The following is a 66718-nucleotide window of genomic DNA, read 5'->3' as shown; positions in this document are numbered from 1 at the left end:
CCCGGCAGGACCCGGCCGGGCCACGTGGTCCCTCTCCACGCTAATTAAACCCCACCGTGGTTCCAAAAACTCCAACCCGGAACGACACAAGCTTCAGACTGTGCGTCAGCTGCCGCCGAGACCCGCACACCGTGTGTGTTGAATTCAGAGCGCTGTAAACCAGCGGTTCTCAACTGGTGTTCTTAATGGGTCGCGGGCCTTTGACTGGGGAAAATAAAAATTAGAATTAGCAGCCGGCCGTTTTGCTTTTTCATTAAACTCGGCATACGTATTCTGCCTCAATCCATTTGAGAATGTTCCTCGATTTGGGTCGCCGGCTTGTCGTTGAGGGGTGGTGGTGGAACCACTGCTCCGAACAATATATTACCCGTCATCTCACAGCGTCAGGTAAGAGTGTGCCAAGGGGAGCAGCAGGGGAGGAACCCAGGACAGACGGGGAGACGGCTCCGCAGCAGACGATCTACTCCGACGGGAGAAACGGGAGTTTACTGGATTTAGAAATCAAAGAGAGGAATGCCGGAGAATAGTAATTAACTCTGAATTGTTCTATCTCAGAGGGATCAGGGGATTAATAGAGGCTTTGGTTTGGATTCTGCACCTTTCACTCTGTTTCAGAGTCTGGGCCCGCTGTGTAAATGTGTGTGTGTGTGTGTGTGTGTGTGTGTGTGTGTGTGTGCGTGCTCTCCAGAAGGCCCCATGTGTCCGTGCCAGTGGGGCTTGTGACCGTATCTGCCAGCGCCAGCGATTGTGTGTGTGTTGATGTGTGACTTTGTGCCCCCGCCTTGCTGAAGCTCGTCCAAGCATTCTGAGCTAATCCGCCGTAATAGGGAAAAAAAAAAAGGCCCGAAAGTGTGTGGGGGGGGGGAGGGTATAAGGTAGGGCTGGACGGAACACGGGTGGGCAAAGGGGGGGGGGGGGGGGTCGGGCCGTGCATGAGGTATGCCGGGCGGGGGGGACTTAAGATTTAGGGCCAGACAGAGCGTTCTAAATCTCCGGCTTAAACGCTGTTTTGGGACAGCGAGCGTGGATAAGGCGCGGCGGCGGCGGCGGCGGGCCGACGGCTCACGACCCCCAGATAGAATCGCGTCTGCGAAGCCGCCCGAGCACGACGAGCTGATTTAAGGGCCACGATTCACCCGAGGAGCAGCACGTTAGTCACATATTCCCACTTTTTGTTCGTGCCGCCAACCGGCCGCTGTCGACACTGTGAGGCCGTTTGAACAAGAGAGAGGGGGGGGAGGGGGGGGGGGGGGGGGCAGGTGCAGGGGTAATTCCGTGGGTTTTGATCCGGAGGCAGTGACTCATTCTGTCCTCCCAGTCCAAACAAAAACGGTTGTCCCGTTGTCCTCGTCGACCTCGCGGACCCCGATCGATCCTGTCAGGGTCTCATTTCCACGCTCTCTGTGTCCACGCCGCCCTCCCCCGTCCCGCTATCTGCCCCTCGCACGCAGGCTTTACCAGCCCGCTGAGCGCCGGTGGGGGCCGGAAAAAAAAAAAGATTGGAGCAATGCACGGATAAGAAAAGGGGGATAAGCGCTGCAGAGAAAGGAGAGAATGGAGGGACAAGTCAACGCGTACTCCAGTGGCCTGTTATCTCATTACAGCGGCACCGGCTTGTCACGCCCGGCTGCCCGGCCCCCCTAAGGAGCGCCCTCACCCCCTTGTAAGACCCCCTTTATTCAGCCAGCGCGCTCGTATTTCAGCTCGGGCACAATGAGGCGGCAATTCTCTCTGGCGGTCCACCGATCTGTGCATGCGAGCCGAGCCGAGGCGGAAGGGGCGCCATCGCGCACGCAAACGCACACACAGCAGAAACGATGCTTCTGGATAATGGAGGCTAATAGGAAGAGTGGATCTCCATTTGCTCCGCCATCTTCCAACCTATTCCAGGCCTCTCGCGGCGTCCCACGTGGGCGTTAGGAGAGCGCTTCGAGAGGCAACTGCTGTCAGCTGAAGTGGTGGAAGCGGCGTTCGCCTCTCTGGCTTTCCTCCCTCTTCTGCCAAAACGAAGGCTCATTAGCAGCGAAGGGAGGGCCGCCGCTAACCAGGACGGGCAGAGTGCTGCTCGGCACTGCCACCGCCATTCTACTCCAGTGGAGCGAAACACGCCAACAAATGCGCTTTTATTTCTATTCATGCAAAGGTGGAGAAGTGTGGACACTGGAACATGCTGTGAAAACACCGCCTCCATCACACCACCTCTTGAGTTTTAATAAATATGTCCAGTAAGTGACATGAACGCCCAGAGCTGCCCTCTCACCCCGAAACCACCCCGGGTCTGTTTTCTGTTCACACAGCGGCCCAATGTCAGCGTGACCGGCGGGAAGCGGGCGGCGGCGGCATCTCGGTGTTGTTTGCCCGTCGCCCCCCCCCTCTGTTACCCTCCCCCCCCCTCTCTGTTTACCTCAGCTTGTGCCTTGTGTGGATAAGCCGCGGGGGCGGGCCCTTTGTCAGGCCAAGCAGACACCTGGGTGCCACAATGCAGGCCGAGTGGGGGTGTGGGGGGGTGGAGGCGAGTGCGGGTGGGGGGGGGGGGGGGGGGGGCGGACGGATGGAGCTGTTGAGATATGAAGGCCAGCCAGGTGTGTTTGTACTGTAAATAGGTTACTGTAAGCAGAGCTTGAGACATTCATCCCTGGACTCATCGCCGTAAAATACACACGAGTTGGCAGGACGGCATGTTTCAGCCTTCACTCTGCGTGTGCGTGTGTGTGTGTGCGTGTGTGTGTGCGTGCAGAAATTTGAGACCCCCGGTGACACACGTTTGCCCGCGTTCACCTTTTGCTCACCTTACAACTAATCTTACACTCTATTTCCCCCGTCTGAAGCCAGTGTCTGTGTGTGCTTATTCTATCTTAATCAAACATTGTGTCCTCAAAGACACACACACGCACCACAACAATGCGCACACTCCGCTGGCTCGTTTATTACAGTAAATTAGGCAGAAGAGCTACGGTACATGCAGCAGTGGCCGAGGAAATGACTTGCTGGAATGAATTGATTCGGGGGGGTCGGCAGCACTTTGTCGTGACCCTTTTAGTGAGATTAGCTGTAGGCCTTAATGTCTCTCCCTTTATTTATACCCTGAGTCAGCTCTCCTCGCCCCCCCCCCATCCCTCTGCAAGTGTCTCATTTTGACATTTTCACGATGTGAAACGACCTTTGCTGTGCGCCGCCGGATGTCCCGCCAATCGCGGCGCGAGCTGCGGCCACGTGACGCGCGCGGGAGGAAGGAAGACAACGTGGTGGGAGGCAGTTCTTCTTCTCTGGAGCTTCGCTGGATCATCAGAAAATAAAATCCAACAATCAACCAGTTCGCCGTCCGTCCGTCCGTCCTCCTTTAAGGCCCGCCCCTTCCCTCAGAAGAATTTACAATCTTTACTGCTTCCATCGTCACTGAAGACCCTCGTCAGGACCCCATTATGGACGATAATGGCGACATCGGCGGCAACACGCGGCCTCGGCCGAACGTCGCATCTCACCGTGGAAATGAACTCCCTCTCCTTCGCTCGCTCCACGTCTACTTCCCCGTCCTCTGGGTTTGATGCTCCTTCCCGCGTCGGCCGCTTTCCTCCCGCGTGACCCTCGTCAGAACTTTTCATCGGCATCAGCTCAAAACTCGCTCCTTTTCTCGCCGCGAGCCCGTCCCTCCGTTGCTGCTTCTCTCCTGCTTCAACGTTTTTTTGGGGGTTTTTTTTTCGCCGAGGGCCGTTTTCTGGAAGGAGGGACTCGGAGGTGGAATAAAGGACGGGCTGTGCTAATTGGAGAGCCTGAGGCGAAGAGGGGTGGAAGGAGGAAGGGAAGGAGGCCCAGATTCAGGGGCCCTGAAACATTAAATATTAACACCTTTTCTCATCTCTGCCCCCTCAGTGACATCCACAGATTCTCCTTCCTCAGTCGATCGGGACACACACACACACACACACACACACACACACACACACACACAGGCTCCTTTCTCCCTTTCGCCAAATTGAGTTCCCTCTGAAAATGAAAGGCAGCCAGGAGGAGCCACAGAGCGGTAATTGGCCAACACACTCTGGTTTGTGTCCTTTGATTTCAATAGTAATGAAATTCCTCTTGATATTTTTATCCGATCCTGTCGGCCTTGGGTTTTTTTTTTCCCCCCCCCCCCTCTTTGTTACTGTGTTCGGACCCCGAAGGGCCCTCTAATGGGAGCAGGACTCTGGCCACTGTCTCGCTAACTCGCCGTTAATGGAGTCACATATATTGGGTCCAGATTGTGTCAGCTTAAAGATATTAGCTTTGTAAATGGCCCCCGATATTCTTTGTGACGAATGATTTCAATTTCACTCGGCCAACTCTAATGGGGGACGGAAGCTTCCAGAATACGAGCGAGAGACAATGTCTCAAAGCTACTTTCCCAGAAGCTCTTGCTCAGCACTAAAACTCACCAGCCTCCGTTTTTAATCTCCTCATGAGACGTCTTGGCTTTGTTTTGTTTCGTTCTTTCGAGCGGAGCGCGGGACGCCGCGTCAGCACCACAAATCCAGTCCTCCCGTGTCCTCCTACCATCCGTCCTCGTCCTCGTCCCCCCCCCTCAATACACACACACACACACACACACACTCGAAGCCCTAAACTCTCCAGTTTAAATGGGGCTGACTTCTCACCCCGTTGCCGAGGCGACGGGACCGGCGAGGGGGAGTCTCCTGGGAGACAAAGGAGTGTGTGAGGGCCGGAGCTTGTGGCCCACTTCAAACTGTTTGTCTTGGGCCCCTAAACTGCCGTGAGACACACACACACACACACACACACCAGGAGAGGTGTGATTTATCTGTCACAACCGCGCACACTGTGACTTCTCTAACACAACAGACACTTTGATACACAAAGAAGCGCACACACACACCCGCTGCGCATTCATTGAAACCTGCAGAATTAAGTAACAATGCAAATAATTGCACTGAGCAGGAAGCCGATGCTAACATGCTAACGCGGTGTGATGCGTAGCCTTACATCACCCCCCCCCCCCCCCCCTGCACGCCTCCCTCTCCCACCCGGGAACATTTGTCCTCCTCTAAACCTCGTGTCCTTCGTCGTCGTTCCTCTGCCTCTGTAGTCACTTCACGAAAAGTTCAGCTCGTGAATCCTGATGGAGTTAAAACGCGATCAAAGTGCCGATCGGAAACTTCACCATTTAAAACTTCACCATCTCACCACCGCGGATGAATGAAAACAGTAAAAAGCTAAAACGCTTCTTATGAAACAAATGCGTCCGTCCTTTGTCAGTAAACCAGTAAATAACCAAAGTGGTGAAACATCGTCTCCTCCGCTAGACTCAAGCTGTGTGTGTGTGTGTGTGTGTGTGTGTGTGTGTGTGTGTGTGTGTGTGTAGCTGCAGGGTCCCAGGTGTAAATTTGACTTCTACTCCGGCGGTAGACCAGTACAAGCCCTGACAGGAAGACGGACCGCCCTCCCCCCCCCCCCATCCCTCATATCCTGTGGTAGCGGGCCGAGGGCTTAGCGGGTGGCGTCTGCACATCCGGGACGCCGCTGTCTCCCCTTTAATCAGGACGCCCGACACGCCGACACCAAACACAACCCTGATGAGATACATGGAAACAGCCGAGCTTCCTGCTCCACCAACAAAGGTGTTATTTCGTTTGACTCCAATTAGAGGCCCAGATAGCATCTTGGGAGCACAATGGAGGCCTTTGACTGGTTGAGATTTACGGGACCGAGGACGGATCCGCCCGTAAATAAACAGCTGGTCACGGGTTTCCCGGGACTCGTGATCTTTGATTAAGACGCCCTAGCGGACCAATCGCAGCCCGAGTCGTCCAATAGGGACCTCGGGTCCTCTTGTCCCGCTCGGGTTGTGTCTAATCCCGACACAAAGAGCCAGCAGCGCTCGCTGTGCACACACCAGCTGTATTTATATCTGTGTACACAGGCACGATCCGGCTCTCAGTGCTACCGGATATCGCTTTGTCAGACTGAGGCGGCGAGTCTCAGGCGGTGCAGCTCTGCGCCGGCCCTGTTTTACCGTTTATCCTCTACTCGGTGTTGTGTCCTCGCTGTTGCACGAATCACGTGTTGGCGTGATCCCGTTGAGCACGAGATGCGTATCGCTGGATCCTTCTGCAGAAGCGACGCACGGCGGATCTACTTCTTACTCGTTTGTCGGGCCTCCTGTATTCCAGACAGGACCTCGTCTTCCCCTCTCCTTCACCCCTCCCTGTCCACCGTCTTTGTGTCTCCCTGTGCATGTCTCGCCCCTTGCCTTCTACATCAGGCCTTCATTGTGTGTGTGTGTGTGTGTGTGTGTGTGTGTGCAGCAGCTGCTGTTCCCTCGCTGCACCTGTTCTGGTCTCATCAGTCGGGCGCTGACGGACTACATACCTTACATGGACCCCCTGGTCGCCCCCCCCCTCCCTTTACTCGGGTCGGGGGGGGGGGGGGGGTGAAGCCTGCGGGAGGAGTAGCTCCTTTTATCATCTTGCATCATATTTTATTCCTTTTAGATTTCGGGCTCTTGAATGTGAATGTGGCTGTTTGGAGGAGGCGCTCTGCTTTAATCGGTTCGTCGGTTGATTATTTTATCCATTTATCCATTAGTTTGGTCTGTCTCGTTTCAGAACAGCTGTTCCAGCCGCCCATGAATAGGTCTTTAAACGTCTCGTTTTGCCCATTAATATCTAACAGATGATCAAAGCAGCCTATTGATTAACCGCGGTGGTTTAATATGGACGTCGCTCATCCGAGGTGCTGATCAGCGGCACGCGAGGACGTTATTGTCCTGCTTTATTTCAGGACCACGCTGAAGGTGACTCGGCCCCCGTGACATTGAAGCCGCGTCTTCTCCTACGGGACGCTGTTTGCTGTGCCAACAGCCGGACGCACTAATCCTGTTAGAGGACACACACACACACACAAACACACACACGGACACAAGTACACACTCCTCTTGAACGTCCTGGACTCCCCTGATGGAAGAAGTCCTCCGCGTTGCCGCCGCAGTGATCCAACACGCTTCCCGACCGCCGTCCTCCCGTAGAGGACAGCGGGATGAAACCAGGCTCATGTGAAAAGGAGGTCAATGGTGTCTTTCATAGACGTTGGGGGGGGGGGGGGGGGGCAGTCACCGCAGGTACGACTGGGGTCTCCTCACAACGCCGTTATCCTCTTATTTCCTTTGTGCGCCTTCTCTTTCTGCTCCCGGTGGAGCCGGTTTGTCTGATGAAGAATGCTCTTTGACAACGGGAGGAAGGAGCGCCGGGTTTGATGTCCAGAATACGACAGGAGGCGAGGACAGCCGAGAGGATGCGGCTGGTTCTCCTCATAATGAGGGGTGTGTGTGAAGGGGAGAGAGAGAGAGAGAGAGAGAGAGAGAGAGAGGAGCACACACACAGTATTGAAGACGCTTTCACATTAACTTTTCAGCACATGTGGGACTGACACGACTCACGCACAGCTTCATTCAGCTGCTCATAAATATCACGTGCATCATACATGTACTGTAAGAGAGTGTGTGTGTGTGTGTGTGTGTGTGTGTGCAGGTCGCAGTCTGACCGTCTCGTTCCCATCTGTCATTTTTAACCGGTCACGCACCACCTCACACACACTTCCCCTCTCTTTGGCTAAATCCGATTATCTGGCCTGCGTCAGCTAATGAGACCCCCATGAAGCTGCCCCCCCCCCCCCCCCCCCGAAACAGCCCAGCCACTCTCTTTCTCTCTCACACACACACACACAGTGACAGCCAACAGCATGCGTCTCTAGACTGATTGGACGGAGGACTTCCTTAATTATGCTTGAATTGTCCGTCTCTGTACGTCCATCTGCCTCATGCGAGCAGCACTCTCCACTACAGCATATTGTGAGTGGCCCCCCAAGGCTGAGTGAGGGGGCGGGGGGGGGGGGGGGGGGGGGAGAGGGAGAGACCGGCAGATGGACAAACCATGGCTTTCACTTCTTTCACCTGCACGTCATCGAGCAACTGAGCGAGTCCCCCAAAACAACCAGCGCAGCTTTTCATCAGACGCCGTCGACCGTCAGAAGCGTCCAAACGTCCTCAGTGGGCCGTTGGAGAGGAAGCTGGCCGAGGGTTCAATCGTATCCCCGTCGCGTCCGGCCGACAATAATAAACAATATAGAAGAATAGAGTGTGAAATGTTTTGCACGGATGAATGAACGTCGGATGCAAACGGTGAGCCGTAAAGTTCTACTTTGATAAATAGCCATGAGAGGCGAAAATAAAGTCTTTTTTTGTTTTTCCGGGGTTGAACTGTCACTTCCGTTTGTGTGTACATGTGTTTTCCCAAAAGCAAATTACTCGAGTGACTGAGTTGGGTTTTTCTGTGCCAGCAAGTCACCTGATTTAATGTGCTGTGTGTGTGTGTGTGTGTGTGTGTGTGTGTGTGGATCCCGACCTCTTGCTTTGCTCACAGATTGGTCCGTTTGCTCGCTGTTGGCGTTGCCGTGGAAACAGACTGGAAACACGAGACTTGGTTTTGCTTAACTAGATGTTTCACTTGAGAGCGGCGCGGATGAAACGCGGTGTTTGCAGCGGGAGAAGACGAGGAAGAGGGGATGTGAGGCGGGGGGGGGGGGAAGTGGACGAGGGAGACGGTAAAGCGGAGTGAAGAAAGGGCGAGGGAAGGAGACATGAGATCCTTTTCGTCAGATGTCAATGCCTGACTGTGACCCTTGACCTCTGTGGGTCAGGGTCAATGTCGGCATCTGACCCTGGAGGAATGTGTCTATCTCCTCTTGGTGAACTCGCCCTCTTCGCCGCGGTGAAGTGACGGCTCCCGTCCCGCTCAGCCCGTCTCTCTCTCTCTCTTTCTCTCCCTCTCTCACCCTTTCATCTCCCCCCCCCCCCCCCCCCCCCCCCCCTTTTCTTCTTAAAACTACTCCGTCGAGCAGATTCCCAGAAGTCCGCCGTCTCCACTCCGGCAAGTTGTGCACAACAAATCAATTATTCATGTGTGGATTTTGTAGTCCAGATATTGATGACATGATTAATTTAGTGTGGGGTGGGTTGATCATTAGCTGCACATGCGTCCAGAATATGAATATTGAATTAAGCGCAAAGGCTTTTGAACCGAACTCCACATCCATTATTACTGAACTGGTGTTACTGTGGAGGCGGCACAGACTGAAATATTCCATCCTCATCCTCGTAAAGAACAAGGTCCTTTCCTTCCCAACATCAGCCTCCCACTGGGCACGCTGAGGATCTCTGCTTGAGCTGCAGTGACTTTCCTTCCTCTAGGCCTCCATCCTTCCTCTCCTCTCTCCTTTCCTTGTCACGAGTTAGGAGAGTTACAGGGTTCCCTTCCCCCGCTGGAACCAGTTGGGGTCCATCCCGCTGCCCCATTGTCACATGGGACCATTTGTGCATCCTAATGGGGCAGTGAGGAGGCCCCCCCCCCCTCCTGGCGCCCTTAACCGTGTTCGTCCGCAGTGCTGATTCTCGTGGCTCGCTGTCCTGTGTTTGAGCTTTTGTGTCCGCGCCTCGGCGTGCTGCCGACGCTGCGCTTCAAGGCATTAAATCCCCTTGTTTCCCTTTTGTGTGTTTTTCTGTGTTTTCTAGTTCGCGGCGGCACTGTGACCGTCAAAGTGGCTCCCATAGTGGAGGTGCTGAAAGGAGAGGCCTCCAAACTGCCGTGCACGTACACCGTGCCGCAGGGAGCCGGCAACACCGTCGTGGAGTGGTACATCGTGAGTCCCTTTGCACTTTGACCGCACGTCCGGCATTTTGCGTTCGCTGGTTTGCTCATTGTTTGCCTCCCATCTGCCTCCGCCCCCCCCCCCCCACGTCCGACCCTGCAGGAGGAGAACGGGGCCAGGAAGCGCGTGGCTTTCCTCAGCGACGGCAAAGGGAAGAGCGACGAGGGAACCCCTCTGACGGGGAGGGTCACGCTCGGGGCAGACTTCTCCTTGACCATCTCCTCCGTCCAGCCCTCCGACGAGCTCGTCTTCATATGCCAGGTGACCGCCGGCCCCACCGGGTTCGGATACGGCGCCACTATGCTCAAAGTCTTCTGTGAGTCCTTTGACCTTGTAAACGACCTTAAAGTCTGCGTGCGTGGTCACGCATACTTTCATTTAAAGGGGGCTTAATCGGATTTAATGCATGTAATTCATTTAGAAAATTGCTTTTTGCCAATATCGCACTCTTAAGTTCCTGGAGGCAAAAGGTCTTTACAGATTGTTTGTCTACAGCCGGCAGTTGGTTACCTATTTCCTTTCATTAGTTCCCTAGAAGTCAATTAACTACAATCTAATCACTCTTGACACAATTGATGAATAGTTCCATCACACTTGTCATGTCTCATATCTCACCTTAATAACGGTGCTAAAGGCCGACCCCCCCCTGCAGACCGCTGGCTCCTTTTCACTGACTCAGCAGCATCAATCACGCGTAGCATTTAGCGCATTAGCCCAAATAAGTACAATTAATTGGTATTTTGGATTGGACTGATCAATCACTCTAAAAAGCCAAACAACTCTTTCTTCAGTCAAACTCCACGTTGATTATTAACTTTTATCCCCTCAGAGAACCAGCTCTTATTTGTGCGTCAGTGGTGTTTGACAAAGGCCCTTTTAGATTTACTTAAACCCTTAAAGTGTCCCACAAACCAGCAATTATCCTGTGCCCACGTTTGACCACCTGACTGCTCGGGGGCTCGTGAGGGATCTGAAGAAACAGAATGTCCTCCCAGCCGAGACGACGTGGTCGCAATGTCCTCATTTCACTGACTCACCGCTCCAAATTCGGCTGTGACGACATTGTACACGCGAAGCGCCTGCGCCGACCGTCCGTCGTCCCGGACGCAGAGACCCGGCAGAGCCGACGGGAGGAACACGCTCGCCCCGCAGGGAGGAACACGCACACTCGCCCACTGTTTGTTCCCACCAGCCGCCGGCAGCTGGCGGCGGGGTGAGACGACCTTGTGAGACACATGAGAGCTCGGGTGGATCCTGCGGACCCTTATCGGCTCGTGTGAACCGGGTCTCGCCGGGACCACAGGGAGCCGGATAGCCGGGGGGGGGGGAGGGTGGACGTGTGCCTCTGCTCTCTTAAATGTTTCTTCCTTCTGTCTCCCCGTCTCAGTCGCCCCCGAGAAGCCGGAGCTCACGAAGCCGTCGAGTCAGGCCATCTCCACCGGGCAGAGCACCAGCTCCGAGGTGCGTCCACCCCCCCCCCCCCCCCCGTCGCACGTGAGCACGGTTTAGGCGCTTTAAACCAACTTTCTTTCCCCCCCACCTTCCCCATGTGTATCAGATCGGCACCTGTGTGACCATGAACGGACACCCGCAGCCCAGAATCATCTGGTTCAAAAACGACCAGCCGCTCCCCGAGGTCAAGGACCGGAAGGAGAGTACGTGTCGGTTGGGACCACAGCGGATAAATACACCGCCCGATGTAGTGTCACAACCAGGACCTAATCTGTGCCCCCCCCCCCCTTCCCTCTGTCAGAGACCAACATGATCTCCTCAGTGGTGAAGGAGGCCTCTGGTCTCTACACGGTCAGGAACACCCTCTACATGCAGCCCAAGAAGGCGGACAAGGACTCCGTGTTCCAGTGCACCGTGGAGTACAGCATGCCGGGAGAGCAGATCAGGCAGAAGAAGTCCGACACCATCACCATCAACCTCAACTGTGAGTTAACCAACCCGTCGTATCTGACGCTTCAAGCGGAGGAATCAGGTGGAACGTACTTAAGCTTTAGAATGAGCTTCAGGGTCACGAGAAATGACTTCTGAGGAATACAGTCTGATTAGCAGAGTCAGTCTCGTCACGTCTCCCTGATGTTCTGCTCGAGGAGAGTGATGAGGGACGAGGAACGTAAAGCGTCCCTCAGGAACGCCTTTTCCCACCCGCCGATTGACGTGTCCACCTGTCGCACGCCTCTTCTTGTGCACGTAGACCCCTCGGAGAAAGCCACCTTTTCCCTCCTCAACGCGGATCCCGTCAAGGAGGGCGACGACGTCACCATGAAGTGTGAGACCGACGGAAACCCCCAGCCCGAGTTCGACTTCACCAAAGACGTACGTGCGCGCCGGTTCGGGAGAAAGGGAGAGTTTCCTTCGTCGCTTTCGCTCGTCTCCTCTCGAAAGTCTTCTCCGTCTCAGTCCTGCGGTCTTCTGTCCCACAGGGGAAAGTGGTCAGCGGTCAGGACGGCCTGCTGGTCCTCGAGTCGGTCAAGCGCACGGAGGCGGGTGTGTACAAGTGCTCCGCCACGGACTTCGATAACATGGACGCCGACCTCACTGGAACCATCGGCCTCACTGTCAACTGTGAGTGAGGCAAAGACACACACACACACACGCACACACACACACACAAAGAACAATTGGACTCCGGTTGTTGCACTTTGTTCTCTTTTGATTAGTTAATCACACAGTAGCTTTAAACCAGAGGGGCCGGTTTCCAATTCAACTCCTCACAGTTCATCTGTGACTTTACTCCCTAATTAGATTTGATCACATTAAGCCGAGCTGGAGGCGTGGAATGGGTTTGAGAAAAATTCACGTGTCTCCCTCTCCTCCCATTCTCTCTCCCCCCCAGACATCGACCCGGTGAGCGTGACCCCCGCAGAGCCTCAGGTGGTCTCGCTGGGAGACAAGGTGGAGTGGCACTGCAAGACCAGGGCCTCCGCCCTCCACACGGTGCACTGGAAGAAGGTGCGTCCTCGAAGCGGAGCGCTCGTCTCTTTCTAGGAACGCCGTTGTTTTTGCTGCTCCGCCTCCCGTGCACTTGGACGCCGCGTCGCTCTGTTTGTGGTCGTCGTGTATCTGTTGTTGTGTCTCCTGGGGGGCGCTGCTCTGCGGGAACGCCGCGTGCGGAGGCTCTCCCGGCACAGCTGCACGCCGCGGAAACCAGACGGTTCGCGCGCGCAGAATACAGAGAAAGACGGCGCTTGTGTGTGTCTGTTGTGCGTCCCTGCAGGGCTCCGAGGTTCTCTCCCAGGACGGCGTACTGTCGATCCAAGAGGCTTCCTACCGTGATGCCGGAGAGTACGTGTGTGTTGGAGCTGTGCCGTCCGTGCCGGGTCTGACCGCCCGGGCCGGCGTGAACCTCACTGTGAAAGGTAACGGGCCGGATCCACACACACACACACACACACACACACACACACACACACACACACACACAATGTCAGTGTCAGCTTGTGGGGGGTCAGTTCATTTTATAATATATTGTTACTATAATGTAACCTTAACCCATAGGATATGTTCATTCAGTGTGTTGTAATAAATCATTTGATAAAGTTGATGATCCGATTTCCCAGCATGCACCAGTCCCCGTTTCCAGTGTGTTCTTGTTTAAAGTCTCTCTCTCTCTCTGTCTCTCTCTCTCTCCCCCTCGGCAGGAAAGCCGATGATGGAGACGCCCGCTGTCGGGGAGGTGGGGCAGGAAGGGGACGCGGTGACTCTGAAGTGCTCCGCGTACGGCTCCCCCCCCCCTCAGTTCACCTGGAAGCCGTCGGGCAAAGAGGTACGGCTGCAGAAAACGACCCGAGAAACGTTTTCCTCCCGCGTGCAATTACCACAAATCAATTAGTAAAGGGGTGTGATTACTGCTGGTGGGAGGGATACAGTCTGATTTCTAACAGGGGGGGTCAAAAGTTTGCATGTCTTGGTCTGCTGGTTTTAGAACTATTTGTGCAAAATGTTGATTGTGCGATGAGGGAACTTGACGGGAGGAATGTCGCTCCTGGCAGTCGGTGTCGGTGGAAGGAAACAAGGTGGTGAGCACCGTGACGCTGGAGGCCACCGCCCAGGTCATGAAGGACGGCGTGACCTGCCAGGTCTCCAACGAGCACGGAGCCGACAGCAAGACCGTCGCGGTGTCTCTCAAGAGAGGTCAGTGTGCACGGCGAGGGCCGACTGTTTCTAATATTCACTCAATGGAGATCAATGCGTCACACAAACTAGTTCTTATGCTCGAGCGAATTATCTGAGCTGACTTGAAGAGCAAAAGAAACTAAATTAGCTGAATTCGGAAAGTTTCTCCATGTCAGTTCTTTAAATCGGACGGATCAAACTGCTTTGTGATGCTACACGGGCTTCCTGTTACATCCGCAGACGATTGCTTTTGTCTGTTCGGTGCTGAGCATGTTTCCTAGCAACCGATTGCTAACCGAAGTCCGGAGGGACTACGCGAGTCTGCTAATGTCTTCATCCACGTCTCACACGCTTTCCTCCTCCTCTCTTCTCGTCTCGCAGCGATTGGCAGCTCGGCCGACAGAGGTAGAGCCTTCTCCCTTCTCCTCCTCCTCCTCCTCTCCTCCCTCCTTCTGTCAGGACTCTGTGTAGTTTAGATCCCCCCCCCCCACCCCCGTCTCCCCCCCCCGTCTCCTCCTGCCCCGGCCCCTCCATCACACACACACACACACACACACACACACACACGCATACACACTACTACACGCTCCCTCCACCGTAGTGTAATCTTGTATATTTCGCCCCCCTTGCTACCGAACACTGTGGATATTGTATATTGTTCTTCTTCTTCTCTTGTCACCTTTGTATAATGTCTGTCGTATATTTGGTGGAAGCTACTATGACTTTTTGTGGCCTCTTGGGAACAATAAAGGAATCTATTCTATTCTATTCCTTCCTTTCCTCTCTTTGTTTCTTCACCGTGTCTCCTTCTTGGTCGCCGCTTCCTTCCGACCGTTTTCTTTTCTTTTTTCTCGCTTTTCCTTTTTTCGCCGTTTCAACTCGCCGGGTTGCTGTATGTGTGTGTGTGTGTGTGTGTCTGTGTGTGTAGCATTCAGTAACCTCTGCTTTTGTGCGCCGTGTGCCTGTTGCTCTGCTCCGCTGTGCGACTGAGAAACTCTTCTTCTCTCAAAGTGCTGCTCTCTGGAAACCCCGTGCTTGAGTCAGGTCTGTACCGCTAACCCCTTTGTGACACGTGTGTGTGTGTGGCGTCCGTCTCCAGCTGTGAGTCACTGTGCGTCCACGTGTGCACACGCAGCACTAAACGTGTTTACAGGAGCTCGCGTGTTTGTGTGTCCATACTTGTATTGCCGTCGCTGAGAGGACACGCTTCAGTTAAGGGAGGAGCCTCCATCACGACCTGACACAGTTACCCCGCTTTCAAATGGTTAACTCAGCGGTTCCCAAACTGGGGGGCGCGACCCCCCCCCCCCCCCCACCCCCCGTTGACGATGCATCTGGGCTCCACCAACCGGGTTAACTGTGGGAACACGGCGGTGGTGCAGAGTTAGAGGGACGGTTTGACTTTTCCTCGAGTCCTTTCATTACTGTCAAGTTGCCAGGCAACAGGTAGACCGTAGGAACCCAGTGCCCCCCACTCCCCCGCCCCGCCCCCCCGCCCGCCTTCCATCAATGGTCCATCAGTCAGTCCATCGCATGAGCATCCTGCACCACCACTGTCCAACACACACCTTAGAAACACACAGCTAATGTAGATGGAGTAGATGTAGATGGCGTAGATGTAGATGTAGATGGAGTAGATGTAGATGGCGTAGATGTAGATGGAGTAGATGTAGATGGAGTAGATGTAGATGGAGTAGATGGAGTAGATGTAGATGGCGTAGATGTAGATGGAGTAGATGTAGATGGAGTAGATGGAGTAGATGTAGCGTCGTGTCCTCCGGGCGTAGTAATACAAGTCGTTGGGTGAGTATGTGCGTGTTGTTTTCTGTCGACAACGTTTTGGGTTCCATCACATTTCAGTTCAATTGAAAGTTAGACTAACCCCTCACCCCATCCCCCGTTCCCTCCCCCTCTCCACCCGTCCATCTATTGTCTTCATCTGCCCCCCCCCCCCACCCCCCTCCCTTCCTCCTCTCCTTCCCATCTCGCCCCCCTCCTGTCGTACCCCCCTAATGAAATGACCTCCTTCTCCTCTGCCCCCACGAATCAAACGCCCCTCATGATTACCCTCCGCCTACCACTGCGCCCCCAAAATCAAAAACTCCATCCCCATCCTCCACTGTGCTCACCCCCTTCCCCACCCGCCCTCGTCTCTCCCCCCCCCCCCCCCCCGCCACCTTCCAACCAACCATGCGTCCCTCCACCCCTCCCTCCGTGTGTCCCTGGTTGCGGCGCTGTAGCGGGCGAGCAGCAGGGGGGCTCCAGCAGCGTGGTGATCGCCGTGGTGGTTTGTGTCCTGCTGCTCCTGCTGATGGTGGCGCTCATCTACTTCCTGAACAAGAAGGACAAGCTGCCCTGCAGCAAGAAGGACAAGAAGGACGTGTGAGTACAGACGGGGGACGGGGGACGGGGGGGCATTAATGAGGAGGTGTTACCTCATGAGACTCCACAACAACTGGAGGGAAACTACGCGATGGCGTTTTGAACAAAGGGGTTCATTTAATAAATAGAGAAACTGCTGAAAGTGATACATTTAAGAATGTGGGGGGGTTCATCATGGTTGGATGGTGTCTCCATCCATTATTTGTCCAGATAATTCCCATATTGTTGACACCTTTCTTTCGTCGCCCCCCCAGGGTCAGTGGAGAAGTGAACAAGGAGGTCGTGGTGGAGATGAAGGCAGACAAGGCCAACGAAGAGGCCGGCCTCCTCAACAAGAGACCCTCCACACAGCAGGTCAGGCCAACGGGCTTAAGAGGGGCGGGGGGGGGGGGGGGGGGGCGTTCATGAATGTAACTCCTGATGCTCCAGACTGCCGGGATGCAGGAACAGCTTCAAGGACATCGGATGGGAACATAGTTTCCATTTAAGCGACTTTGTTTCCTTTGTTCAATGTGTTGCTCGCGCTGCAGGAAATGTTTCCTCCCCTTGTTCCATGTCAGCGTTGCCATGAAGGTACTCGATTCCCCCACAATGCAACACGTACGTTCAACACGTAACATGTGACTTCAGATTGAAACGATTGTATCGTAGAAAATATGTGCAGATGTTTATCAGCATCGGGTCGGTGAGATAGAGAAGGATGAAATGAAAAGCAGGGACACAAGGTGTGATATTATCACTTCTAGTGATGGTAAAATCCTCGTATTATATTTAAAGAACATTCTCTATTCAGTAATGTTTGACCATTAAACATTTTCATTGTTTTTTTTGTGTTTTTCTCTCCCAGTGATGAAACAAAGCGACAACAACGAAAGGATGAAGGGAAGGAGGTGACCAGTCATAAAGACAACAGGACCTTTCATTCACCACTGCGCGGGACAATATGGACGTTGGTGTGGGAGGCGAATCCATTGCTCGTGCTTCCGCAGGTTTAAAACCCCAAAGCTCCCTTTTTGGTTCCTCCTCACCGACTCGTCTGCAGAATAGACCCCGACGCTGCCTCGGCGGGGGGGGCTCAGTCTGCGGTCTGTTCTGCCGCCGAGTCTCACGCGGTACCTCTCTGCTTCTGTTCACCCCGACGAGCACGTGGCGGTTTACGCTCACAATCACCCCCCATCAGCGTCCGTGCTTCAGTGCCGTTTGTTCAATTTGCCACCTGTGAATTTTTGTGTTTTTTGTGGGGTTTTTTTTTTTTTTTTTTTTACAATACACCTAATTATCTCTCTTGTAGAAAAAGCTCAGCGCATTTAATAACGACAATTATCCCTTTCCTCGCTTTTGTAAATCCAGCTGCAAATGCCATCGCTCGAGCCGCCATGCGCCCGTTTTTCCTTCTCGCCATCGCGTCAGTGCGTCATTCCCCTGTACTGCCATCACACTGTCTGTTGAGCTTAACACTGTCATCTTTACCAAATGGGAGCGTTTCTGAGTGTATTTCTTTGTGGGGGGGGGGGGTGGGGGGGGGTTTGTTGTACACTGGAACCGAGGGCCTTGATTTGTGAAAGAATGTCGGCTCATCAAGTGGCGAACGTCCGTCCACTGATCTCGCCAACCGGTGATTTGATTTTAATGTTTTATATAAAGAAATAATGTGGTATGCAAGTTGTTGTTTTTTTTCAGAAAGGGGGATTCTTTATTTTGGAACTACTGAGTTTTCTTTTTTTCCCCGTTCTTTGCCACTCGCTCCGAGACAAGAGAGAAATGTTGTTGTTTTTTATTTAGGAGGATTGTGTTTTTAGGAGATATTCTCAGTTTCTCTCTGTATACTGTATATTTTGTGCTACACTGTTTCGACCTCTGTGGTGTGTTGATGTATCTTTTTATTTGGTTCCAGCTGTGTAGAATTTATAAAGAAACAAAACTCCAGAACACACGTTCTCTGTGTTTTTATTGCCGTATCTGCAACACTGTTTTATTTCATTTCATTTCCGTCACGCAGCTTGTAGAACGGAAGCAAAAGCCAGAGTTTGTCCGACAAACGTCGATCAATCGCACAGCAGACGGAAAGCAATCAACAAACAGCTTCCGATGCCTTTCGTCCGCGTGTCTTTTTCTTACGCTTCCCAGAAGATGACAACTAAATTCATACTTTGCTTGAACCAAAATGAAATCTCTTTGATGCAACCGGCATGTTGAACCCGTCCTCGTCCACGTTGATCCGTCCCGTGATTTGTTGTGACGGAAAACATAAAAATGACGGATGCTCATGTCTCAGCGCTCTGCTTGCTCTCGTGTTCAGAAGAAACTTCGGAGCGAAGCCGTCAATCGCCTGCGGAATCTCTCGGCGCAGCTTTGGACGTTGACACGTAACAGTCGGCAGCTAATCAATAGCGGCTATAATCATAATCGCACACAGTGAAGATCCCTGGTGACGTAACGCTGCGTCCACCTCGTGCCAATTTTGTTTTAGCCTGCAAACACACTCTGGCTCCGGGCCAATCGGCGCTGTTGTCCCAAACCCCCCCCCCAAACCCCCTTGACCCCCCCCCCTCCTGCTGTGCTGGTGCATTAGGTAATGAAAGCGCCTCCCATCAATGTGACCTGGAGAAATCCATCCAACGCTGCGGATGCAGAGCAGCAGAGACGGAGGCCGTGCGAGCGCGTTGACGGAAGAGGGAGATTTATGGAAATTGTAAATAACGGCATCGATATCGGCCCCTCGGGTGTGTTTTGACGCGGGGGGGTCCGTGTCAGCATCCCCGGGGGTCTGCGACTGTAGAACCGCACAGTGGAACCTGCAAACACAAAGGAAAGAATTCACACTGAATTCCTGTGTGAGCTTTTGAGCATCAGAAGCAGCAAGCAAATCACCCAAACGTTCTATTTCATCCGTAAAGATCCGGAGGAGGACGATTCACCTTCATTTCCCAAGATGTCGTGGCAACAGTGTCCGTAAAGACTCCCGCCGACGGCCTTCGGCTGACTGACAGATCGACACGGTGGGACGTGAGTCTCTAATTACTCAGCAATGAAAGGAAGGACCGGTCACATCAATCGTTGGGGGGGGGGGGGATTGTGGTTTTAAAGGCAGCCCGTCACCCCGCGAACACACCGCACGACCTCCGCCTGCACCACGCTGAAGCAGAGTGGAGAACTTGATGGAGCTTAAAACGTGTGCTGATGAATCTCTCAGATGTTGTGTTAAACAACCGTTAAATACTCTGGACGTTGTAAATAGAGACAGAGACGGGGGGGGGATCAGTGCTTTTCACTCCAGCCAACAACGAGCGGGATTACTCTCATCCCTCGCAGCGCCCTTCCTCCCCCCCCCCACCCTCCCCTTCCCTCCCCCACCACTGTGAGCTGTCGTGCTGGGTTTAGTTACAGTAGCTTTAAACTGATTCAGCCATTTAGTGTCGGCCTTTTGAGGGATGACAGCCGCTGTCCGTCCCCTCGGCCTGCGCGACCCCCCCGATCGGACGGACACGCATTCAGTCCAGCGTGCACACACAGAAAGACATGGAGACACACGCTGCAGTGTGTGTGTGTGTGTGTGCGTGTGTGTGTTGGGATTCATCCAGGTCGAACAAGACTCCGGAGACAGACTAGCTGACTACATGTGCTCCATCATACACAATCAGCGCTGATGCAGTTTGCACACACAGAGCCAGAAGCAATGAGGCAGGGGGGGGGACGTTCCCCGTGGAACGTGGAGATCAGCGGAGAGGACGGGTTGAGTCGGGGGACAACGGGAGGGAGGAAGACGGTTGATGAAGACACACAAAAGCGTCAAATGTGCTGCATAAAAAGGGGAGGAGACGAGAGCACGAGAGGAGCGGAAGTGAGAAGCTTGGGTGACGAAGGACCAAAACAGAAGACGCCTTGTGAAGAGCTCATGAATCCGCCAGATAAAAACAGGAGGGTGGAAGGACGAGGAAGGGAGTAGAAGACAGAGAAGTGGGTCGGGATGAATAATGAAAGAGCGCCTGTGTGGCGAACGTGTCCGGCGCTTTAATATCCTGTGTGGCTCCACGTGTGTGCCGCACGGCTGTGATTATGACGGACAGCGCGCGCGTGTGTGTGTGTGTGTGGTGGAGGTGAGCGGGTGTCACTCAGGAATGCCGGCCCACCTGTGAGATTTGGGGTGGTTTATTTATTATTGTTCTGTCTGATTTATGTCTGCTCACCGTAACAGACGGCGATAAGAGCGAGAAAACAACTATAAATACTTCGCATTGATCTGTGAGAGCAAGAATGTGACGGCAGTTAATCTACGTTAATGGCATCATGGGGTGTCTGAGCTAATGCACAAGGGTCAAAGGTCACCTAGATTGTCCGTGACAGGCCGAGGTCAACTCCGAGATTTAGTTAAACCGTTCAAAAGGTGATCTACTCGATGTCCCACACTCACTATAAGACAAGTACCTACAAATATGAGCTGAACGGGACCAAAGGAACAAGTGTGTCACAAAAAAACTGCTGGAGAACGTCACCACCAGGTGAACTTTGCGGCAGGTGATGGAGATTGCGTTTGCACACCGTTCCAACAGAGGATACAAATACTGCAGCAACCAAACGGAATTTCCCCCCCGAGAAGAAAAGAGGGGAAAAGGAGGAGAGAGAGCCTGCAGGAGCTGAGGAGCAGCTGCAGCAGATCAGATCCTCAGAGAACTTCTGAGCTCCGCCCATTTCCCCGCCTCAGGCTCCGCCCCCCCCTGGCTAACATTACAGCACGGCAGCTGTCTGGAGAATAAAACACACACGCTGGTGTTTTTTTGGGGGGGCGATGATATGCACTGAGAAACGTGGGAGCCCCCACAGCGACACACACAGAGAGCTACACAACTCTCTGCCACAACGTGCGCGCGTGTTTGTGTGTGTACTTGCAACCAAGGCTCCTGAAAGACCTTGAAGCATGTCGAGTTGCGTAGCGTAATGAAAGAGGAACACATTCTTTGCACTTGACCTTGTTGCCAAACTCAGAGAACACCTGAAAAAAACACACACGCACACCTGCAGGCAAACACACAAAGAGAGCAGAGAAAAACAGTTGTTGCATTCACAGCATCCACTAAGCTCACACGCTCCTCTTTCTCCATCACGCTTGCAACGCGCACACACATGCTGTGAAAAGTGTTTGTGTTTCCCTTGTGTGTTGTAACAATAATGGCAGCGGCACTGAGAGCGACTTAAGGCGTCCCCGTGAGATCCCCGTAATTACTCTCACGCGCTTCACCGACTTACTGATGGGGATCTGCCGTCGCGTCGCCTCTTCTGCCGCCGGAAAATAAACAGGATCTTCAGCGAACGACTTGTGGTGCGTTTTAGAGCAGCCTCCTTCCCCCCCCCCTCGTCTATTCGCCCTCGAACCTGCGTTTCTGTTTCACGCCGTTCGTTGGCCGCGTTGCTTCCGTCGCCTTTAATGGAAGCGGCCACCAGCAGCCGCGCGGCGTCTCATCAAGCCGCTCTCTGCAGGAATAGAAGACACGACGCAGGGTTGGTTCCTTCTTCTCTGAGTGTGTGTCTGTGAGTGTGTGTCTGTGTGTGTGTGGGAAGGCCCTGGCATTTCATCTCAGCTGGGCTCTTATCTGCTTATCCGACCACTTTATTTCCTTCTGGATCAGGTGAAGTGGGTCTGCATAACCTCGCACACACACACACACACACACACACACAGCAGCACAACGCGTTGCGTGAGAGTGTTTTTGTGTGAGATGTGCGTGTGTGTTAGTGTAAATGATTCACTCCCCACACACACCGTAACACTGCTCCTCTGGTCCTGACCTGGAGGGGGGGGGGCAAACATTCCTCACTGGTTGTGTGTGTTGCTCGTGCCCCCCCCGGTGCGTTATACGTGTGTGTTATTTCCGTGTTTGTGCTCGGCGGCGCAGAAGAGTTTGGAGGCATTCGTTCGCAAAGTCGACCTTTGGCACGCAGGTCGAGGGGGGCGGGGTTACGTTTCGTGTTTCAAAGGTTGCCCGCTGGCTACAGTGAGGACGAGGGGGGGGAGGTCAGGGGTCATGGCGCCGCCCTCGTGGATCAGCGCTGGCTCTGCTACTTTTGCTCTGCTTCAATCCTGACTCACCAAAGAGTTCTGCGATCGCAGGTTTTCGGCCCTCGGAGGGGGAGGGGGGGGTGAGGGGGGGGGGGGGGATTTCTCTCTTTTCAAGTAGAATTCTTATGCTGCACTTGAAACGATTTATTCATCCGCGAGGCAGCAGCAGAAAAATACAGAAGCAGAAGAAGTTCAGAGAGACCCAAATTTAAAAAAAAAGGCATTGATTCATGCAGCAGACAGGACATTTTTTAGATAAGTGCGAGAGGCTCCCAGGGAGCCAGTGGAGTGAAAGCTTAGTTGTTCGCGTGCCAAAAATGCTCTTTCCTGCGTTTGCAGAGCAACAGAAAGCCGAGTCCACGCCGTCCGTTCCGGTTAATCAGCCGTCTGCCCCTCATTCCTACAAGGAGCAGAGTGGAACACCGTGTTACCGGAATCAACCGGCTTTACTCAACAACTACCCCCCCCCCCCCCCCCCCTTCCCCTCTCAACTATAATAGCATGTTGTTGTCAAACATTTACTCCCCAAACACCCCCCCGCCCCAGGCGTCCACATCACCTGCCCTGACAAGCTGTGTCTGCTCTTCACATTTACAAACTCTCCCAAATCTCTGTTATCCACCAGACCAAAGAGGTGAAACCAACCACCATCCGCCAGCCGTCCGACCGTTGTGCGTTACGCGCACAGTGTATTTCAGTCATTTGTGTGGCCTTTGTTGTTGAGGCCTCAGGTGAAGCTTTCTCGCTGCAACACACTCCTCACACAAAACCTTGCAGGAAAGAGCGTGTTCTGGTACAGCGGAGCGGGAGCGCCAACCCATCCGCGGGGATTACGGGTCTTCCGGAGGAGGGAAAAAGGTACATTTGAAAAAAAAAAAAAAAAGAGGCGGTTAGAGGGAGCGATGCGTCGATGTGTATCCACGGCAACGGCGCCGGTCCGTGGTGTTTTTTTAGGAGTGAGTGCACGATGATTGCACGGGAAGGCGAATGGATTCCCTGTGGGGTTCACGTCTTTGTAGCCGTGGCCCCTTTTTGTGAAAACCATTACTGAAAATGTGTGTGTGTGAGACACTCTGAGTGTGTGTGTGTGTGTGTGTGTGTGTGTGTGTTCGCTCAGGTCTTCGCAGCACAAAGGCTTGATTCCCATTTGGATGGCAAAAAAAAATCCAGCTGTGGATGAAGTAGTGAAAGGTATGAAAGACATTTTTAAAAATGTATTTTCCAAAGTGGTGCAGAAGTGCAACGTGGCAGCATGCTAAGTGGGTAAGTAGGACGCTGAAGTCATTGAGTGCTTTAAAACCGAATGAAATCAAGTTCATATGAACATGAATATGATATATATATCATATTCATGTTCATATGAACTTGATATATATATATATATATATATATATATATATATATATATATATATGGAGAAAAAGAGTATGCGTAAACAATTCTTTTATTCAAACCGTCAGAGAGCTTTATTGTTTTCAGCAGTTTCAGGTTGATGTTTAAAACGTGAAGCTAGTGTGTGGCGTGAAATGTTCTCATTATTGTGTCCACGCCCTATATGTAAGCATTCTTTGTCTCTGCGTTTAGCTTTAACAGCTCTCGTCCTCCAAAGTGCTCATTTAAATTCACTGCCATTTCCAATACGAAAGCGTAACGCCTCCTCCCACCTTCTCTGTTTGTCTCCCAGTTTCACACTTGCTTTTATCCCACACAACCTGACTGTGTGTGTGTGTGTGTGTGTGTGTGTGTGTGTGTGTGTGTGTGTGGGATGGAGGCTGATAGCCATAACAGTCATTATCCCATCAGCTTCCATACCCCCCCCTACACACACACCCTCATAAACTCAGTGTTAACAAAACATCATTTTAATCACTCGCTCACTCACCGCTGCCTCCACAGCGTCACGCTGCCAGATGTGCACGCACAGATGTGCACGCACGCGCGCACGCCGCCGCCCCGCACTGTGCTTTGTAGCTATTAGGCTAGCATCATTAAAGCTCTTCAGTCTAATTATCTCCCCCGATGAGCCGCAGGTCTCGATGGGACGGGGGGAGGGAGGGATGGGGGGGGGGGGGGGGGTCCGGCTTGATTGACTTGTGCTCTTCTCAACGAGCCGTCAGGCACTGAACAGACACACACACATACAGTGTGTTCCCACACGCACACACGCACACATGCAAGACCACCCCCCCCCCCCTCATGTTAATTTACATCTTTGTGAAAAGACCTGTCAGTTCTGTGGAAGAAAGACAAATAAGAATCATTTTGAAGGTCTGAGTGTGCGTTGGTGACTTTTTCGGCCTCGTGTGCCACCGAGGATGGAGCGCTGATGGAAGAAGGGAGTGCGAGTCCTGAGAGCCGGGAGAGAGAGGAACAGGTGAGGGGAGGATCTTGACAAATTGGGAGAGGGTCCCCAGCAAGGCGGAGGCAGGGAGTGATAACAAACGTGAGCCCAGGATGGTAACTCTGAGAGAGGGTTCTGACTCTGTGAGTGTTTGTGTGTTTGTGTGTGAAGCGGAGAAATAAACATGCAGACGCGGAGCGCTAGAATCACTCCAAACATCTGATGAAGACAAACAAACAAACGCCTCGTGTCGGTCCATTACATTCTGAGTGGGAGTTGCAGGAAGATGCATCTGGCCTCCACAGGTCGGCCTACATTTCAATGTGTCGTGCACCTTCTGCACCACCTAAACCACTGCATTTTTATTAGAGTGACCCCTGAGTGTGACCTCTGTCTCCCGCAGAGCGAGCGGGCCCGGGGGGGGGCGGTTAGGGGGAGGCGGCCCTGGTAACAGATGGCAGAGCGGCCCCTACGTTCAGCTGCGTGGGCGATTATGGACACAGCTGCCAGTCACTTGGCATGTAAGTGTGTGTGTGTGTGTGTGTGTGTGTGTGTGTGTGTGTGTTCTTGTGTATGAAGCATGAGTGAGTGTGTGTTTCTTTGTACTCGGCACGTCGGCGAAGTCGCGAAGTACGCCACCGCGTACATTCTGCGCCGTTAAGATAGCAACGTTCACGTCCCCCCCGTCAGCAGGAAAAAGGCGCCTCTGTGGCCCCCCCCTGCGTTCCTGGGGCTTTACCCCCCTCCAGTGGTGCTTCCCATTAATGCAGTAGAGGGACAACGTTAAAATCAACGTGGGGTCACCTGACGAACGTGTCATGGAGCTACTAGCTGCTGTTTGACGGGTTTGATCTTGCAGTTTTAATGGGGCATCTTACAGAAAACAGCTGCCTGATCGCCAGAAGAAAGCCGGTCGCCTCAATCTGTCCGATTGCATTAATATGCTCGTTCTGAAAAACATCGATTAGAGGAGCTTTAAACGTCATTTTTGTCCTCCTGCGTTGACTCGTGGTTTTGCCGTTCGACATGAGGAACAACACAAACACCCGCTGTCACATGATCAAATCGTGGCGCCCTCCCGGAGAACATCTCAGCTAATTAGCGGCGCAGCTATTAGCCAGCTGGGGAAACTCTTCAGCTGAAGCAAATGAGGGAAAATGAGGGATCGCGGAGAACGATTCATGAATAAAACATAAAGGGCCTGAACACTTGACATTTATTTTTTTGTTGTTGTTTATATCTACAATTTCGAGTTTGCTTCCTACCCGAGCGTTGGATTCGCACGACTTCAGGCGGCCCTCAAAACGCTCGTGAGTAATTGTATGAACCCGCGGCCCGAGAGTTTCCCTTTTGACGCCACAAATGAGGCCGCCCGGCTTAATTGGCTGAAGGGAAAAGCCGAGTTTTCATGCCATTAAAATGAAGAGCGTTGTGACGCGTCACTCATCGGTCTGCCAGTCAGAGGCTTCTTCCGCCTCTTCAGGTCGGTTACTTACTTCTCTTGTTGGAGCATTAAGGGCTACACCTCCTGTAAATACTATTTTCAAGGTCTACCTCTTTTAATTAGTGACTTTGGCGTTTTCATTGAAACAGGACGTTTCCTTGTTAGCTCTGCAATGGCCGCGAGTCACACTGAGACACGTTGAGACAGAGAAGTGATGTCACATCCTGTTCGTGGCTTCCTGCTTTGGCCTTTTATCTCTCCGGGAGAATTAAACCCACTAAACAGCATGTTGAGTTTGAGTGACGCGTCTCGTTTTCAGGGGACAAAGACCACCCGTCTCACGGTGCCTGAGAGACAGTGTTCAGACATAAAGGAGATTGAAGTTACAGTTTAAAGTGTTGCACAGACATTTTATGGTGCACTCTAAAACGACTCATGGTGCCGTAATCAACCAACGGAACGAACCCCGATGACGGAGGCCGAGGTGGAGACATTATGCCCTCTGCTGTTCAGTAGGAGGACGATTGTCTTTGTTCATCCCAGATTTCCTTCAGTAAACCCAGATATTTGCTATTATTTTTCCTTGTCCCGTTTGAGTCTCTGAATAAATTTTGTTTCCGTCGATAAATAATTCTATGGTGGAGCCACGCAAAGCTGGTTGAGCTCTCAGGAGCTCCGGTTCTCGTGGATTGGAGTCCACACGTTAAACAACAGCCAAACACAAAACACAGGATCCTGACCACCTGCTGCAGGGACAGCGGAGCACGTTCTCCAACAGACTCCTTCCACAACGAGATCATTCCTGCCCAGTGCAATAACTCTCTACAATAAATCATCCCTGGCTAAATAACGACAATAACAACCCTGCACAGCTGTGATGCTGCTGCTTTTCCTCTTCTCCTTTTACAAATTATTATTATTGCCTCTTTTGGAAGGTTATTCTTTTGTTTCAGTTTATTTAATTTAATTTAATTTAATAATTTAATATTACTCTTATTATATTGTATATAATGTGTATCTTTTTATTCTATTTTCTTCCCTGTACATGCTGCTGTGATACCAAAATTTCCCTCTTGAGGGACCAATAAAGTATCTATCTATCTATCTATCTGTCTATCTATCTATAACAGCACAATGAAGGCAAAGATTATAACTGCAACGAAACAACCAATGATTCCTTTCCTTCACAAAACATCCCTCAATGTCTGACAGCTACGGAGCATTCAAATGAAGAGCTCTAATTAAAGAAGGAAACCCCCCCCCCAGTAACCTGGAGGGGGAATCCAAATAATCTCAGATGATTGTGAGTAAAATGAAATTAGCGTCAAAGCCAAATCTGATCCCAGTCTCCAGCTGAGGGACAACGTTTGACACGTTGTCGAGTGCAGCTCTTCTCCAGATTGTGAAACAGGGGAAACGGAGGCCGCACACTGGAGGACGTGAACGTGCCGCTGAGTCGTAATTACTGGTGCGTGTGATCAGAGTCGAGAGTGTTTCCTGCATATTGCGTAACAAGGAGATTCTTGTAGATTTATGAACTAACACAACATCACTCGTCAGAATCCTCCAAACAAACCTCAGTCTTTGTTTTCTTCGTTCGTCTCTGTGATGTCGTTTTTTTTTTTTCATCCATTATTAATTAACAGAAGCCTCTCTGTTGTGTTGTTGCCTCGGTTGATAAAAGCAGAGTAACTCGTTCCAGATTCACGCGTGGACAATTCACCTCCTGGACTCACATGTATCCACCACAGGCACAAGTGTCTGGCATAAATATTTTATTTCATGAAATGACACAAAAATATTTCACTTTATCCAGATGAGGGACGACTCACGACACCAGTAGGGGGCGATAGAGCATTAAATGATTTGTATTATTTGGACGGCCGGTTGTGTCTGAGGCCCCCGAGGAGAAACCCGATGGTTCTGGACGAGTTGCATTGAGCTTCTCAACCACCAACGCGTCCCTCTGAGCAAGATCACGGTCCCTGTCGGGTGGTTTTCTTCATTCACCCAAGAAAGCGTCCTTTGTGGGTTCTAAGGCTTTGGGGGGGGGGGGGGAAGCGTGTGGAGCTTGAAAGTTCTCACAATGTCCGACAAGGCAGACGAGGCGGCTGGAGGTGGGTTCTTGTTTACTTCTGGTAAAAGATGTGATACAGCTGGTCGTGGGCAATGCCCGCGTAGGTGCTCACGACTGTGCTGGTGTCGCTGTAGATGTTCCTGTGGGACAGAGAAGCGCTTAAACCGGCATCCACACACGGCATCAATGACTCCGTCTCTGAGGAGGTCTTACTTTGCCTTCTCCTCCAGCTTCAGGCCCTTGATGGTGTCCAGGTAGCCGCTGGCCGTGTTGACGGCGCTGTCATAGTAGGACATGAAGGTGCCCGTGATCTTGGACAGGGCGCCCTCGTCCTCCTCCACCTCGGCCTGCCTCGGCATGCGGAAGCTTTCGGCGCCTTCAGCAAAACAGGTCAGAGGTGTTTTTTTTTTCGATCAGCAGAGTAACTCATATTATCACACGTCGATCCCCTCGGTGTTTTCAGAGGACGCGCTTACCGAGAGCGAGCAGGGCAACCAGCACGGTGACAACCAGCAGCTTCTTCATACTGCCGCTCGTATCTACGAGGACAGAGACAGACACTCGCAGGCTCACCTCACTTCATCCACCAGGGTGAGACATTACACTTCGATGCTCAGACGAGCTGCTGTGTGGACTTAATTAATTAATATCAAAACTAAAACATTATTTCCGGTTTAGAATCATGTTGAACATTATTTTTCGTAAAATCTTCGAACATAGAAGTCGTGCTTTTTAAGGCCCCGGAGTGAAAAGGTTCAGTACTCACTGTATCGCGCCTCAGGAGACAGAGTAAGAGGCCCCCGGAGGGCCGGCCTGTTTATATAGGAGCCACGATGTGTTTACTCGTTGGTCCCAGAGCCAAAGTGCATCCTGGGGAAGATAAAGCTGCTCTGTGCCTTTCAGGGAGTGTGGGACATTCGCGTATTGATGAAGCAGACATCGCTGTTCTCTGTAAACACGGGAATCGGACCGCGGAGGCGCTTCAAACACCATCAAAAGCCACTGGTTGGGCGTCATGGGCACAGGGGCTGGGGGGGCTGGGGGGACTGGGGGGACTGGGGGTCTGGGGGGGGGGGGCGTTGTGTCGGTACCTTTCCCATTAGCCACCTTTGAGTGCAGCCAGATCAGACATTTTCCATTGATCCCTGACAGCAGCGGACGCACAACGTTACAATAGTCCTAAGTCCTGCTAACACGGCGGCGTCGACAACACGTCATCCGCCCAAACATGTGTTATGAAACGCTGGGGGTCACGTGAGGTCGTCGTTTTGGGGTGATTGTGACCCGGGGGTTTGGTGGTAAGCGCAGCGATCAGAAGCAAGAGTCGCGTCAGGTGATCAGCTTCAGGTGCGTCTTCTCTCACACCTCGTCCTCACCTGGGCGGGTGGGTGGTGCCCCCCTGGCCGGGAGGCTACCATCCCTTTGACCCCTCCCGCCCCCCCCCCCCCCCCCCCCCACCCTTGTCTATGCATTAGATCAGAGGAACAATCAATGATGCACACAAGTCGGTTTGTTCCTTTTCTGTTTGTGGTCTGCTCACACAATTTGTATTCCTCTTTATAAAGTAACATAATAATGATACTAGTTGCTAAATATTTTGACTTTTCTTTGCAGTGGCAGGAGACGTGCAAGTCACAATAGATTCATTGTGACATTCACTAAATCTTTCTCAATTCAATACAGCATTATTTCCAAATTCTTTTCTTTAAATAAAATCCGCATCTATTTGTTCTGAATATGTGAGATCCTTCAGCGAGGAGCTTCTTTTTACAGTTTTGAATAGATACACAAATGAATAATTATTCATTCTTATCCTTAAATAGATTAATGAGGCAGTCCATATAGAAATATATATGTAATTACAATTACAATTATGTACTTTTGTGTATTAGTTAAATGGATTTCAACTCTTGAAATCTAACTGCAAATAACTGAGCTGTTTTATTTCCATATAAACGTTCTCAGAATGCTTCGATCATCTTGTTAACTGAACTAGTGAAGGCAGAGTCTTCGCTCTGATCCCATATTTTGGGCTTAAGGTCTTAAGGTCTGTTCACTGAATCAGCTGATTCGGCGCTTTGATGGAAGAGACGACGAGTTTACGAAGACAAAGACACGGATGCAGATATCAGTCGTCTTGGCTCATAAACTCTAAAGTAAATAATAACCAGAATGTCTGAAAGGGGCAGAAATGAAGAGCAGCGTGTCACTGTTTACAATGACCAATTATAATTATTATAATTATGACTAAATGTAAAAATGCTTCAATGATTCATCGCTCATCGTAATAAAACTGATGCCTTTAACACCTTCATTTTCCTTCAATAAGACTGTTTTGCACTTTGATGTTTGTAGTACATTAATAATTATGTTTATTATTTGTAAATAAGATTGACGCATGAGCAACACGGCGTTTAATGGAGCTCATGAATAAGAACGAACGGAAGAAGCCGTGAGAGTAAACCTTGAATCTATTGATGAAGAAGCACATTTCAGATCGTTTCCATCCATTTTAATGAACACACTCACACATATTCATACACAACCACACAGAGACTTTGGTTAGTGTATCAAACACATAATACTGTACATGCACAATTTGCGTAGGTGGTGTTCACTTTACTTTTTAACTCTGCATGATTTGGCAAAAAAATTATGATTTGAAAAGAGGCAAAGGATTGCACGTGCATGGTGCATCGCTCTTCTCAGCCTAACCTGGTGTACTTTCTATCGTCTATCACGCTACAACGCTCCGCTCTACTGGGTGGGCAGGAACATGTCCAGGTAGACCTTGATGCGGTCGATGCTGTCGCTCAGCTGCTGGCCGACGTGGGGACGCACGTAGTGCTCGTATGTCCCCAGAGCGGCCGTACGGGCCTTGTCCACCAGGGGGGCGGCCTCCTGGCCCAGGCCGCTGCGCAAAGCAGGAAAGGCAGATCATTTAACACCAACATCTGCACAACAACAACAACAGCAACAGCAGCAGCAGCCATCCCAACCGTAGCCTCCATGCGTGAAGCTGTGCAGCTGATGTGGACACTTCTCTGGGATTCACGACAGGTGACAAACGCTCACCTGGCCACCTTGACGAGGGCCTGGAACTCGGGCTTGGCCCGCAACTCCTCAACGAAGTCCCTGGCGTTCGGTCCGCTATCGGCTGATGCCACAGCGCTGGCGTGCAGCTTGTTGAAAGCCGTCAGCAGCCTCTGGTAGAAGACAGATTTCATCGAGTCGTACTTTTGAACCAGCTCCGGCGAGGGTTCGGGCAGCTGACACAGGCACACGGAGACTGGAACAGAACCAGAATGTTACGAACACTCAAAAGTGTATCGAGACACGTTTATTTGATCAGAATTATTGCTTTTGCAGAACAACCAAAGAACCAAAGAAAAGGTACTTTGCATATCTTCATAATACTTTTTGATTTATTTGACCAGTATTTAATTTGTTTTTAAAAAGATCCTTGTCTTGCATGCTAACTTGGTAAATCTAGGTATTTTTCATTAAATTGTTTCAACAAATGCAATGACAAACATGTTACATTTGATCCTTCTTGAAAAGGATTGAAGAAAACAATGATTCAACTGATTTCTATACTTTGTATTTTTTCTCGTCCAAAGCTCCAGTTGAAAATGACATCCATAAGTTGCATTGGCAGCTTTTCTTACCCTGCAGAGCGAGGATCAGCGCCACGGCGTATTTTGCGTTCATGTCTGAATCAAAAGAAAAGAAGAAAAGAACTTTCAGTTTAGAGCCTCGGTTTTCTAGATATTCAATATTCTTTTCCACGTTTGTCACTTTAACCTCACACAGTCACGGCGGTGAAACTGCATTCTTAATGCAAAAAAATCAAATAATGCTTTACAAAGATGTATTTAATTCTGGTGAAATCTATTGAAAAGTCTCTGTAGAAGAGAAGCTATGAGCTCTGCAGCAGTGGAAATAAGGATTACCTGCGGTTGTGTTGGACGGATCCAAGAAGTGACAGTCGTCTCTGAAAGTGAGTTGTCTGTAACTGGGAGCTCACATCTGGACAGGATGATATAGGGGGCGACTGCAAACAAACGTCATCTGATGAGCACACACACACACACACACACACACAAACACACACACACACACACACACACACATGTGTGTGCACATGCACACTGACATGCATGCTGTTCGCCTAAACAAAGTCCAGTGAACATCATATTCACTTTAAATATGTTGAAATGACTTATGCAATGTTCCTCAAAAGACGGTTTATCTGTATTCATATGGCACTTGGAGCCCTGCTGATAGCACCGCGTGTAGCTGTGAGTTGGAATGAAGTCCTGCTGCATGCGTGTCCCAAGTCGTTACGCCACACGTGTCAAAAGGATTTTGAGTTGATTGACTCGTGGCGATCAAACTGTAACAGCTAATCAGAATCGTTTGACGATGTCGGTGTCCCTGTGGTTGAATGCACTTATTGTAAGTCGCCTTGGATAAAAGCCGTCAGCTAAATGACGTGTGATGTAATGTCTGTTGCAGATGGAGTCGCCAGCACGCGTCTGGAAAGGGTCTACGGCGCCCAGAGCAATGCATGCTGGGATTCCTGCTTTCACCTCTCACCTGCATAACCTGGGACAGTAACCTCACAGGGTTTTATTTGTTCTATTTTCTCTCTTATTTTCATTTGTCATATACTTCTAGATTTTGGGAGAATCCTGCAGCCTCAAAAAAGCGTAACAATTAATTGAACAGCTAAACTGAATAATTCAGTATTTCGTTCAGTAAAGTGCCCGTTGACACCAAGTAACTATACTTCTGTATTCCTTCTTTCCTTCTCTATTCCTTCTGTATTTAAAATAACCTGCAGAGCTCAATGATTGGTTCAAACTTTATTTGCAGCATCGGCAGATATGCCATCTGGTCAGAACATGCATACATCTGTGAGGTACAACAGTTTTATTATTGCCTACAGTGGCAAGTAGTTGCCAATGGTTATCTGGATCTTATCCAGCATGGAGCTCCTGAGGTTAGAGGCCCATTCGACGTAGCTCTCAGCCACCGGTTGGATGTGGTCTTCGTAGTAAGCACCGATAAAGCCCATCACTGGTGCCCCCAAGTCCTGGACTTTAGCGTTGACTTCCCTGTGAGATGCACGAGTTCACCGAGGGATGTAAAACGTGGCTCAGAAGTGGCGGCGTTGATCGTGCTCGTAACGGTACCTGGTTTTCTGCGCCAGCCTCCGCAGTAACCCCGGGGGGTCCGTCGGCGGTTCAGCATCAGACACGCCGGACATCGGGGTCTGGGCCGAAAGCGGGCCGCACGCTGCAGAGGGGGACGTTTGTCAGTCAGGAAATAGCAAAAGAAACGACGAGCTGAGAAAGTGAGGGAGCTGAGAGTGAGGCTCGTAGAATAAAACACCTTGCATCAGCAAGACGACACCGAGAACAACTTCTTTCAGATGCATCTGCCGTGAGAAACACAACTATTACCAGTTTATACATGTGTTTTATATTTATTATGTACATTATATGTACAAATATCACAATGTCAAGTTAATTTAACGTAACAATTTGTTAACATCCAGCAGAAAGAAGTGCAACGGGATGAGTGATATTTTTACCTTTCCTCCGGCTCTGGTCAACAGAAGCTGAATCAATGAGATGTTATCCAGCCTTTCTATTTGTATTAAGAGAACACAACAGCCTGAACATTGGTCCGGATCGGGTGACTCTTCACTCTGTGTGTTTTTTTAAAAATCATTTTATTGACAAAGGTCCGAGAGACAGCAAAGCAACGGGTCTTTGACTAAGTTGGGTCAGACCTTAGACCAAACATAGCCTGGAAATGCAGAGACACACGTGGACGCATTTGGACATTTTAAATTGAGTTTTTAATGAAACGAGTCACATGAAAGCATCGGATGAGCTTTTATTCTCCTCGTTAAATGTCGTCCGTATCACGATGTTAGCAGGTCGATCTGCCGATCTTGAACCCTCGATATCTTCTCAAGATCAACATTAGCTGAGTTCACTAACTGTCCGAGTGCCCTTTGGATCAGATACCTCAAACCCTTTGGCGGGGGCTGATATGTGCACAGGCCAGTCAAAGTCTCTCTTCTTGCAATAGCGCCATGATTTTTAGAAGAGTGGGCGACGGAGGGGCCGGGGGGGCCGGGGGGGGGATCAAACATTTCTGTGGGCAGAGTCCACCACAAAATCGAATAAATGTTCTTATGTTCCAGCCTTGCAGAACATTCTCAACGGGAATAATGCAACACTTGTGTTGATGTTAGAGTTCATAACAGCGACGCACAGACCGGATCGCAGCTGTCTTAACAGACATCTTCTTGTTTTTACACAGTGTGTTTGGTTTTACACACCTGTACTGTCCCTCAGTGTGTTAAAGACGTGTGTGTCCCTGCAAGTATACATCAGAAAAGTCGTATTATAAACTGTGTAAATTGAATCAATCCAAAATAGAATAATGAGAATAGAATTATGTTAAGGGTCACACTTTACGTAGTATACGACTGCATGGAAAATATAAAAATGTGAACCAAAGTCAAGTGAAAGTGATTTAAATCCAATTTCAGCCCACACAACTGAGGCAACGGCGTCCTAATCTGTGACCCCTGAACCCCGGCTGCTTACCTCTGTCACTCTGTTCTCTTAACAGGAACGCATTCTGGGACAACTGGTGGATCATTAACTCAGCATAAACAGTGACTTTAGCCCAGGAGTTGTGAAATGGCACAAAAGCAGCTCTGTTGGCACTTGCCCTTTGGTATCAGCTGTTGACGCAGAAGCTGCGAGCTGTTCTTTGATTTAACGATCTCTCAGAGCCCATTAATACGATATCAACCCTAGTATAAATATGGTCAAAGTACTTTAAACCCATCAAACGGTTGTCCGTCAACTCATCGAGGTGATCTTGCTTATGTTCCTCTTTCATGGGACCCCGAGGTGTTCCCAGGCCAGAGGAGATGTTCCATCTTCCCAGATGGTTCTAGATCTTCCCCCGGGCCTGTTATCATTTGGGCATACCCGACATTCTCTACAGGGAGACGTCCCGCAGGCTTCCACATCAGATAAAGGAGCCCCCTCACCTGGGACCTTTCGAACTGAAAGAGCAGCATCTCTCAGGTTGAGCATTCCCACGTGAGAAGCTCATTACGGCGGAGTTTTGTTCCGAAATGAAATGAAACCAATCAATCTCCATTTTACCTTCGCTCATGAACAAGGTTCTTGATCCCAGTGACTCACTCCCAACCTGGAGGATTCAACCAGGGAACATGACCGTGGACCTGGAAGCACTGACTCTCAGAGCTCCTCGGAGCTCTCTTTACCTTCCTCCACGATGTCTATCGTGTGAATAATGCTTTCTGCTTTTTATCACAGACCCCTGTCCAGCCGAGTCCAGGAAGCTCCTTTACAAAATGTTTCAGTGAAATACAACAAAAAAAACTTTAAAAAGGCAATGCGATTTCGTTCCAGCAATGGTTAGTTTTTATAAAAGTATACCGGTCTGCTTTTAAGTTGTTTTCACAAGAAAGAAAAGTGGTTTTGATCATGATGCACCTTGATTTTTTAAACAAGGACACTGTGATTGAGGGAGCTGACTTATTGAAATACAGGCCTGGAAACTGTGTCTGAGTCGTGCACTCAGTAAGAAATAAAGAACCTCGTTTCATGTTGGTCTTAGATTGTGTTCCTCAATAACCAAGTAGCTTTAAGTTTTACTTACTTTACCCAGTTTAGTTATGTAAATGTGTTATCGAGGGATTTAATCATTTAGGTAGTGACATTGAGGTAGAGTCTGAAGAGTTGTGTCTCTTCAATAATACAAAGAATGGAAGTACAGCTTTCATTAAAATCTACTTGTCTGCCTCTAATATTTTAGAATAATAAATGAACCAATTAATTGGCTTCAATGTTTGTTCCTTTACAAGTTTAACTTTTCTAAGGAAGAACTAAATGTTTAAATCTTGTTTAAAGAAAACTTATAAGGAAAACCACAGTAAGAACACTTCTTATCTAAAAAGTAAATCATTTGAAAATATTCTTAACTCATCAATTTATCATATATTGTGAAATCTAGTTTTATCTTAGAGCTCTGAAGGACTAAGGAATTTAAAAACTGGAAGGAAATGAATTGCAGTCATGGAACATGTGAGTCGAACGTGTGTCCTTTATTTGATTCAGTACATTCAGAAGTTCTTAATGAGAAATACTGATGCAAACACAGGATGCACATAGAAGCATAGCGATGGGCTGCTGTTGTTGTGCAGGGGGTCGGTGGGGGGGGGGGGGGGGGGGGGGCTGGAGATGGGGCTGGAGATGGGGACGGGTCTACTGGTTTGCTTACGACAACTTAGACTTCAAACTCTCAAACTGCGTCTGGAACCAGTTCCTGGGGAGGAGAAGCCAAACAACGTGTTACACAGACGTGCGTGTGGACGTACACGTGTTGCCTAATTATCCCCCGTGTGCGCGTGCGCGCTTACCGGGTGTCCTCTGCGAACTGGCTGGTGGATATCTCCTCGAAGGTGGTCTTGGCCTTCTCGGCCAGGCCCTTGCTCACCTCCGCCACCTGCTCTCCGAACCTATTGAACCTCTGCTCGACGGTCTGCTCCGCGTCCTGCGCCTCTGTGTGTGGGGGGTGGGGGGGGGGGGGGGGGGGGGGGGGGTCACGTTACCCACTATGGGAGACAACGAACGCGCAAACTTCGCAGTAATTCTAGAGACACCTACCTGTGTACGCGACAAAAGCCAGCATCAGCACGGCCACGGCGAGGTACAGCTTCATCTTGGCTTTGGATCTTTGGAGGGGAAGGAAGAGGACAGGTTAAACACCTTTACGCGCGCGCGCGCGCACCCGGAGAGAGAAGCGGCGCCGCGTCAGCACCACTCCGAGCGGACAGTTCCCTTATTTACCAACTCAAACTCAAAGTGTAAAATCCCGCTATCTCACTACGTGTGCGTCCCGCGGCGGGAAGAGGACAGAGACGCGTTCTCCGTCCAGACAGTGGTGCCAGTGAACGTACCTGTTGATCTACTCAGAGGACGACACGGCAGGAGTTTGTTTGAGCGGAGAAGTGTGTCCCTCTTTATAAACCCGCTCGCTGACGCGTAGCGCCAGACTTCAGTCAACATGTCCACGTGGAGACCTTGAGGCATCGCTGCCCTCTTGATTTGGCCATTGCATTAAAAGATACACAGGCTGTTGGCCAATGAGTTACAAGCATATATTTGCATCGTTTTGTAAATGCGGTTATAGGAAGCGCGCTGGTGGGGTGAAAGGTCACAGCGAGCTGTGCAGGATCTAATCACAGAGAAGAGGGCGAGACTATTTATCCATTTATCATCACCACTGTGTCTCTGTTGCACATTTAAATGAATTGAATCATGATCAGACTGAATCCCTCAGCAACAATAGATAATGTGCGATGTCATGCAGGAGGAGCATAGTTCAGCGCTGATTAAAACCAGCAGACCTGAGCTATTTGGAAGCTCCTTTGGACTTAAAGTGCTTCTCACAGGCTTCAGTCCCTGGTCAGGTTAAACCAGATCAGGTGACTTCACTGCTTCAGGATAAAATGATTCCGTTGATAGTGAGATATGCTTTGTACCTTTGCGATGGTGTGAGAAATAATAGATACAAAACAATACAAATGAAAGGCTAATAATTACCACACAGATGTTTGTGTTATATTATTGTAATATGCAATCATAATTAATAATGATTGAATATATGTGACGTTATATTGTACTTTTTTAATTGTACTCCTAATGTGAAGCTTATTTTTGCTGAGTTAAAAAACTGGAAAGTAAAATCTCACATTAAGCCGAGAATAACAAAAAAATCTCTTTAAGGGAAGAAACTTCCACACTTTATCCACACTTTATCTATTTGCCTCTGTAGATTTCTCCTAAAACAATGTTATCCAATGCAGATTATGTGGAAACAAATGTAATTAGCAAATATTCAATAAGATCACGTCCTATTGGTTTATTCTACATTTTCAGAACAATTGCAATACAAAACTCGTCTTAATGTAAATAATCGGTTTCGTGATAATATCTGAACGTCACATATTTTGACCTTTTGTGCCTGGGGTGTTGTTTCCCTTTAAGGATATGAATGCATGAAGCGTCAGCTAAATGACTTGCATCTAAAACATCTCGTAGTAAATATGCCTCTCAAATAAATGTAGTTTAGGTAAACATTCAACATTTAACTTACATTACAAGTTACATTTTCTAATATAGTTGATTCCTTGTTCTTTTGGCCAACCCTGCTGATTGTGAAGACTTAAACTTATACGTTTGCTTATGGGACAAAGTCACTATATTTCACTCTTAAGCAGACTGTTTGAATGGAATCTCCGGTTCCCTTTTGGTGTAATTTTCCATGTACTTCCCTACTGAGCACCCTGTCACCTCATTTGATGTCTGCATACCTTCCCTTTCTCAAAAGGGAAGTGAGTCAGACCAAACCACATGTGGTCCGCCTCGTAAGTTAACACGCGACAAGAACAACAATACAGTTGGTTGAACTGCAGTAACCCCTCATATCTCCTCTCACACCGAGGGGTCTGCTGTAACGGGCCGCTGGCCTATTGGTTGCAAATGTCCTATCGCTGTGATGAATAGCAGCCTACAGTGGAGTTGAATGAGCCCTAACAGGCCTCGACACCCACGTGTGGCTGAAAGATGAAATCTCTTTTGTCATGAAGTGGCCGGCGGGTTTTATGTATGAGCTTGTGCTTGCGTGCATTTAAGTTCCTCTCGAATAATTGCAGGAGGCATCGGGCGTGAAAGTGCACGTCTCGCGTGCTCCCAATTGGCAATAACAAGCTTACAAAAAGGCTGTTTTTGTGTTTGGCCCGAGGGCTCCTGTGGTGACTTGTGTTGTGTGCCAGCTCTGACGGGGCGGGAAAGGACGGAAAGAATAAAAGAGTTGCGATAAGAGGGAAAATCTCTGCATGGGTTGTTTTGGAAAGGTTACTTGCAGTCATGGGCGAGCTAGCAGCTGCTAGATTGTTGGACTTTTTAAAAGCTGCTGGGCAGCGCTCACAGCGCAGACACCCTATAGGAACAGACGGAGCAGAAGTGCTGACCCGGCAAGATGATTGTGTTTTTCCTGTTTTTCATCCATGACTGATCCCGGCAACAATACACAGTTTAAAGACGGTGTTTCACTTGTCTGTTATTTTCCAAATGAACACTGGTTCCTGAAAAGAAGTGATGACAAACACCGCGGTTTCATTTGACATGCAGTGCCCTTTAGCCCAGATAAAAGGGTCAACATGTTTTCTTGTCAGAGAAAAGAGGCCGTTGTTGACGAAAGAAGCTTAAATGAGCAAATACTTTGAGAGACATACCAATACTATTTAAGTATCTATATCTATATTTACCTTCATTTTCAAGGCACAACTTTAAGATTATTGCCTTTATTTGTAAGCGCAGAAAAAGTTAAAAAATGTGAAGATATAGAAGGGGTGAGGGGGGGTGAGGGGGCATCCAAGTGTCGAGTCCATTTTCGGCCTAGATGGTGATGTTGCAGTCCGCTGCCAACTCCAAACCTCCATCCTGGGACGGCTGCCCCAAAGTCGTTCTGAAGCATCTCCTTGACTCAAGTTGATTAAAACATCTGTGTTCTGCTCTGGAAACTCACTGCGTGTGTGTTTTGTCATGAAGCAAACACGGTTTGCTTAAATCTTCCAAAAAAAGAAAACACAGCTGCAACGTTGTGTAGCATGGATCCCAGCGGAGGGCTCAGAGGAATGGAGGGAGACGATGGAGGGACAAATGGTGTCCTCTACTGGCCTCTGCCCTTCACTTCAAAGGAACATTCCTGCTGAGTTTGATAAGCATGTTCATTTTTTCATTTAGACCGATCGGGTCCGAGTTCAGGACCTGCAGCATCTTTCGCCCTTGGGGGATCCAGATGTGTAGCGATCTGTAAATGTCATAATTTGGGTCCGTTGCAACTTCTACAGGGACGTAAAGTTAAGTTTCTATGTCGGTGAGAGACACGACATGCAAGAAATGACTACAAATGAACCTACAAAGCAGTTCAATGCTATGCATCTTAACCATGGGAGGAGACTCATGCTTCCAAACTTGTGCTTGCATGTGGGCACTTTGACAAATATGAATATCTCTTATCGGCATGTCTGAGCAAAGCTGTGTATACACGCACTGATGCGTGGGTTAAAAGCCGAGATAAAGGCAGAGATGACAGAGTCAACATTAATGTAATCTAGGACACAGAGTGTTCCTGATTAGATGAAGGGAATCTGGGGAACCGATCTCTACGAGTCGGGACTGGCACAACTGCAGGCAGTGGGTGGTGGGGTTTGGGCAAAGGGAGAAGGTAAGAGGATTGGGTTCAAGAGCCATTCCTTCTGTAGAAAGGCAGGATTCAGAAAGGGCCGTGGTACAATTAGGCCATTAACTTCTTATAAGTGCTGTTGCATGATTAGTCCTGCAGCCATTGTTACTGTGATGGGTGGTGATGAAAAAGTGAGCACACTTGCTAGTCATTAGAGATATTTTCAGCAGCTTTAGGGACCAAATGTACAATGGAACAACAATAGCTTCATGAAGTCTAGTTGTTGGTGTAACGGAACGCGTTCTCAGATAAAATATCACATTTGTGCTTGATCAGACCAACAAACGGTGGAACCAGAGCTTCTTTTCTAACTTTTTATTCACTCGCACTGTGTGCAGAGCAGTGAGCAGCATGGTGGGTACGTGACACACAAGGGACACAACATTCAGACTAAAGAACGGACAGGCAGCATTACACTCACTGATGCATCGAGTTTATCTTCTTCTGTGTGAAGCACAACAAACAAAAAACGCAGAGAATACAGAACGGTACTTTAGTGGTTCACCTCTCAAAAAACACCCCCCCTCCTCCTCCTCTTTCCATCACAATCATTATTCAGTGCATCTATTGAAAAGAAAGACACTTGCGTTTGGTGCATTTAGGGATGGGATCACCCCAATGAGGACAGCTTGTAGACAACCAAACAAAATGTAGGAAGCTCAATACAAAACGTTGGCGGGTGGGTTGCTAGCTATAACTGTTGATTAAAAGTAGAAAAGCAAAGCATATTGCCAGAAATGTTTCCTGTTTAAAGGCCCTTACTGACGGGGTGCTTGTGTTCAGTGATCAAGGGAGGTAATAAGAGAAGAGACGTTTATCTGATGGCCTTCAAAGACGCAACTCACGCTTCATCTCATCACCCCCCTTATCCGGAACAAAAGAGCACCCAAATGGAAATGTCAGAAGTCACTCTCTTCCCCCATCGGTAGCATGACATTAAGAGAGTCTTTCTTTAAGAGCTGGAGGTCTCCTTGACCTTGTCCATGATGTTCTCGATCTGCTCGCGGATCTGGACGGCGTAGGGGGAGATCATCTCGGTCAGTTCGTCGATCTTGCCTTCCAGGGAGGTGCGCAGCTCCTGGGCGGTGGACTCCAGCTGGGTCTTGATGCCCTCAGCCTGAGACTCCAGGATGGTGGAGATGTCGGCCAGCTTCTTGCTGGCGGTGTCACCGGCCTGCTGGACGTAGGGCTCAACGTTCTCCTTCACGGTGTCGAGGTTCTGGACGGTGCGGGACTGGATCTCACCCAGGTAGTTGGCCACGGCGCTGACGGGAGGAAAGGAAGCGGACATATAGATTTTGTGTGAAGAAAAAAAAGTTTGATAAAGTCTCAAACTTCACTTTGCTTACCTGCGGATTTCCTCAGTGTCCTTGTTCAGGCGCTTCTTCAGCTTGTGGCTATAAGTGCCGATGCGGCCGCGGACATCATCGGAGTTCTGCTCGATCATGGTCTTGAGCTCGCCCAGATACACGGCGCTGCGCTCCTTGGCATCCACCATGTCCTTCTGGAGTTTGTTGGCCAGAAGCTGCAGGTCCTGAGACAGCTGTCCGGTGGAGCCATCGGCGTACGGGGTCAGCTTGGTATTGATGTCATCTCTGTACGCTGCCAGCTCGGCCATGGTATCGGTGATCAGAGTGCTGGAAGCAGATGGACAAGATGGTCAGACGTCAAATTTGGGCTTTAACCATAGTTCAAGGTTGCAATTCAAGTTTTGTAAATGGGAGAAGTAGGAAAGGGAAAACATTGGAGCATGTGGAGATACTGAAACAACAAATCCCTACCTATTGAACACAACATGGTAAGAGAATGATAAAGTGTACGTACTCGAGCTCCCTGGTGATCTGAGAGGTCTTCAGGTCCCGCACGACCACATCAGCCTTCTGGTTCAGGTCAGAGACATACTGCCAGAAGCGATCCACAGTGTCCTCCCATCTCACGGTGGCATCAGCCTGGCGCACAACGCGAGCGCTGCAGCCTATCGTGGGAACCGCGGAAGCATGAATATACAGAAAGCCATAAAAGAATAAGTGTGGTCAGTGGTAGACCAACTTACCAGTGATGACTGCGAGAGCGAGGATCAGAGCTACAGCCTTCATGGTTGGGTTTACAGATACTCCTGCGAATTAAAGAGTGCAGAGGTAAGCACCCAAACAAAGGAAAGAAACACGGCGAGGCAGACATTACTTCTTCCAATAGCGAAACTACAATTTAAGCAAGAATTCTTCCATAGGCTTGTTTGTTTCTTTAAAGGAAAAATCGCTTCGTATGGTTCGACTGAGCAGCACAACGAGGTTCTGGATACTTTCTCTCCATAAGAAGAGAAACGTCTCCTCACACTCACCTGAGAGCTTGAGCTTTCTCCGTGCAGCAGAACACTGCGCCTCTTTATACAGCGGCGCGAGCGTGCGGCGCGATGGAGGGGGCGGGCGCGCGGGGGGGGGGCGATGCCCGCGAGCATTCACGTGGTAACGATGATTCGTCTGCACAGATTCCTGTTTCCCTCCACGGTGCTTTTCACCAACACCGCGTCCGAAGTCCTCGGGAGGTCCGCGTCGGGCTGATGGAGCCGAACAAGGTCTGAAATATGTTCTGTGGTATCAGCCGGTGAGATGAAGCTGTTAATCACCTGCACATACTGCTATGTAATCTACCTGAGATGACAATATACATATATATATATATATATATATAGATTACATAACAGCATACAACAACATAACAACATATGGTCCCAAAAAATGTAAATGATTTTTTTACTTTCAGTATAATTTGCCTCTCCATTATTTTAATGCACAATCACTTTTACTCTTATTACTACTTTTGCTCAAGTACTTATTTATTATATATATGATATTATTATTATTTATTATATTATTATATATATTATTATTATTATATATATATACTATTATATATATATATATATATATATATATATATATATATATATATAAAATAATAATATATGTGTGTTATCCCGTAGCCGGCCTTGTGTTTAGTGACCACAGCCTTTCTTTGATCTTCATCAGTGTTCTCGTGAGGCTATAAATCCCCCGGGGGGGGCAAGATGCAAATAAGCCTTTTTCACTTACGTGATGCAATTCAATCTAAAGTGCCTGTGGCTGCTGACCCTTGACACCACGTCTGTCTCCCCCCTGCAGACACACAAACCCCAAGTCAATCCCTACAAGATAAGCATTACATGTAGTAGAGTACAGAGAACGTGAACTGGTTTTATTTTTTATTACATACTGATACAGGCGAACGGTCCGCCTGCGTGTTCCTCGTGTTTGAAACAGCAGCTTATTGAGCAACACATATTGTTTCCGTGGCAGAGTCATCAGTTTGTTTTGCTGCCATTAGTTATGATGTAAAACCCTTTGCTCTGATTCACTGCCTGTGTGTAACGACCTTTGCTCTTTAGGACGTCGGTGTTGTCAACCAATGTCTTTTTCTTTCATAGAGGCCGAGCGTTACTCTGGAACAAAGTTTAAATATGTTGGCTCGGCCAGGTAATTAGTGCGAGAACTTTATAACACTGGCGTGTGAGAAGACTGTACCTAAATGTAAAGTTCAGGTGTTGTGTGATGGATGAACATTTTCTCTGTTTGAATGCTAATCAATCAACAAGGAGATTAAAATTCTTTGATGACGTTTAAGTAAGACTGAATTCAGTGTTTTTAGGTGTGACTCCAGCGTTAAAAACCTTTGACCTTGATAGTGCCCAACAATAGTGTGTAGTGTGTGTCCCCGCAGGAGGTGTGTCGCACAAAGAAAGATACTGTATGTTCAGCTAGATAAGGAGTCCAATCCAGTTCAAACACACAAACAAATCCAGATCTAAAACTAAAACATTGTCACGCAAATTGCTGTTTCTGTCCCGTCTCTAGAACATGATGAAATGTTCAGGGTCATTCGCCCACACTAATAAGATGTCCACAAACTACATATCTCTGTATGTTTGTGTTTCCTTCTGCTCCACAATGACGGATGCCCGATTGAGGGTCTATCAGGAGCAGATGTGTGTGTGAGGGTCACTTGCGTAACGCCGGCCTGACGACGGATTCTGTAAAATGGTTTGAGGAATTAAGCTGTTGAGTCTGGATGATGTCGTCAACAAGCAGAATAAGTTACTGCAGTTGAGTCTGTGGTTTAAGGTCAGAATGGAGTGTTTTTTCCGTCTCACAGTCAGCTGATCTGGTCTCACTGGGGCAAAGGGGTCACTGGTTTGATGCGAAGCCGCTCATGTGCTTCCATCAACAAAAGTATCCCTGACTCACATTGCCGGTAATTGGAAGAAATCTGCAGTCTACATGGATTTGCTTTTATTTTCTGCTGTCTGATGCACAATACTGAAAAATAACATACTGTTGTTGCTTTTTCCCCCCCTTGTCAGTAATATACTTAAATAATTATGTAATAATTTGGTTCGTAAAAGCCCAAATTAACATTTTATGAGCCCTAGTTACCACTAAAACCCATTACGTATTTGTAACAATAAGTACTGTTAACAGAATCCGAAAAGCCAAAGTTTAACTGGAAAGCTTGGCGAAAGCAGACGTAATATGAAATCAGAGTCGGTGTGTGTCTGTGTGCGTTTGGAGGGTACTTGTGAACATAGTCAGTGAGAAATGGGGGCAGGACTGAGGAATGTTATTGGCAGCGGGGGAACGCAGCGTGGGAGCTCTCTGGCAGCAGTGAAGGAGGCACAGAAACAAAAAAACAAGGTAGAAGCAGAACGTGTTTACGTGAACTTCCAGGCCTGCAAAGGCAAACCTGAACATGCCCACAGCTCCAACGCAGAGGGGCGGGCCCAAAGCGGGGGGCGAGATTCTGCAACATGAACTCAAGGAAAAAAAGGGATTTATTCCCTACTTATTTTATGTAGTGTTAAAGTTTATTTCTTTGTTATAAGACTGAAGTATCAGCATTAAAAATGGCTCTCACAAATATATATATATATATATCTTGTATATATATATATATATATATATACACATGTACGTATCTACAATGTAGGGACTCTATATGTTCACCAGGTGGCACTAATTATCATCAAAGATCCTTGTTGCATCCAGTCAAGTCCAAAAGATCTCAGATCTTACCAACTGTCAATTTCACCGGGACTTTGTAAATAACCAACAGACTCACAAGTTGATGTTTAGCCTTTATTTTTTCACAATATAGAAAGAGAACAAAGTGTTTTGTTGTATTTATCTTTTCCTTTTATACTTTAAACAGTTCAACTTCCAATACCAGTCATTTTATCTCTCAAAAACACAATCCCATTCATGATCTGATCTTGTTCTGTAGGTGGCTCCTTTCTGTTCGGCACGAGATGGAGGTGGCTTTACTGGGCTTTGGCAAAGGACTCGTAGAGGGAGGTGAGCTGGGCCTGGAGGTCCTGGGCGTAGGGGTCCAGCCTCACCCTCAGGTCATCAACGTAGGGGGCAGCGATCTCTTTGACTTGTTGGGCTCTCTGTGTCAGCTCGCTTTGGACCTTCTGCGTCGCGGGCGCCACTTTCTCCTTGAAGTCCTGCAGGTGCTGGTCCACCTTCAGCTTCAGGTCATCGGTGTAAGGCCCCAGCTGAGCCTGCAGATCCTTCACACTCTGCTCCAGGTTGGTCTTGAGCTCCTCACTCTTCTGCATCAGGGTGGCCCTCAGAGCCTCAGTGTCCACGGACTCTGCGTAGGGGGCCAGCTCCTGTTTCAGCTGCTCCACTCTCTGCTGGACCTTGGCTTTCATGTCCTCGGTGTAGGGCTCCAGCTTTTCCCTGACGGTGCTCAGCTCCTGGTTCAGACGCTCTCTCAGCACATCGGCCTCTGTGGTGACTTTGGTGATCAGGTCCTGCGCTGCAGGGGGAAGCTGCTCCTGCAGGGTGATTGCATAGGTGCTGGCCACATCGGCGCTCTCCGTCAGACGAGCACTAGACGAGGAAGGGAAGAGCGGCATTAGGTTCCACCTTCACTTACTTTTATTGTGGGGAGGACATGCAGGTCTTTTAGCGCGTCAATGAACTCTCACAGTGGGGTTGTCCGACATACCTGACATCCTGTCCAAACTGAGACTTTCGGATCATCTGGAGGGTGTCATCAGCTGTCTGGGTTGCCTTGGCAACATAGTCCCAGAACGCATCAGTCACCACATCCAGCTGTGGCTGGGGCGCATCAGCATAGAAGAGGTTGGCATTACAGCCTGTTGGATGGACAGACAAACTGTTTAAAGAACAGCTCAGAATGTTTCAACCTGATTTTACATTTTAGGGCACATTATACCAGTAAATTGTTTTTCATGCTCCAAAAAAGAAGATCGGTCCTTTTGTTAAAGTACTCACCAGCGAAAGCGGCTAGGACGAGCACAGCAAGGACCTTCATGGCTCTTAGACCTTTTAACAAGGAGACAAACAGTTGGTTAGCTCAGCGCGGTCACCCGAGAGTTCTTCTGAATCAAAAGGTTCAGCTGACACTCCGAGCCGATCCTTCCTCCTCTTACCTGAGTTTGCGAGTGTATCTGCGAGTCAACTTGGCAGCGCTTGTACTCAACTGGTGAGCTTGTGCAGCTTATATAGCAAGCCAGACTGTAATGATCACAAAGTCCAGGTGCTAGTGTCTTGCTGTCACCTTGACTCACCCTCCTCTGCTCACTGAAACTGTGTGCCAGAAAACTGAACTGTTACCTCAACGCACAACACAGTGAGTGATTTTCTACGGCTTGATAATATAAATGACCACTTGCCTGATCTTGTTTTTATTTGCTTTACATTATCTCTAACACCTAAATCTAAATCTTCAGTGGTGGAGACTGACAAAAATCCTTATTTTACCCACAAATGACCTTTGCCCTCATAAGCCTGTGTGTTCGTATTGGCCTGTCTGTAATCACTTATCACAGAGATTACTGGCTGCCAAGACTGACAAAGCTTCTCTCCTCCACGTCTTTGATGTCCAGCTCTGATTAGATAAGACAGTGGATGTTTTATTGCTTCTATTAGTCTGACATGCACCATCTTACGTCACAGGAGCTCATGGTTCTAATATATGTCTCTATGTGTCATTTTGGCCAAAGGTTCCCAGACCCAAACATTTTTCACGATCCACGCCACCACGTACCATTCCATCACGGCCCACGCCACCACGATCCACACCACCATGGTCCACGCGACGACGATCCACTCCATCACGATCCACTCCATCACAATCCACGCCACCACGGCCCATGCCACCACGGTCCACGCCACCACGGTCCACTACACCACAGTCCATGCCACCACGGTCCACGGCACCACGATCCACTCCACCATGGTCCATGCCACCACGCTCCACGCCATCACGATCCACGCCATCACGATCCACGCCATCACGATCCATGCCATCACGATCCACTCCATCACAATCCACGCCACCACGATCCACTCCATCACGATCCACTCCATCACGGCCCACGCCACCACAATCCACACCACCATGGTCCACGCCACCACGATCCACTCCATCACGGCCCACGCCACCACGATCCACACCACCATGGTCCACGCCACCACGATCCACTCCATCACGATCCACTCCATCACAATCCACACCACCATGGTCCACGAGACAACGATCCACTCCATCACGATCCACTCCATCACAATCCACGCCACCACGGTCCACTACACCACAGTCCATGCCACCACGGTCCACGCCACCACGATCCACTACACCACAGTCCACGCCATCACAATCCATGCCACCACGGTCCATGCCACCATGGTCCACGCCACCATTTTGAACAGTATCACTATAAAATCAAGTCAAATACAAAAATAACATCAGTCTATATGTTTTTTTAACCAATTTCAGCATATGACATCTAACCTTCACGTGTTCTGAAATTAACTCTCTCCATCTGCATTTAGAGTTTAAATCTGTGAAATACAGTCAACTTGATTTTACTGTCATGCTGTACTCTTTGCTGAATTATTAAAGTTGACATTATGTGTCGTTCGGTTTGAAACCGTTGGTGCCCTGCGCCATTTCAAACACGTTGTTTTACCCTCGTGCAAAGTCCACTATTGTGAGCATCCCTAAGTAAGTTTATCTGCAGTTATCTGCAGGCTGTTTACACTGGACTACATGAGCAGTTAATTGCTATTTACTAAATGCTTTTGAGAGTGGAGTCACAGGATAACTAGCGTGAAAATGATTGTGGCGTAAATAGGTTTTATTGTTAAAGCATTAACAAGAGCCACATGGCCGATTCCAGCGGTAAAGATTGTGTCAGTGGGTCTGCATTGTAGCTGCAGGGGTCAGGTGATAACAGCCCTGAGAAGCACAAGAAACCGGAAGAGAGCCTTTGTGACAACATGGAAGGGACTCCTGGACTTTGAGCTCTTGACTGCAATGGTCATGTGGCGTCAGTATATATACATGCAAGTGCTGGTCTGAGGCGCCCACAAGCACGCTTAACTCTGAGAGACAAACAAGCCCACAACAGGTGAGAATCACACACTTCCAAACTAAATTTAGATTAAATCGGCCAATAAAAACAGTTTTGATGCTTCGTGAAGGTTAAATGGATCCTTTTCTGTTTTTCAGCAAGCTGCAGTCATGAAGGTGTTTATTGTTCTAGCTGTTGCAGTGCTGTCTGGTAAGTGGCGGGAGAGGTTTTCTTTTCTCTCTTATCTGTATCATCAAAACTAATTATGGCATTACTTCAACTCAGAGCAGTCCAAATGAACTGAACGGTTTAAAGTCAGCACTGTCCTCAAGCTGTGCTTGTGTCCACGTTGCAGGCTGCCATGCTAACCTCTTCTACGCCGATGCGCCTAAGCCACAGCTGGAAGTGCTCACAGATGCATTCTGGGATTACATTGCCAAGGCCACCCAAACTGCCGATGACACCCTGCAGATGATCAGGAAGTCCCAGTTTGGACAGGAAGTCAAGTAAGTTACGTGACACACAAGACTATGAGGACTTGGTTCGTCAGGGAAACGTGGCACATGGTGACTCAGATGGGTATGTTATTATGTTATTACACAAACCTCTGATGGTCCAACCGTTACCTTGTGTGCCTTGCAGTGCTCGCCTGGCAGACAGTACTGACATGGCCAGCAAGTACGCATTCACCCTGCAGGAGCAGCTTCCCCCTGCAGCACAGGACCTGATGACCAAGATCACAGCCGAGGCGGACGTGCTGAGGAATGTGCTCACCCAGGAGCTGAGCACCGTCAGGGAAAAGCTGGAGCCCTACACAGAGGACATGAAGACCCAGATCCAGCAGAGAGTGGAGCAACTCAAACAGGAGCTGGCCCCCTACGCAGAGTCCGTGGACTCCGAGGTCCTGAGGATCACCCTGATGCAGAAGAGTGAGGAGCTCAAGACCAACCTGGAGCAGAGTGTGAAGGATCTGCAGGCTCAGCTGGGGCCTTACACCGATGACCTGAAGCTGAAGGTGGATCAGCACCTGCAGGACTTCCAGGATAGTGTGGCCCCCATGACTGAGAAGGTCCAGGTTGAGCTGAGTCAAAGAGCTAATGTGGTGAAGCAGATGGTGGCCCCCTATGCTGAGGACCTGAGGGAAAAGCTGGACCCCTACGCTCAGGACCTGCGGGCCCAGCTCATGTCCCTCTTTCAATCCTTTGTCAAAGGCAACTAAGTTGGCCTCAACACCTGCTCCATATTTATCAAGATACTGGCCTTGTTTGGTCCACCTCTGCTTAAAGCATTCATATATTTGAATTGCCCTGTAAACAGAATTAAACTAATATTTATTACTAGGTGCAAAGCAAACCTCTGCACTTGGCAAATATGTAAATACTACGTTTTTATTGTGTGTTGTGAACTTGGAGACTGTAATGTACTTTGTCATTTCTAAAAAAATTGACACGCAAATAAATAGAAGAATTTCACAAATGCACATTTGTGTTGGTAGTCCTTCGTAGAATAGGTAGATCTACAAGAGAGTACACAACATTGACAGAGTACAATTATTACATAACACATATCGAGGGACGTCTATGAACAGAAACTTGAGAGGGACAACCAGTCATCCTGCCGTGTCTGCACATGTTCTCGCTTTGTTTTCTTTTCAATCCAGATGCCGACTGTTCTTCCTAATCGGGTACTTGTCGATACTTGCCGTGACCTAAACGGTGTTGCCACTAAAGAGGAGAAATGTCTGTGAGGAATGTGGATGAAAGTTTGATGTTTCATTCGATTTAAAATCATACATTTGTTTTTTTTGATTTTTGAAATCCACACAATTATTTATGTCATAAAAAAACGTGGAATTGCACAACGGTTCATTCTTGTAAGAGGCCTTATCCTCTGACGGATGACGGTGCCAACGTGGAGGGTCAGAGTCCAACGACTACTGAAATAAATCTGTGGCTCACTCTTGAGATATCTAGATACCACAACATCACAAATAAGGAACCCGACCCTCGTTAATGCGCTTGTAAGTTAAGCCTGCGACCGTAATTGTTCCAGCCTACAAGTCTAGAATTGAATCTCCCCGTGTTGCAATTGCAGCTCTTCAAACTCCCGCAGAGACACTTTACAAATGCAAATCTATCTGACATTTGAACATTAGCACTTGTGTGGGCTCCCAGAACAACGACCCACAGGAAGCCAGACGCATGTCTGCTCCATTCAAACTGCACCTCAGACCACCGGGGGGTCTGGGCGGGGGGGGGGTATGTGACGCACAACAAGTGCCTTTGAACAAGACCCAGCTTGCCGTAATCTCTGTGGTGTGTTGTGTTGATGTAGATGAGACGCTGCTCGCAGCCTGTTGCTGCTGGCCTGATGGGAAGACAGATTACAAGACGATTCTTGTGTCAACAATTGTTGATGCACTTTGGTTGTGTAGACGACTCCGCCTTGTTGTTCCGATCAGATGCTCGGGTTTCACGACAGGATTGTTGTGTGCAAGTGCACAATGCAGATAAAATGCAACCCAACAGCCCTATATGCCGATATACCTTAACCGACAGCTCCAGTTAGTGATGTTGTTGCCCTTGTTTCATTTTGAGGTACTTGTAGTTTACCTCCACTCTATGCTACTTTATATTTCGACTCTACTACAATTCACAACACCCTAAGTGACTCAGTTACACAGAATTAACATACTTAATAGGTAACCAGTTTATAAAATCTGTTTCTTTAGCATAACAACGACAATAATAATAGTATTACAAATAGTAATATAATAGTAATATATACAAGTGGGGGAATTGCATAATTATGATTTCTACTTTTAATGTTAGATACTTGCTGTTACTCGTACTAAGGGATTACTGTTACATGGTGGTTTTGCTGCTTTAACTGAAGGGTTAGTTCGTCAGCTAGTTAGTGAGTTCTTTGACTCTTGTGCCACCAGCCGAGCGTAGCCGCTGACTCATGTTGCGAGGTGGAAGAATGTAAGTTACTCACTCGACAGAAGGAAACCTGTAGAAGAGGGGGAGGCTGCCTCACTGTGGGGAAACAAGGTATCAGTCCGAAGGAGATACTTAGAATCACATCTATTTATCTTGGTCGACTTTCACAATCGACGAATTTGCTGTTATGTATTGTGGCACATAAATAACATTTAGTTGAGTATTTAGAGTAGTACACTCCAATGATTAGAAAAACACCATTATAGAGTCAAATACAAATACAATGAACTGGCAGTGAGCATGTGCCATTATCCTGATCTCCAGGAGCATATTTGATGTCACTGTTTCCACTTGAGGACATGGTAAAGTATTTCCTTGAACAAGAGGAGAGAGATCTAACAAAAGAAGACAGTTTCAGTGAGTAACAAAACATTTTAGGTGTAATTTGATAATTAAATAAGATGTGTTGTAGATTTTTAAACAGAGCAGTTTTACAGTCAAGTGAACCAGTACAGTTTGTTTTATCAACTTGCCTTGGAAGCTGAAGACAAAAACAGGTGTCTCTCCATTCCGCGTCATCGACGGCGTCTGCCGACTGAGGTTCGGGGGTGGGAGAGCGTGGCCTTCAAGCCGGTGCGGATCTCCTTATACGTAGCATTCAGTTCCTACGGTAGGCTGTCTCTTCTGCACTGCTTAGGTGTACTGTACATGTGCCTTGTGCAGCCGTTTTATAGATGTCTCTGCTGCCTCTGATTTGCAGTTGAAGCGGCGTCGTTGTGGTGCACCAGTGATGGTTGCTATTTCTTTTGTTTTGATGGACAGGAGCTGTCACTGGTAGGAGTGACTGGCTGATCCCGGTGGTGGTTCGCTCCATTTTTTTTGTTGTAGTGCACCTCGGTGTCAATAGTTGGTGTGTGGTTTGTTTTTGTTTTCACGTGTGGTGGAACATTCAGCTCCTTCCCCCCCTCAGCAAGTCATCTCTGCCAGTGACCCCTCAGTCCCCCCCTACGTTGCATCCATGGTAACCGGAATGACTCATAAACGTTCCTTTTTTTTGGTGTGATATTGCATCAACACTAGATTTTATTGAACGTTCATTGTATTTTAAGAAAACAATTTGATATTAAAAATAAACTTGTATAATTTTGTTTGTGGAATCACGTCCTGTGTCCTGTCGTTGACCATAGCTTGGTGGTCCCTGTTAATAATTCGACGCCAGACCCTGTTGATTCTTTAGGCTTGTTTTCATCTACATACTCTGAAAGAGTTGAGTTCATTATTGTTATTGAATGATGATGCATCCATGAAGCCTCCTGCAAGCAGGCACATTCAAAGAAATATAATTTGATTGATTAGAGCAGGTGTCACATACCCAGTGCCAGCGGGCACCAGGTCGCCCGCAAGGACCATATGAGGCGCCCGCAGGCCTGTTCTAAAAATACCACAACTCACCACTAGCGGTCTAAAAAAAATTAAATTAATTTTATTATTAATTTTATTTATTATTATTATTATTATTTAAATATTTTTCTAATCACACTTGCATTTATATGTATATGAAAATGACAAGATATTTAAAATAAAATAATTAAAAATATTTGTATAATACATGAAAGTTTTGATAATTTAGTCGAACTCTGACCTATTCTAGTTCAAAGGTGAGTGCGGGAACACCAATGATGCGGAGCTGAAGGCACATCATGTCCTGGATGCTGCACAGGTGGAGATTGAAATTGCAACATTGCAAAGTGACCTGCACCTCAAAGCCCACCAGGCTGCACCAAACTTTTGGAGCCTTCTTGACACGGAAAAGTACAGTGGTGTAAGCACAGCAGCTATGAAGGTCACCAACCTGTTTGGTTTAAACTATCTCTGTGAATCAGCATTTTCTGACATGAACGTCATCAAGAACAAACACAGAACCCGCCTCACTGATGCACACCTGCAAGACTCACTCAGAGTTGTAGTGTCAAGTTACACACCAGACTACAACACACTGGTGAACAGCATGCAATGCCAGTTCTCCCACTAACAAAGAAACAGATACCAGATGATATCAGTTGCAAAGCTGAATCCAAAATAGGATACATTGTGTTCATTTTAATAGGGTTAGTGAAATGTAACAGATATAATTTTGTAAAAATTCAGCAGACTTTTTGCGGTCCTTTGGGGGGACGTGGAATGACGAGGATACAGCGGAGAGTTTGAAGCAACAGTCTTTATTTAAGGTTTTTGCAACACAAGTAGTCAAACCTGCCCTCTAAAGAAGAGTGGAAGATCGTGTCTGTCGACACTTTATTGACTTCAGAGAAGTGTTTGTCTGCACCTCGGAAGAGCACAAAAAGGTGGAACGGAGATACACAAAGACCCGGTTTCCTCACACATCTTTCCATAAGGACACAACATTTTAACTTTTTCCCTCCTTGCACATGTCAAACGAATAAAAAAGGACTTGAGTTCAAGTTCAAAAGCAAAATATAAAAATTCATTTAACAAACCGCAGGCAACAGATGAGAAGGAAACGTGACTTTAAAAAAAGTAATGTGACATGGAATGTACAGAATGTGAAAACAAAAGGTTCCATACATGAGAACCGGTATAACAAGTCAGGCTTCACGTTTCAATTAATTTCCCACTAAAGCTATTCACGTCCGCATTGAGGTTCACGTGTTCCTTTCCGTGTCCATCTTTTCACACCAACTGTTTAAAGGTTTCATATCATCTTTGTTTTCAGTTTGGTCAGTAATACACAACGAGGATGAAAGGCTACATTTTTCTTGTTGTGAACTTGGCACTTTCATCAACATTCTCCCCAAAACAACAACAACAACAAGTAAGTACATTTCTTTATCTTTGTACTTTTGTCAAATGATGATGGGTTTTATGCTACAGAAGTGTTTAAGTACCTGATGACGAACTATGTTCATTATTATGCTCCGAACCATCACAGCAGCTTCCATGTATACGAACATCTGGTAGTGAACATGTTTCAGATTTTTGAAAACTGTAAATTAGAAAACCATTACGGGTTTTTTCCTGCACTTTATGTTGTATTACAACAAATGATATGAATGCATTTGTTGATGAAATAAAATGTGATTCTTTACAGAATGGAATGGAGATAGTGGGTAAGTTAGAACCTCTGATATTCTTCATTTTATTTGACCGAAATAATTCAACATAATTACTTTTATTTAATCCATGTTACTTCATAAAGCAGCATCTCATCTGTTTTTGTAGATATTGGTGAAGACCAGGACATTACCGAGGCAAACAGGGGTAACTTTAAACCTCTTCATGGCAATAAATCAACCTTGTGGTCGGATTATTTTCTCAAGTTGATATTTGGCAGAGATCCTTTGTTGTGTGGTCATACTGTTGCTCCACTAACTTGTTGATTTTTGTTTTAGATTTATTACATGATGATATTCTGGAGGTGAGTTCTGTGGTCAAACATTAAGAAGATTAACACGCATGCATGAAGTTTTGGGTCACCAAATACATTTCTTATGAATCAGAGACCGAACACCCAAAGGAGTGCAATCATTGACGAGAGACGACTGTGGACATCCCCAGTACCGTATCTCCTGGATAAAGACCTGGGTAAACATATTTTCTCCTGTTTCATAATCATAAATGGTCAGTTAAGAGAGAAGAAAGCTGCCACTGGCAGGCTGTGGTCACACAGATTACGCGCCGCACAGCAACACCACATGACGTGAGCTGAACTATTGAAGCTGCTCTGGAGCCGAGAGCTCTCAGAACAGAAGAAACATAACTTATCCATACGTTGTACTTACATTGTCCTTTCTCCTTATTACACAATTTACATTTGGAAGAGATGAACGCTAAGGGCGTCATCCTGAAAGCTTTAGACCAGTTCAGACTGAAGACTTGTATCGACTTCAAACCGAGGGACTCGGAAGAAATTTACATCTCTGTCCAAAAGTTAAACGGGTACGTATTGTAGGTTCTTCACTTCTTAGTTTCTTTTGTCTTTGTTGTTAGCAATTCAATATTAGTTGGGCTAACACTTAGATTAATTTTCTTTCAGCACATTTGGTTAATTTTATTTCCTTAGCATACTTTTCAACTTCCTCTTAACTTAAGCTTTGATAAATGACACTTGTGGTCAAAAGTTTATTCATGAGTGCCTTTTCCTGTTTTAGATGTTTTTCATATATTGGGCGAAACACTCAACCTGGAGGACAAGATCTTTCCATCGGGGCATTCTGTGATCACGTTGCCATCGTTGAACATGAGTTCCTTCATGCTTTTGGCTTCTACCATGAGCAATCCAGAAATGACAGAGATGATTATGTGACCATCCTATTCGAGAACATCCAACCAGGTTGAATTCTCTTTTAGCGTCATTTCAAAATGTGTTTTGGATTTCAAGACTAAATTAATTTTCCCACTTACCTGTCCATCCTAGCTGCCCTCAGGTTTATATTATTTATATCAAATATTTGAAGGCTGTCTTTCATGTGTCTTCAAGGTATGGAGCACAACTTTCAAATTAGCAACGAACTCACCACCACCCACGGAGTCCCGTACGACTACTCGTCAGTGATGCACTACGACAAAAATGCATTCAGCAAAGGAACCGGGCCAACAATTATCACCAAAGACCCCAAATTTCAGGATGTTATTGGTCAAAGACGGGAAGTGAGTCCCAGTGATGTTTTGGAGCTGAACCTCCTCTACAAATGCAGTAAGTGTTTGAGGTTTAAAGGCACCATCCATTATTTATTCATACTTATATCATTCAACTTTGTATGAACATAATATCCACCGGAAAGTATTGTGTCATTTTAACTCAAAAACATATTCTTTCTTTCAATCAGAGCAGTGAAAAGAACTAATATGTACGTTTTACTGATCTGGCACCACAATCAACAAGTAATTCTTAAATGTCAGTACTAAAGAAAAGAGCAAAGAATTGGTGTTATAAAAAAAAAGATCTCCTTCCCTTATCCGATCTGTCACCTCTGTGTGTAAGCAGCCTACGGCAACTGAAACTCCCTGGTTACGGTTGTGGTGACGTAGCAGACGACCATCCAATTTGTCCCCTAAGAGTCTTTGTGGTGCAACAAAGGGCTATTTTCATCCATGACGTCGACTGACAACAGTGACTACTCAAAGTCACAAGTTTTAGTCGTAGAAATGCACAAACGCAGGCAATGTTTTTCAAAAAGACAACCAATGCTTTTGTTTTATTAAACCATTGGAGCACTTGCAAGGCATGTATGTGACTAATAACATTTTGCCACTTACAATCGTTGCTAGATAGAAAAACCGGAATTGTGGTGGAAACAGGAGATATGGATCAATGCAGAGTTAAGATGTCTATTAGATGTCTCTCTAATATTGTCAGGGATGGGTGGAGGAGGGAGGAGTCAAGCGCAGACTTCTCAGAAAGCAAAAGGCAAAATCAAAAGGCCAAGGGGCAAAAACACACAGGAACCAGGGGGAAAACAGCAGGCAGGAAACTATGAACATCCACGACGATAGACAATGACGCGACAAGTGACACAAGTGACACACGGTTTAAATACACAAGGGAGGTGCAGGTGATTGGACACAGGTGGAAACTATTAGACGTTCACAGGGGATGACGGGACAAGGCAGGAAGTGAAGTTACCCGGGGACACGAGTGGCAGAAAACTACAAAATACGACAGGAAGTGAACCACACCGTGACAAATATCTATCCACGAAATAGAAGGTTATTGTTTAATGAATGGGAGAAAACCATTAGTGCACCTCTGTAACAATACAAGCCTGACTTATCGCTACACAATGCTAACACTTCCATACCTGAAAAAGCTGTTTGAAATTCAGCTCATCGCACCACGCATTAATGCTTTTTCCGCAAACATTACCACAAAATCGTTCACATTTTAATTTGATACCTTGAAGTTTATTAATCATTCTCAATCTTGTGTTATTCATTCACCTCTGCAGACACGACGATTGCATCAAAGATGTACTGTGATTTCTCTAATGGGACCATGTGTGAAATGAATCAATGCTCAAAGGGGGGCAGCAGCTGGGAAATGGTAACGAATGTTGTCGCTGGTCCAAAGTCCGACCACACCAATCTACCAAGTGGAGGGGATTCTGGTAAGATTTTTAAAGGAAAACCTTGCAGTTTGTAAACAGCTTAATATGCTAAATGTATTGTTGTTTAACTTGTTATGGCACCAACCATGAACAACAATATTCAATATTACAATATGGCAAAGCTCTTCGGGGGTCTCCACTTTCCCCACCCATCGCATGGCTATAAAATGTTGCATGAAACTTTGGTACTGCGTGGTTCTTCCCTATTTCATTTGAAACCAGAAATGTATTGAGCCCCAAAGCCTACCACTAAATCTAAACACTGGACTGGTCACCAGTCAATTGCAGGGCTGACCAAATTAGTGTCAACAACTAACCTAATGCCCCGAGCATAACTTTGGACTGAGGGACGAAGCTGGAGTACCCGGAGAGAAGCCACGAAGACGCTGGTAGAACATGCAAACTCTGCATAGAAAGGCCGCTGGGTGGTATAGAACCCAGAACCTTCTTACCGTGAGGTGACAGTGCTAACCACCACACCACCGTGATGCCAAACTAAGATGATCTTATAGTTAAATCTTGCTGATTTATCATTTGCTTTAATCAGTTACCTTTTATATAGATCGGACATTGGAAAGTCCACCATAACACATTTGTTTTGGACAACAACGTTGTAGGTGGTGATACGGGTTACTTCATGCATGCTAGCACAGCATCAGCTCAAGAAGGAGACTCGGCCTGGCTACAGACCCAGGAGATGAGACCCAATAGGGAATGTCACGTCCAGTGTCTCCAGTTCTACTATTATCACAGTGGAAACGGATCAGACCAACTCAACATCTGGATCAGAGAGTTTCAAGATGAACAGGACTCCTCAGGAACACGCCGCCTTATGGGACAGATCACTGGTAATCTCAAGCTGTATGATTATTTCATATAATCTGCTCTAAAGGATATTTAAGACTCAAATGTTTGAAAGCTAAAAATCATAATGCAGGTATTGATATTCAAGTGATGTAACTAAGTCATCCGAAAACGTTTTCTCCAGGTTCACCAACATCGTACTGGCAGCTCAAGCATGTTTCCCTCAATGCCACCAAGACCTTCAAAGTTGAGTTTGAGGTTCGTAAAGGAGCAGGAAACTCTTCAGGTGGCTTCTCAATCGACGACATCAATCTGTCCGAGATCGAATGTCCACACGTGACCATGCAGATCGATGATTTTGAGAACATTTTGAAGACTAGCCAGACTCTGGCCAGTCCACGGCGCTACTCCAGTGGAGGCTATGCTTACAGGTTTCTGATTCTGCCAAACAATGGAACCGTCGGCGTGTATATGCAGCTCTTGTCTGGTGAAAATGATGACAGGCTGGTGTGGCCTTGCCAACAAAGGCAGGTGACCTTCAAAATGCTCGATCAGAAACCCAATTTGCAGCTGCAGATGTCAAAGCAACGGAGCTACACCACTGACTTAAGGCAAATCATTAATGGTAAGTTGAAAAAAAACAGGTAGAAATCCCATTTTTTGTTCTACTCTTTAGCCCACTATATGTAACAATTTCCTCTCTGGTTATTAAAAAATGTGAAACGGTATTACGCCTGTGACATACATAAAGGTACCTAGAAACAAGTTCACCATTGCATTCAACCCATCCTAAGCATTAGGAGCAGGCTATTGTGAAGCAGCTGGGCAGCAGCTTGGGGTTCAGTCAGTGTCTCTTTTGGACTTTTTCCAGGGCCTCATGTACTAAGACTTTCGCTCCCACAGGCATATTAGTTTCGCAATGTGCGTTTAAAAGCATGGCGAGGTACTGTATGTACAAACAAGCCCCACTGAGGTAAAAGCGAGGACTGCCTGTTGCGGAGACTGAAAAGGGAAAATTGCGCTTTCCGTGTCATGCATATGCATTCATTCAGGGGAGGGTCATGGGGAAGGTAGGAATCTCCCATAAAGAGATGTGAGGGGATGAGTAAAGTCTGTCTAATTATGTATTCCGTACAGAAACCCCTCGTGATAGCGTGCCTCCCGTTTGCGGGAAATATTCAGTGCCTCCTAAAAGACTAAACAAGAATGCGGCTTTCCTCAGCAGTAATCTGAGCCAGACGGCGACATAGGTCAGTGAGGCCAAGCTTTTGCAACAAGAATCACACTTTTTCAGTTTAGTGAACATAAAATCATTACATGTTACAGATGAAGCGGCCATGCAATATTACAGTTACTGGAAGAAATCAAAGATGAATTTGAATCTCCAACTCAGTGTTCACGTTGCATTCCAGCAGTTGTTAAACTCCTCGCTACGTTACAATTGTTGGCAGCAGCATCATTTCAAACAGTCATTGCATCAGCAGTATCACAGCACAAGTACTTTACGCTTTGCTACAGCGCACTAGTCAATACACACACTTCACCATCACCGGTGCCCAAATAACACATCGACTTTGTTGTCACTGAATTTTTGCTTTCGCTGTTTTGACTGTTTTGACTTTTGATCTGTGATACAAAGAGAGAAGGAAGTCCATTCACTTGCACATTTAAATGCTTGCAATGTGCGCTATAGTGGGTGGAGAAGTTTGCAAATGTACATACATGAGTCCCTGAGGTTCCACTTGACTTGCTCTTGATCATCTATTTGCTTTTAACAGGTACCTATTTATGGGGCAATCCTCGTGAGAGGGGAAATCAAATTGTAGATGACTATGGTGAGACCTTTTTTGCCGGAACAGCGTATGGTTTCGGTGGTTTTACTGATTCCGAAGAGATCAAATCCAGTGACTTCCTCAAGGGAGGGAGTGCTGTTTTTTCCTTCAGCTTCCAAGGCAAGTTGATAAAACAAACTGTACCTGTTCACTTGACTGCATAACTGCTTTGTTTGGAATTCTACAACATGTCTCATTCAAATATCAAATTACACCTAAAATGAAGTTTTCTTACTTACTGAAACTGTCTTCTTTTGTTAGATCTCTCTCCTCTTGTTCAAGGAAATACTTTACCATGTCCTAAAGTGGAAACAGTGGACATCAAATATGCTCCTGGAGATAATGGCACATGCTCATCTCGGTAGGGCATTACGTAGTCAATGTAGACTGAATACAACTACTTACAGAAAAACATTAACTAAAGAATTCTGATTTTAATATAATGTATATTTTGCCTCATATGCCTTTCCCAGATTCCTAACTATCCGTCCACCTACTACCACTGCCAGTCCACTTAATACCAGTCCACCACCTACCAGTGTTTTTGGCTTCTGTGCTGGTTTGGTGGCTTCTCCTGTCCTCACCCTCCTATTGCATTGATGCCGTTGATACCTTGATGTACATCTCATCTGGGATATCATCAGTACAATTTCCACTGGCTGAGTAATCTAGTAGTTCTTCTCTTTATATTAGAATAGACACATATTACAAAAAATGTTTAATAAGTAAATAACTATTGGTGAAAAATTGTATGATTACTTTGAGTCCCAGTTATATTTTCATGTAACAATTAACTGCATGTGTGTACTCCTGTGGTGTTTGGTGATGTGACCGTTTTTTTATTCTTTTTATGTTTGTGCGTTGATCTTAAAAGTGTACTTTGGCATAGCAGTCTTTGATGAAAGTATCCCTGCTTTTATAATTAGCTAGTACACAGTATGATATAGAATTCTATAACTTTCGCTTTCTGGTGAAAAAAGCAGCATATACAAGCAATAAAGAAAATGCACCAAACAATATGATCTGGTTCATTAGACAGTGCTGTATTATTTTGGATTGAATTATACCGGGGGTTTGTTACGGGATGTGAAGTCCAGTGGCGGCTGGTCCACAGAGGGCAATGGGGCGTGGCGCCACCTTGAGCCAAAAAAAAAGATTATATTTGTTTTATTATATTAAAAATACATTTTACAAATAGTCAATATTTGTGTTTTTGAAACATTGAATATACCCAGTTTGTAAATTAAGACATTTGTGCAAAACATTTTTTTCTTGCACGTCGTCTCCGCCTGTCTGCATGTCTCAGCTGAGCTTGGGCAAGGTCAGCCAATCACTGATGAAGATAAATGATCGGCCTACAATATAATTTTAGGGTCCTAAAATACATTCAGCTTAGGCTCCCAAATGGCTCTTCAGATTTTTTGGTTCTGGCTTAAATTAATTTATTACCAACAATAATGTAAAAGTATGCACAATATGAATTACTAATGTAAAAAAAAAACATGCACGATATCAAATGTTTATTATACAAATACACTTTTATTTATACAGAATGATAAAACAAATAAATTAGAAAGTGCAAAAACAAACGTTTAACTATTTACAAATGAATTAACCAGCTTTTAACTATTTTAAACTTTTAGCTTTTTAATACTTAACACATTTAAAGTGAAACAACATACAGGAGCTTAAAAAAAGTCACACAACTAAATATACATTAAACTGTGTAAAACAAAAAGAAAAGATCAACATCCAGAGTTTTGTCCTTCAGTGAAGATTTACTTACTTTATTGAGAAAGACCAAGTGCCTCAGCTTTGAGGGGCTGATCCTGTTTCTTCTCTCTGTACACTAAAAACAATCCAGACCCCATTTTGTAACTTTCAACAAAGTGACATGTAACTTACAAGCAGGATGTGGTGGTACGGGATGTCCAGGTGTCAGTTGTTAGACAAACTGATTTTTTAACCCTCTCTTGCAGTGAAGCATGTTCTCTGCAGGCCTGGGATGATTCCTACTTGGAATTGCATACATTGGATTGAGCGCATGAATAAACCAAACAGAAAATGGTTGGAAATCACATGCAAATCACATTGCTCTGTTTGTCTCTCGTGACTCGTCTCCCTCCCTCCTGTTCACGTGACTCCCGCCCTCTCCCCTCTGCTCAAGCACGGGGACCACACCGCTATGGAATGCCGTTTTAGTCTAAATTAAATAAATGAATAAATACATGAAATATGCATTTGAAATACATCATGAAATAAATAAATGAGGCAATAAATACATAAATATTAAATACATTTAATTATTTCATGGTACTTTTATTTCATAATGCCACTTTTCATTTCATGGTACTTTTATTTCATAATGCCACTTTTCATTTCCAGAGTCTTTTATTTCATAATGCCGTTTTACATGTCAAGTTCTTATATGCAAATCAGGGGGCGTGGCCACATCTAATATTCAGAACAGACAACAGAGCCGTGTGCAAAAAAAAAAGGCTGGCTAAGGGACGTGAGCGTTGACATAATGGAAGACATCGGGGGGCTCCGAGGTAGCATGCTAGCATTAGCAGATCAAATCGATCAACATGGGTTTTGACTAAAACGGCATTCCATACACCGCACATCAATCAAATGCAGAGAGGGAGAGAACGCGCGCACCAACGACACCTCTCTGTAACCGTAGCGATGTAGACAACCAGCAACAACCCCAGTTAACCATCAAATGCAGAAGCATGCGCCAACATTAAAGGCCGGCGCATGCTTCTGCATTTGGGTCTGCGTCGTTGCGTCGACGCGCTTGTTTCATGTTGCAGAGCGATTCACCTCCAGAACAACAGGCGGAGTGACGTGTTTTGTTGAAGACGACCTACAGAGTCACGTCTATTTATTTATTTGTTTGTTTATTTATCATAGACTTTATTGCCCCGTGCATCCACACTGCTGCTTTTCATCGCGGACACATTTGTCCCGTATTTTCCTCCACAACTTTGCGCACCTCTCGACCGGCAAACCGGCGTCTGCGGCGATCTCCCTCCGTGAATCCAACCCGCTTCAAAAACCCGCCAATGACGGCTCGTACAAGCGCTAATATTTACGCATTTGTTCCGACAAAAGTCCTTCAATCTGCTCCGTTCTCTCGTAAACATCCTTCGTCTATTTATATGGTTGAGACGGATAATCCTTCATTACTTTTTAACTTAACTTTTGTAGGACCTACTATGCTAAGATATCATTTTTGAATTACAATATGGCGATATTGAGTTTCAACACTTAAAAAAAATATAGATATATTTTATCAAGTAGAATTGGTTCCTTTATAGCTTTTTATATAATACAAAGAATGACATTGTCCAATATACTTTATTTTTATTTTATTTCAAGATACCGTGCTATGACATTTATTTGATACACTACACTTTTCAAATCACTTATTTAGACTTTGTATTACTTTTTTTTAAATGCCATATATGTATATTTCCAACATTCTATACTAGGATTAGTTTTGACTATTTCGACTTTAATAAATATTAAATACATAGCATTACCCTATAATAGCCTTTTTTGACACAGTTATAATGAATAAGTTAGGTCAAAATGTTTTGAAAAAAGGGGGGGGGCTGGCAGGAACGAGGAACATCCAGGACAAAAGACAATGACGCGTGACAGGAGACACACACACAGCTTAAATACACTAGGGAGGTGCAGGTGATTGGACACAGGTGGAAACAATCAGACAATCACAGCCGATGACAGGACAAGACAGGAAGTGAAGTTACCCAGGGAGACAAGAAGCAGAAAGCTACAAAATAAGACAGGAAATAAAACCACACCGTGACAATATTAAGTCAAAAAATGTAATTGAGGAAATGGTGAAAAATATCAACGAAGAAAGAAATTGTCAAAAAAGAAAGAAAAGGTCAAAAAATGACATGGAAAAAAGGGTCAAAACTTGTTGTCAAATATAATATGGTTTGGTGAAAAAAGTCAAAACATGTCAGGTGACGGAATGAAAGTCACAATAGCGACACTTGTTGCCGAGCTGTCTCTTGTTTTTTTATTGACCTGAGTGGGGTGTCATTTTTTTAAATATCTTCTTGGGTTTCATTTCGTCAACTGAGCATGTTGTTTTGTTTGTCTCGGACTACCACCTAGTTTTACCTTTCGTTCCTGTTGCCACTAGTCAGAGGATTGCCAAGCTGCCACCTGCCACCACTAGATGTCAGAGTTTATCTAAAAAGACTATTTTACAGGTCATTTAGCTGATGCTTTTATCCAAAGCAACTTACTTACATTGCTTTTTTAACCCATGGCTTTTACATTTTTACATTACACCCAGGGAGCAAGGGTTAGGTGTCTTGCTCAGGGACACGGAGAAGCCGGGGATCAAACTGCCAACCTTGTGGTTAGGGGGTGTTAGGGTTATGCGCACCCGCGCTACTCCATGCACCACCGGCTATGGAAACTGAAAGTCAGTTAACACATGAAAACATAAATATTTGCTTAATCCATAAAGCTACAGTTGGGAATACAAGTAGAATAGACCCAGACGCTTTCTTCGTTATGTTTACATTAATGTCAGGACGCCACACATTGTATGTGATTGGATCTAGTGTTGCGGCAGGAGGTCCTCGTCAACGCTAGTTTAGGGCCAAGAGAAATCCTTTCTTCTATATCTATCAACAAATAAAAAAAACATAATGTTTTTCCTGATATTAGTCAGTTGTTCTTCTGGCCTGCGGGCCAACAGAACTGCTCCTGCCTTTGCAAGCGCAGCCCTGATACTTGACCTGTGATCTGACAAAGAAATCTACCAGAATAAGAGAAGTTGTTCGGCTGAATTCTTCCAAATATTCCCAACCGAGCTTCCAATTTTGATCACGTTTTCAAACAGGATCCTGAGTCACACATTCACAGCCCAACAACGTGCTCATGAGTGTACCCTCAGAGTTGCTTGGATTCTGGGTCAACATAAAAAGCCATTTACTGATTTTACCCGTTCATTCGGCCCGAACCCGGAGCGGATCTATTACTTAAAAATATCTCAGATCATTGAAAATGCATCAATAGAAAAAAGAAATTCAACCATAAATAATTTCAAAATTTTACATATAACAGATGTCAGATATGAACACCATAACACATACACATTAACGTGTCAGGAAATGTTGATTGTGGCCCCGCCTCCAGGAGCAACGCTGGTCTGCTGCCAGGTGTCACGGTTTGTGTTTATTCCTGTTTAATTTTGTAGTTTCCTGCCTCATGTGTCCCGTTGGTTAGCTTCACTTCCGGCCTTGTCCTGTCATCCCCTGTGATTTTCTGCCGTGTCCCTGATTGTTTCCATCTGTGTCCAATCACCTGCACGTCTTCCCGTGCCTGGTGCATGTGTTGCCCGTGGGCCCCTGGTCCCCATCCGTGTCTGCGTTTTGCCCCTTGGCATTTAGAATTTTTGATGATAAAGAAGTAGTTTTGGTTAAACTCTGCAAGTGAGTCCTATTTCCTGCCACCCCAGAGTGATGGTTAAACCTGGTGTCACAAACTGCATGTTTAAGAATGCGTCATCTGTGGCCGCAAGCATGTGATTCTTTCTGATTGCATCTAAAATTCCTTTCCAGGCAGGGGCGTTTCTAGGATTCAAAGAAAGGGGGGCTTAGCCCCAAGGGGAGTGGCGTGTTTGCGTGCGGGAATTTTTTTTTTTAAGGCCCATTTGGGGCCGCGGATATCCATTGTTTCAGACAGTTCATAGAATGGTTTAATCAGAAAGAGTGTGATTTTGCTCTGTAGTTTTGCTTGCATTCAGTACATGATAACACAAGAGACAGAATGTCAGGGTCATAGGGAAATATGAACTTTTCTCAAATAAAGAGAGAAATCATTTTCTCTGCTTTTATTTTACAGGATTGCAATGTACAGAGAAAAACACTATAGGACTAGATCCAGGAAAGCATTAGAGGCAGATAAAAAAAATAAAAAATACACACAATACATTCAAATTATTAAAAAAAAGAATCCAATGCACAGGAGATTTCAGACTGTTGGGACAGGGGTGGTATGGAATCACAGGAAAATGATTATTTAGTGGGTGGAAGCATCAAAGA

General features: G+C 47.3%; 9 protein-coding genes across 13 annotated transcripts in view; 3 read left to right on the top strand and 6 right to left on the bottom strand.

Moving 5' to 3' along the window:
- The window catches only part of bcam (basal cell adhesion molecule (Lutheran blood group)), a 31857-nt gene extending 13722 nt beyond the window's left edge, over positions 1 to 18135 (top strand). The window contains exons 2-17 of one of the 3 annotated variants that reach the window (XM_078094419.1): positions 9563 to 9690; positions 9802 to 10015; positions 11087 to 11160; positions 11258 to 11354; positions 11453 to 11635; positions 11903 to 12024; positions 12132 to 12273; positions 12545 to 12660; positions 12926 to 13067; positions 13350 to 13474; positions 13701 to 13842; positions 14206 to 14229; positions 14836 to 14868; positions 16065 to 16206; positions 16461 to 16560; positions 17054 to 18135. In XM_078094419.1, the coding sequence (XP_077950545.1) occupies positions 9563 to 9690; positions 9802 to 10015; positions 11087 to 11160; positions 11258 to 11354; positions 11453 to 11635; positions 11903 to 12024; positions 12132 to 12273; positions 12545 to 12660; positions 12926 to 13067; positions 13350 to 13474; positions 13701 to 13842; positions 14206 to 14229; positions 14836 to 14868; positions 16065 to 16206; positions 16461 to 16560; positions 17054 to 17056 (1787 nt within the window). In that variant the 3' untranslated portion in view covers positions 17057 to 18135. The remainder of the gene's footprint in view (positions 1 to 9562; positions 9691 to 9801; positions 10016 to 11086; positions 11161 to 11257; positions 11355 to 11452; positions 11636 to 11902; positions 12025 to 12131; positions 12274 to 12544; positions 12661 to 12925; positions 13068 to 13349; positions 13475 to 13700; positions 13843 to 14205; positions 14230 to 14835; positions 14869 to 16064; positions 16207 to 16460; positions 16561 to 17053) is intronic. The other 2 variants (XM_078094420.1, XM_078094421.1) reach the window with 2 other exon arrangements.
- Positions 18136 to 27806: 9671 nt separating this feature from the next.
- On the bottom strand, positions 27807 to 29150 carry apoc2 (apolipoprotein C-II). Its single transcript, XM_040166398.2, has 4 exons — positions 28890 to 29150; positions 28600 to 28662; positions 28337 to 28499; positions 27807 to 28263 (listed from the first exon to the last, which is right to left on the bottom strand). The coding sequence occupies exons 2-4, from the start codon at positions 28646 to 28648 to the stop codon at positions 28176 to 28178; spliced, it is 300 nt and encodes a 99-aa protein (XP_040022332.2). The 5' UTR covers positions 28649 to 28662; positions 28890 to 29150; the 3' UTR covers positions 27807 to 28175.
- Positions 29151 to 30620: 1470 nt separating this feature from the next.
- apoa2 (apolipoprotein A-II) lies at positions 30621 to 32568 on the bottom strand. The gene is made up of 4 exons (XM_040164963.2): positions 32077 to 32568; positions 31792 to 31836; positions 31199 to 31412; positions 30621 to 31037 (listed from the first exon to the last, which is right to left on the bottom strand). The coding sequence occupies exons 2-4, from the start codon at positions 31832 to 31834 to the stop codon at positions 30881 to 30883; spliced, it is 414 nt and encodes a 137-aa protein (XP_040020897.1). The 5' UTR covers positions 31835 to 31836; positions 32077 to 32568; the 3' UTR covers positions 30621 to 30880.
- A 408-nt stretch (positions 32569 to 32976) lies between these two features.
- On the bottom strand, positions 32977 to 34104 carry apoc4 (apolipoprotein C-IV). Its single transcript, XM_040164964.2, has 4 exons — positions 33723 to 34104; positions 33521 to 33566; positions 33322 to 33424; positions 32977 to 33243 (listed from the first exon to the last, which is right to left on the bottom strand). Exons 2-4 carry the CDS (start codon positions 33564 to 33566, stop codon positions 33069 to 33071), a joined length of 324 nt encoding a protein of 107 aa, XP_040020898.2. The 5' UTR covers positions 33723 to 34104; the 3' UTR covers positions 32977 to 33068.
- A 2167-nt stretch (positions 34105 to 36271) lies between these two features.
- On the bottom strand, positions 36272 to 37272 carry apoc1 (apolipoprotein C-I). 2 transcript variants are annotated; one of them, XM_040164965.2, is made up of 4 exons: positions 37146 to 37272; positions 36853 to 36920; positions 36606 to 36747; positions 36272 to 36511 (listed from the first exon to the last, which is right to left on the bottom strand). In XM_040164965.2, exons 2-4 carry the CDS (start codon positions 36905 to 36907, stop codon positions 36463 to 36465), a joined length of 246 nt encoding a protein of 81 aa, XP_040020899.2. In that variant the 5' UTR covers positions 36908 to 36920; positions 37146 to 37272; the 3' UTR covers positions 36272 to 36462. The 2 variants fall into 2 exon arrangements, with proteins under 2 accessions (XP_040020899.2, XP_077950568.1); XM_078094442.1 differs by having other exon boundaries at positions 37073 to 37186.
- A 3526-nt stretch (positions 37273 to 40798) lies between these two features.
- apoeb (apolipoprotein Eb) lies at positions 40799 to 42860 on the bottom strand. The gene is made up of 4 exons (XM_040164961.2): positions 42552 to 42860; positions 42323 to 42473; positions 41848 to 42135; positions 40799 to 41763 (listed from the first exon to the last, which is right to left on the bottom strand). The coding sequence occupies exons 1-4, from the start codon at positions 42592 to 42594 to the stop codon at positions 41451 to 41453; spliced, it is 795 nt and encodes a 264-aa protein (XP_040020895.1). The 5' UTR covers positions 42595 to 42860; the 3' UTR covers positions 40799 to 41450.
- Positions 42861 to 45652: 2792 nt separating this feature from the next.
- Positions 45653 to 47102, bottom strand: LOC120810385 (uncharacterized). Its single transcript, XM_078094441.1, has 4 exons — positions 46992 to 47102; positions 46834 to 46884; positions 46544 to 46694; positions 45653 to 46425 (listed from the first exon to the last, which is right to left on the bottom strand). Exons 2-4 carry the CDS (start codon positions 46871 to 46873, stop codon positions 45849 to 45851), a joined length of 768 nt encoding a protein of 255 aa, XP_077950567.1. The 5' UTR covers positions 46874 to 46884; positions 46992 to 47102; the 3' UTR covers positions 45653 to 45848.
- A 365-nt stretch (positions 47103 to 47467) lies between these two features.
- Positions 47468 to 50397, top strand: LOC120811099 (uncharacterized). The gene is made up of 4 exons (XM_040166259.2): positions 47468 to 48974; positions 49076 to 49127; positions 49273 to 49423; positions 49560 to 50397. The coding sequence occupies exons 2-4, from the start codon at positions 49088 to 49090 to the stop codon at positions 50134 to 50136; spliced, it is 768 nt and encodes a 255-aa protein (XP_040022193.1). The 5' UTR covers positions 47468 to 48974; positions 49076 to 49087; the 3' UTR covers positions 50137 to 50397.
- A 4095-nt stretch (positions 50398 to 54492) lies between these two features.
- LOC120811183 (meprin A subunit beta) lies at positions 54493 to 61637 on the top strand. 2 transcript variants are annotated; one of them, XM_040166392.2, is made up of 14 exons: positions 54493 to 54692; positions 54969 to 54987; positions 55100 to 55138; positions 55270 to 55295; positions 55378 to 55462; positions 55699 to 55816; positions 56029 to 56210; positions 56358 to 56573; positions 57826 to 57984; positions 58602 to 58832; positions 58973 to 59413; positions 60567 to 60740; positions 60882 to 60981; positions 61094 to 61637. In XM_040166392.2, the coding sequence occupies exons 1-14, from the start codon at positions 54618 to 54620 to the stop codon at positions 61218 to 61220; spliced, it is 1992 nt and encodes a 663-aa protein (XP_040022326.2). In that variant the 5' UTR covers positions 54493 to 54617; the 3' UTR covers positions 61221 to 61637. The 2 variants fall into 2 exon arrangements, with proteins under 2 accessions (XP_040022326.2, XP_077950544.1); XM_078094418.1 differs by lacking the exons at positions 60567 to 60740; positions 60882 to 60981; positions 61094 to 61637 and adding an exon at positions 59926 to 60171.
- The last annotated feature ends 5081 nt before the right edge of the window (positions 61638 to 66718 follow it).

Source organism: Gasterosteus aculeatus, chromosome 20 (assembly GCF_964276395.1).
Source record: "Gasterosteus aculeatus chromosome 20, fGasAcu3.hap1.1, whole genome shotgun sequence".
Taxonomy (NCBI): Eukaryota; Metazoa; Chordata; class Actinopteri; order Perciformes; family Gasterosteidae; genus Gasterosteus; species Gasterosteus aculeatus.
This window is presented reverse-complemented; position numbering and strand designations above follow the sequence as displayed.

Excerpts from the sequence above, each read along its gene's own strand:
- LOC120810385 (XM_078094441.1), bottom strand. The coding sequence starts at position 46,873 with ATGAAGGTCCTTGCTGTGCTCGTCCTAGCCGCTTTCGCTG. Across the intron at positions 46,695-46,833 it reads CGTCCTAGCCGCTTTCGCTG|GCTGTAATGCCAACCTCTTC; the intron begins GTGAGTACTTTA and ends TCCATCCAACAG. Across the intron at positions 46,426-46,543 it reads CAGTTTGGACAGGATGTCAG|TGCTCGTCTGACGGAGAGCG; the intron begins GTATGTCGGACA and ends TTCCTCGTCTAG.
- apoc4 (XM_040164964.2), bottom strand. The coding sequence starts at position 33,566 with ATGCATCTGAAAGAAGTTGTTCTCGGTGTCGTCTTGCTGATGCAAG. Across the intron at positions 33,425-33,520 it reads TGTCGTCTTGCTGATGCAAG|CGTGCGGCCCGCTTTCGGCC; the intron begins GTGTTTTATTCT and ends CCCCCTCTGCAG. Across the intron at positions 33,244-33,321 it reads AGGCTGGCGCAGAAAACCAG|GGAAGTCAACGCTAAAGTCC; the intron begins GTACCGTTACGA and ends TGCATCTCACAG.
- apoc1 (XM_040164965.2), bottom strand. The coding sequence starts at position 36,907 with ATGAAGCTGTACCTCGCCGTGGCCGTGCTGATGCTGGCTTTTGTCGCG. Across the intron at positions 36,748-36,852 it reads GGCTTTTGTCGCGTACACAG|AGGCGCAGGACGCGGAGCAG; the intron begins GTAGGTGTCTCT and ends CCCCACACACAG. Across the intron at positions 36,512-36,605 it reads CAGTTCGCAGAGGACACCCG|GAACTGGTTCCAGACGCAGT; the intron begins GTAAGCGCGCAC and ends TCTCCTCCCCAG.
- apoeb (XM_040164961.2), bottom strand. The coding sequence starts at position 42,594 with ATGAAGGCTGTAGCTCTGATCCTCGCTCTCGCAGTCATCACTG. Across the intron at positions 42,474-42,551 it reads CGCTCTCGCAGTCATCACTG|GCTGCAGCGCTCGCGTTGTG; the intron begins GTAAGTTGGTCT and ends TTCCCACGATAG. Across the intron at positions 41,764-41,847 it reads GACACTGAGGAAATCCGCAG|CGCCGTGGCCAACTACCTGG; the intron begins GTAAGCAAAGTG and ends TCCTCCCGTCAG.
- apoc2 (XM_040166398.2), bottom strand. The coding sequence starts at position 28,648 with ATGAAGAAGCTGCTGGTTGTCACCGTGCTGGTTGCCCTGCTCGCTCTC. Across the intron at positions 28,500-28,599 it reads GGTTGCCCTGCTCGCTCTCG|GCGCCGAAAGCTTCCGCATG; the intron begins GTAAGCGCGTCC and ends GTTTTGCTGAAG. Across the intron at positions 28,264-28,336 it reads AAGCTGGAGGAGAAGGCAAA|GAACATCTACAGCGACACCA; the intron begins GTAAGACCTCCT and ends TCTGTCCCACAG.
- LOC120811183 (XM_040166392.2), top strand. The coding sequence starts at position 54,618 with ATGAAAGGCTACATTTTTCTTGTTGTGAACTTGGCACTTTCATCAACA. Across the intron at positions 56,574-57,825 it reads GAACCTCCTCTACAAATGCA|ACACGACGATTGCATCAAAG; the intron begins GTAAGTGTTTGA and ends TCACCTCTGCAG. Across the intron at positions 57,985-58,601 it reads ACCAAGTGGAGGGGATTCTG|GTGGTGATACGGGTTACTTC; the intron begins GTAAGATTTTTA and ends ACAACGTTGTAG.
- LOC120811099 (XM_040166259.2), top strand. The coding sequence starts at position 49,088 with ATGAAGGTGTTTATTGTTCTAGCTGTTGCAGTGCTGTCTG. Across the intron at positions 49,128-49,272 it reads AGCTGTTGCAGTGCTGTCTG|GCTGCCATGCTAACCTCTTC; the intron begins GTAAGTGGCGGG and ends TCCACGTTGCAG. Across the intron at positions 49,424-49,559 it reads CAGTTTGGACAGGAAGTCAA|TGCTCGCCTGGCAGACAGTA; the intron begins GTAAGTTACGTG and ends TGTGCCTTGCAG.
- apoa2 (XM_040164963.2), bottom strand. The coding sequence starts at position 31,834 with ATGAACGCAAAATACGCCGTGGCGCTGATCCTCGCTCTGCAGG. Across the intron at positions 31,413-31,791 it reads GCTGATCCTCGCTCTGCAGG|TCTCCGTGTGCCTGTGTCAG; the intron begins GTAAGAAAAGCT and ends GTTCTGTTCCAG. Across the intron at positions 31,038-31,198 it reads GCCCTCGTCAAGGTGGCCAG|CGGCCTGGGCCAGGAGGCCG; the intron begins GTGAGCGTTTGT and ends TGCTTTGCGCAG.